Source organism: Eleutherodactylus coqui, chromosome 3 (assembly GCF_035609145.1).
Source record: "Eleutherodactylus coqui strain aEleCoq1 chromosome 3, aEleCoq1.hap1, whole genome shotgun sequence".
Taxonomy (NCBI): Eukaryota; Metazoa; Chordata; class Amphibia; order Anura; family Eleutherodactylidae; genus Eleutherodactylus; species Eleutherodactylus coqui.
The window spans coordinates 18,273,339-18,344,482 of record NC_089839.1 but is presented as its reverse complement, the minus strand read 5'-3'; the positions used below and the strand labels follow the sequence as shown (position 1 = coordinate 18,344,482).

At 50.6% G+C, this 71,144-nt stretch overlaps 2 protein-coding genes across 3 annotated transcripts; one reads left to right on the top strand and one right to left on the bottom strand.

Annotated features, from left to right (window-relative positions):
- Positions 1 to 25,066: 25,066 nt before the first annotated feature.
- On the bottom strand, positions 25,067 to 26,180 carry MRPL14 (mitochondrial ribosomal protein L14). Its single transcript, XM_066595233.1, has 3 exons — positions 26,086 to 26,180; positions 25,850 to 25,918; positions 25,067 to 25,570 (listed from the first exon to the last, which is right to left on the bottom strand). The coding sequence occupies exons 2-3, from the start codon at positions 25,909 to 25,911 to the stop codon at positions 25,204 to 25,206; spliced, it is 429 nt and encodes a 142-aa protein (XP_066451330.1). The 5' UTR covers positions 25,912 to 25,918; positions 26,086 to 26,180; the 3' UTR covers positions 25,067 to 25,203.
- A 12,363-nt stretch (positions 26,181 to 38,543) lies between these two features.
- TMEM63B (transmembrane protein 63B) lies at positions 38,544 to 70,839 on the top strand. Of its 2 annotated transcripts, XM_066595231.1 has the most exons (24): positions 38,544 to 38,678; positions 51,215 to 51,428; positions 52,066 to 52,145; positions 54,234 to 54,275; positions 54,701 to 54,791; positions 57,684 to 57,721; positions 58,230 to 58,372; positions 60,145 to 60,196; positions 60,454 to 60,562; positions 61,198 to 61,268; positions 61,636 to 61,716; positions 62,137 to 62,260; positions 62,423 to 62,556; positions 62,818 to 62,955; positions 64,048 to 64,201; positions 64,534 to 64,640; positions 64,904 to 64,990; positions 65,088 to 65,153; positions 65,449 to 65,611; positions 65,708 to 65,813; positions 66,877 to 67,044; positions 67,179 to 67,294; positions 67,427 to 67,507; positions 68,290 to 70,839. In XM_066595231.1, exons 2-24 carry the CDS (start codon positions 51,237 to 51,239, stop codon positions 68,464 to 68,466), a joined length of 2,520 nt encoding a protein of 839 aa, XP_066451328.1. In that variant the 5' UTR covers positions 38,544 to 38,678; positions 51,215 to 51,236; the 3' UTR covers positions 68,467 to 70,839. The 2 variants fall into 2 exon arrangements, with proteins under 2 accessions (XP_066451328.1, XP_066451329.1); XM_066595232.1 differs by lacking the exon at positions 54,234 to 54,275.
- The last annotated feature ends 305 nt before the right edge of the window (positions 70,840 to 71,144 follow it).

The following is a 71,144-nucleotide window of genomic DNA, read 5'->3' as shown; positions in this document are numbered from 1 at the left end:
TTATCATCCGCCTGTTCCACCGTTGAGGAGTTCAGATTGTGCTTGGTCTGGTACCTCCCCTGTGGCCTTACCACCCAGGGATGCCCTTCTGGAGTCCCATGACTCCAATGGCTTCGCCCACAGGTTCGCTGGAACACGCAAGCCCCCTCACTAAGACAAGGTGACAATCCATCGAGGGAGTCAGGCGTCAAACAGGGTTGTGTTATTGCCCCAACTTTATTTTTCCATCTTTATAGCTATGATACTGCACCTTGTTGATGGGAAGCTTCCCACCGGCGTGGAAATCATCTATCGGACAGATGGTAAATTATTTAACCTTAACAGACTAACAGCCAAAACCAAGGTCATAGCAATGTCTGTTATAGAACTCCAATATGCTGATGATAACGAAGTCTGTGCTCATTCAGAAGAAGACCTATAAGCCACTTTAAACATCTTTGCAGAAGCATACGAAAGGCTTGGCATCCCACTGAACATTGAGAAAACCAAAGTGTTCTATCAGGAGGCACCAACTAATCCTTCTGCAATGCCACAAATACGGCTTAATGGTAAAACGTTGGAAAATGTTGACCATTTCCGCTACCTTGGCAGCCACCTCTCCACAAAAGCTAACATCAATGCCAAAATACAACCCCGTCTGAGCTCTGCGAGTGCAGCATTTTTCGAATGAAGCAGAGGTTTGAGGACCAGGACATTCGTAGGGATACCAAGATGCTTGTTTATAAAGCTATTGTCCTTCCTACCCTGTTATATGCCTGCCATACGTGGACCATCTACAAACGTCACTCTCAACTCCTGGAACGATTCCATCAGCGTTGACTTCAAAAAATCCTGCAAATCTCCTGGGAAGGCAGTCAGACAAATGTCAGCGATCTGGAAGAAGCAAAGATGACCAGCACTGAAGCAATGATCCTTCACCATCAACTTCGCTGGATGGGCCATGTTGTGCGAATGCCCGATCGCCGTCTCCCAAAGCAACTACTATACTCTCAACTCAAGATCCAAAAATGGAATGTTGGTGGACAGCAAAAGAGATTTAAAGATGAGCTTAAAGCTAAACTTACAAACTGTGGCATAGACATAAAGGACTGGGAAGCCCTGGCCCTCAAGCGCTCAATTTGAGGGTCAGCCATTACCAACAGCACTATGAATTTCCAAGAGGCACGAATAGATGGCGAAAGGGAGAAACGTATTAAGAGGAAAGAATGTCAAGCCAACCCTTGTTGGGACCGTCTTCCACTTGGAAACCGATGTCCTCACTGCGAAAGAACCTGCGGATCAAGAATAGATCTTTATAGTCACCTTTGGACCCACCGCTAAGCCCCTATACTTGGAAGGCAATCATGTTCGGACATGAGTGATAGTCTATGATTAGGGTGAGGTATAGTACAGTATATAATATACTGAGGTGAGTGATAGTATATATTAGAACTAGGTTATTTTTCCACGGTCTATCATCTTATCCGGTACTGCAGCTCCGCTCCTCTCGGGCACAGCAGGATGAGAAGGTAATTTTGCAGTCTGTCCACCATTGATCTCAGAGGTCAGAGGAGAAGGCGACCAGACTGTAAAATGTTCTGCCTTCTCCAGGTCATTCTCATGCTGTAGTCCTGTTTCCAGCATTTCTTCATGACTTTTGTGCCATTGGTTGTTTTTATGCAGGGAGAAGACGGAACAAGAGCTGCACCGCCCCACAGAAGAGAGAACCTGACTGCAGTCATGAGAACCATCCTCAGGTCATTCTCATTATTATCAGGTAAGATCTGTATTCAATCACTCCCAATTAATGTCCATATAATGCCACCATACAATGCCTAAACTGTTTCTGTAGCAGCCAAACCACTCGCTAACCTCTCGCCATCCCCTAACATTCAGGCTGTTATCACGGTTTTTAGAGTATGCAATCAGTCAAACTAACTTCTATAATCTCTTGATAGAGTTTAAGATCAAGAGAAGTAATAAATAGTAATTCCCTAATAGAATGTCACTACTGGATTCCGCAGCCTGAAATCTGCTGAGGGATCCAGACTCTGCTGACAGAAGTGGGCTCTGCAGGCTGGACCCTGCTGACAGAAGTGGGCTCTGCAGGTTGGACCCTGCTGACGGAAGCGGGCTCTGCAGGCTGGACCCTGCTGACGGAAGCGGGCTCTGCAGGCTGGACCCTGCTGACGGAAGCCGGCTCTGCAGGCTGGACCCTGCTGACGGAAGTGGGCTCTGCAGGCTGGACCCTGCTGACGGAAGCGGGCTCTGCAGGCTGGATCCTGCTGACGGAAGCGGGCTCTGCAGCCTGGACCCTGCTGATGGCTCCGGGTTCTGCAGCCTGGACCCTGCTGACGGCTCCAGGCTCTGCAGCCTCGACCCTGCTGATGGCTCTGGGTTCTGCAGCCTGGACCCTGCTGACGGCTCTGGGTTCTGCAGCCTGGACCCTGCTAACGGCTCTGGGTTCTGCAGCCTGGACCCTGCTGATGGCTCCGCGCTCTGCAGCCTGGACCCTACAAATGAATTCAGACTAAGCAACCACAACTTTTATGATGGATTCGGAATCTACAGCCTGGAGCCTGCTGATGGATCTGAGATTTGCAGCCTGGCCAATGCTGATGGATTCAGACCCTGCATTCTAGATTCTGCTGACAGATTCAAGCTCTGCATCCTGGACCCAACTGACAGACCCAAAAACTGCAGCCTGAATACTACTGATGGTTTCAGAATCTGCAGACTCGACTCTGCTAATGTCGTACCGCAGAGTTGGGATCCTACAGCACGTCTATCACTGTGTCAGGGTGAATATTTCTACTCAGTAGAAAATGTGGAAAACGATTTGTGTTACATGTTTTAATTATCAGGCAACATGAGTAATTAGTTTATTAGAGGTTAATTTCTAATGTCCCCATTAGCTAACTCTGCATTATTAAGCAGAATGTCAATTAACCTCCTATCACTCCTGTCAATCAACCTTAGGTAGCTTGGGTATTGGACAGTTAGTTGGGCCCTCGCTCAGGATTGGTAGACGCAGAGGGTACAAAAGAGAGAGAGAGGGTGGGGTTAGGGAGTTCCATTTGCGGCCCACCTAACACAGGAGCTTTTTACTGCGATTATCCTGGTACAACGCTCCCATTGTTTACTGCAAACAAATGTTTTTAGGCAGCAGCACTCACGGACAGATCCTGCTCAGGAGGGGTTCTGTTTCAGTATGAACGCAAAGATGCAAGCTTCCTGTGAGGACTGGACTGGCGTCCCCAGTAAATCCAGAAGTGTAGAGATAGAAAAAGGAGCAGCATCCAACGATGTTAAACTGAAGATATCAAATGTATAGCAGACACAGCTTGTATGTCTCAAAGTATGGTTCTTTATTCCCACACACCAATATGCAGCTGTGTCTGCTATACATTTGATATCTTCAGTTTAACATCGTTGGATGCTGCTCCTTTTTCTATCTCTACACTCCCATTGTTTATAATGGGACCGCTCACACAGGCGTAGACAGATTTTCGAGCAGTGCATGTTCTATTTTTGGACGTTTCATCGTTTTTAAATCCTATGAGTCTCCCTAGCTACATTATCTGAAAAAAAAGCAATACTCACCTAGCAGGCGCCGTCCGGGTCCCTCCCGCTGTTCTCCGCAGTTCCGGGCAGGCTTGCCTGCAGTTGTCAGCGCCAACAGAACATCTCTTGCTGTTAAAGGGGATTAAAACCCCACCTCCAGCAAGAGATTGCTCTAATTGGCTGAGCCAGCATTCAAGAACCAATTGGAGCAATCTCTTGCTGGAGTCGGCGTTTTCAATTCCCGTTACCAGCAAGAGATGCTCTGTCGGCGCTGACAACTGCAAGCAAGTCTCCAGGAGCACCAGAGAGCCGTGGGAGGGACCCGGACGGCGCCTGCTAGGTGAGTATTGCTTTTCTTTTTTTTTTCAAGCTGCGCTGCAAATGCAGCCAACACGCTGGCAAAACACACGCCGCAGTGAATGAGGATTGAAAAACGCAAAGTCCTTGCAAACGCCTGTGTGAGGGAGGCCTAAGTCTAGCCAGCTCAATAGAGACTGAAGGAGACTGGGGAGAAGAAGGAGGTCATCAATTCTAAATCAGTGTGGTGGGAAGAAGGATATGAAGTGTGAGTACAAGCCCAACGGAATTATGGAAAGAGAGAGGTCAGAAAGTAAAGCAGCCACAGTTGAGTTTTGTGGAAGTGAGAAAGTAGGAAAGAGAGATAGAAGGATAAGAGAGAAGCAGACAAAGAGAATCGAGTCAGTAATGTGTCTATTCAACATTAGTCAAAGCCAGGGTAGAAAGCTGGAAGTGTTTTACTGCAATGTGTTGCCATAGCCACCCGGAGAACATGTTGCAATGCTATGTCTGCAAATGTGATTTAAAGTCCTATATTACCATTAATCAATGTGATGCAACCGTTAGTGTCAGTGAATCTGACCTGTGGATGTCTGCTGAAACGTCGCTCTATTCCCTCTCTACCCTGCAATAAAAAGTTAAAATGTCTTTTTTCTACAGACTGTGTGCTTGATTACTTCCCACCATGAATAACAACTGCACTGAGGTACCACACAGCTCTGCAGGAATGTAAGGACTACTAACCCAATTTTTCTCGGTTTTTCAGGTTATCCCCGTTTTCTTTTCTTTTTATTTATTTTTTGCCTGGCGCGGGTCCCTGCCCGTATGCAGGCTGGCATCACGATAGACTAATGTTTATTTTTATGTTAACTGTTTTTTTTATTGTTGTTATTTTTATTTTCACCGCTCTTGCATATGACTGTGACTGCGATTTTCCAAGATGGAGGGAAGTGGCAGAGCCGCCGTGACTACCCTATTACTGTCACCGGTCCGCGTTCGGTCATGCTCGCTGCACTAACGCATCTAGAAGCTGCAGCCTGAACTCTTCTGACACACCTGGAATCTGCAGACTACACATACTGACAGATCTGGACTCTGCAGCCTGGACCCCGCTGATGGATCCAGAATGTTCTGCTGCATTCTGATCAGTCGCTTTCATCCTCATTATACTCCATTCTCCTTGTGCCTGGACAAGCCGTGTGTGAATGAGTACTTGGAGGGATCCCTTGTTCAGATCCCCCTGTGATCAGCCGCAGCACAGAGGATCTCAGGCTGATTCCTACAGGAGATTATTGATATCACAGGATGCTGTGCATGCATTCAGTTGTACTAGAGGGAGGTGAGCAGCAATTATGGGGTGGGGTCAGAACCCACTAATCAGCAATGAGGGACAACTCCAACTAGAAGGACGGGACAGGTTGCACCTGCTGATTATATGAACGTATGTGCAGATCTACAGTATAGATTGCTAGCTCTGTGCCCCAGGAGAAAGTGCAGGATGTGAGTCACATGGATGATGGCGTGATGGTCATGATGGAAGTATAGCGGCAGGTGTGGGGGAGGGGCTTGGCTCTCACCTGTGTTCTCGGGAATCACGTAGCTCATGAACTGCACATGCAGCTGTTCTCGCATAAAGTTACAGGATACAGCATGCTGGCACCAAGCCTAAGAACACCTGCAGTATGTGCAACCACAGGGCACAGCATGGGCACCAACCCTGACATCACCTACACTGTATACATCGACAGGCAACAGCCTGGGCACCAAACCTGACATTACCTACACTATATACATCTATAGGGCACAGCATGGGCACAAACCCTGCCATCACCAGCACTATACACAAACACAGGGCACAGCATGGGCATTGGGAACAGTCTGTAGCACTAGTCATGGGCATACGGGTTAACACTGTTCATTGGGAACACTCTCTAGCACTATTCATGGGCATACTGGTTGGCACTGTTCTTTGGGAATATTCTCTAGCACTATTCATAGGCATACTGGTTGGCACTGTTCATTGGGAACGCTCTCTAGCACTATTCATGGGCATTCTGGTTGACACTGTTTGGGAACACTCTCTAGCACTATTCATGGGCATACTGGTTGGCACTGTTCATTGGGAACGCTCTCTAGCACTATTCATGGGCATGCTGGTTGGCACTGTTCATTGGGAACACTCTCTAGCATTATTCATGGGCATGCTGGTTGGCACTGTTCATTGGGAACACTACCACTATTCATGGGCATACCGGTTGGCACTGTTCATTGGGAACACCCTCTAGCACTACTCTTATGGTATTCATTGGCATTTTTTATTGAACTGTAACACTATTCATAGGGCAATGGTCAGCACAATTCCTTGGCCGCATTCTGGGTGGCACTGCTTATTGGGGCACTCTGCCACCATACATGGGGCATTCTAGTTGGCACTGTTTATCAAGGAACTCTCCAACAGTATTCATGGGCATACTGGTTGGTACTGTTTATTGTAGGCATTTTCTAGCACTATTCATGGGGCATTCTGGTTGGTTTTTAGGGGCAGTCTTACATCTTTCCTTGGAAAAGCTGGGTGATGAGAAGCATGAAGGCCAATACATCTTCCAAAGGATTAGATTCCTGAATTATGAATCTGCTTATTTATGCAGCAGTGAAATGGCAGGTTATATAACACTACCTCATAAAGCAGGGTAACCGTTCTGGAGTCCAGGAAAGCTGGGTGTCATCCAGTCTGTAAGTGATACCAGTAGTCACTCAGCAGGGCACCATCTACTCTTTGCACCTTCACAACAGCATTTTTTGGTAAATTACTTTCATTTGTGGTAAGCATCATGGACAGACCTCCTCCGAACACCTCTGCCTTCCATCAGACCCTCTCATCCTCCAACCCCTCTCATCTCCTCCACACACCTCTGTTCCCATCAAGACCCCTCTGTCCTCCTCCAGACCCCTCTGACCCCTCTAGACCCCACTGTCATCCTCCAGACTCCCATGTCCCCATGAAGACATCTCTCCCTCTCTAGTCTCTTCTGTCTCCTCCACACCCCTCTGTCCACCTCCCGATTTCTTTTGTCCTCTTCAGACTCCTCTATCATCCTCCAGATCCTTCTGTTCTCTCCAGGCTTTTTTGTCTCCTCCAGAATCCACTCTCCTCTGCAGACTCCTCTATGTGCAGACCCCTCTAACCTCTCCAAACTGCTCTGCTCACTTCAGACCCCTCTAACCTCTCCAAACTGCTCTGCTCACTTCAGACCCCTCTGTCTTCTCCAGACTCCACTCTCCTCTGCAGACCCCTCTGTCTTCCTCCAGACCCCTCTGTCCTTCTGCAGACCCCTCTGTCCTTCTGCAGACCCCTTTGTCCTTCAGCAGACCCCTTTGTCCTTCTGCAGACCCCTCTGTCCTCTTCCAGACCCCTCTGTCTTCTCCAGACTCCACTCTCCTCTGCAGACCCCTCTGTCTTCTTCCAGACCCCTCTGTCTTCTTCCAGACCCCTCTGTCTTCCTGCAGACCCCTCTGTCCTTCTGCAGACCCATTTGTCCTCTTCCAGACCCCTCTGTCCTCCTCCAGACCCCTCTGTCCTCCTCTTCCAGACCCCTCTGTCCTCCTCTTCCAGACCCCTCTGTCCTCCTCTTCCAGACCCCTCTGTCCTCCTCTTCCAGACCCCTCTGTCTCCCTCCAGACCCCTCTGTCCTTCTGCAGACCCCTCTGTCCTCTTCCAGACCCCTCTATCCTCTTCCAGACCCCTCTGTCTTCCTCCAGACCCCTCTGTCCTCTTCCAGACCCCTCTGTCCTCCTCCAGACCCCTCTGTCCTCCTCCAGACCCCTCTGTCCTCTTCCAGACCCCTCTGTCTTCCTCCAGACCCCTCTGTCCTCCTCCAGACCCCTCTGTCCTCCTCCAGACCCCTCTGTCCTCCTCCAGACCCCTTTGTCCTCCTCCAGACCCCTCTGTCTTCTGCAGAGGAGAATGGAGTCTGGACAAGACATCACTCTCCTCTTCAGACCTCTTTGTGCCCTTCCAGACTCCTCCGTCTCCTTGAGACCAGCTATTTCCGAAGAGGGAAGGAAGTCCTGGGCAGCAGAGCTTACACTTCTCTCCACACTGACACATGCCAGTCTTACAAGGTCACACGCAATGATAGCTGCTTCCTAACAGCAAGGCTCAGGCTATTGATTCATCGGGGAATTCTTCTTTCTCATCATTAATCGGCATCAGATCCGGAGCCGACGAGTCCTGAACCCAACGCACTGTCCGCGCAGCGTGCAATATTCTGGTCCGATTTGTGGACAAGACTCGCAATCCGCGTTCTGTCCGTGTTTTATGAACCCGTTAATGGAAAAAAATATATATATTGGAGTCTGTTTCACACTTTTTTTGCAGATATGAAATACAGATACGGGACTAAAGGACGGACGTACAGAACTGTTCACAGACGAGAAAAACGCGGACGAGTTTGTATACACTCATGAGAGTGTGGCCTAAATCTAAGAAGCGCCACGAAGAACTGCGGGACGCTGGAATTTAGGTAAAAGGTGACATCAGCCGACTACCTGCTGCCCATTAACCCTTCTTGGGCAGGTGACCTATGTAACCTAATGACCATTGTTAGGCGGGTACATAAATATTAGATCAGTTCATGCCGCGCAGCGTGTAAGTCAATGACAATACGGTAAAAAAAGTCGCCATTTACCAGACAAAGCTGCCCACGTCGCGATCGTATAAAAATAGCGATGAAATTACTTAGTGCAACTAAATCCGGTTTTCCAGCTGCAAGGACATAAAGGATCGGGAAAGGGTTAACAGCGACGTAATGATATCTAATCGTCTCTTTCAAGCGTTCTCTTTCATTTACCGCAGCAGCTGAACCCCCCGCCCCCCTCGCAGCCTGTGAGTCACCGAAAACGTGCAGACAGACATGTAGCCTCTCAGTGATGGGGGAGCGGGAGGGGTGGCCTTGCTGACACTCTCCATTCATAAATAGCAGTCTCTGAGCCTGTGCTGCCCCCTGCTGGATGCTCAGCTCATTGCACCTGCTACATGTCACCAAAGGGTCTGTAGAATTAGAGACCCCAGATAGGGGTTAGGCTACGTTCACATCTACGTTCAGGGCCTCCAGCGCAAAATCCTGGTCGGAATAGCGCCATTTCATCCGGTAAAATACCGCAGGGCATGGCGTAAGCCAGATGGACCCGTTAGGGACCTGTCCCACAGGACGGAATATGCCACAATAGCGTTGCCGAATACGCCCCCCTGACTAATGTGCGGTTTTTGATACGTAACTGAAAGTAGCAGAATTCTGCCGGTAATTCTGCATCAAAATCCGCCGTTCGCCATGTAGATTTTGGTGCGGAATTCAAGGGCGGCGTATTCTGCAACGCTCATAGATGGCAGCAGGGTCGCCCTCCGGGGTCAGTTTCGCGGATTCGCTTATTTCTACTAATATGTATTATAATTGTTGTGACATCACAAGTCCTGACTCCTCGCACTACAACTCTCATCATTTCTATATGCCGCTACAGAGCCGCCCCAGGAACCATGCGGAGATGCATCCATCTGGCAAAAACCGCAATAAAACCGCATGTGTGATACACCGAGACAGTCATTCCTAGATCAGCTCGTAAGGAAAACCGCCATTATGTCCTGAGCCGGCGACGATGAGGCTGGACCGCTCAGAAAAGGGTGCGCTGTGGCTTTAAGAAAACACCGCGTGTTCGAAAAAGTCACATTTCACTGTATTGTGTGAAAGGGAATTGTCTCCAAAGCGAAGACGCGGCCAGTCGTCACGCGGCCAATTTTCTTGTGCAAGTTCTCTAGGTTGCGAAACACACAAAACTCCCTCGACAATAGAAGCCATTGTTTGTAAAGGGTCTCTTTACGTGGATGTGTTTGTTTGTGTATCGATTCTGCGAGATGGAAAAATTGCGCCATGTCCTATTTCTGGGTGATATCGCCCATTATTGCCTATGGCAAGCAAAAAAAAAATCGCATTATGCTTGTTGCGCAGGCGGCTGCGGTTTTACTATTAAGTACTGGAAGAACGTGCAATTTTTTTTCACATTTATGAAAAGCGGGCAGAAAACTTGCGTTACAGCGATACGGATTCTTCCAAAACGCACCGCACTTGCAGAAAAATTGTGGTTTTAACCATGCAGGATTCGTCCAGGTTTCTCGGACTGATCTCCTCCTCGCCGGCGTAAATATGACCTCAGACGGAGAAATCTAGGGGTAGGAGAGGACCATACAGCGCCTCCTCATCAGGGCTGTATTTACATGACCCGGTGCGATATTAGTCCGAGACATTGTCACCAATATCGCACTCTTAGGCCGCACGCACACGGGTGGAATTTTGCTGCGGATCTGCGGAGGGCGTTCGCAATGCGAATCCACAGCAAATACCGCAATGGCGTGCTAGGGGAAATCGATTCTTACTCAGGAAAAATCACAGCATGCTCTATTTTTGCGCGAACGTCAGTAGAAGCCGTCTGTCCGCAATTAGCATCGTGGACGGGTCGTGGATTCTGCATCATCACCTAGCGATGGTGTACGGAAAAAATCTGTACTGCGCATGTCCGGCTATCTGTAGCACAGCTGGAGAGAAGAAGCGACAGGTACGCGCGGGCGCCGCTGCTGTCAGGGCCGGGATCTGCTGCGGGCTCCTGAATGCAGAATTTGGCATTGCCGTGCGCGGGCGGCCTTACGCCCACGCTTTTTCTGCAACTATAATGCATTTTGCAAGAAAAACGTGTCGTTATTGTGCGTTTCGCAAAAGGACAAAACTCGCACGAGAAAGGTCGCCATGTATGTGCGGCATTACAGCTCCCATAGCGGAGTGAGTGTCACACCTTCGTAGGGGGCGCAGCTTCACTATATAGGTGTGTGAGCCGCGAGACATGTATCAGATCGCCGTCCGCTTATTACCTGGCAGCTCTCTCTAGGTGAGCGCAGTGTGGATACAGAGACCCAACTCCGCACTGAGCCACCCCAACTTAGCAGAACCCTATCATGATGGGAGTGAGGCTGCCACCTAGTGCCAAGAGGTGGGACCTACAGCCACAAGCCAGGAGGGGAACAAAGACAAGAGAGAAGAAACAAAAGAAGATCCAGTGATATTATGTCTATAGAACTCCCATCATCCCCGGAGCTCGCTCACGTCTGATACTCCTTTCTAGCCCCAGGAGCTTACAATCTAATTTGTACATCTCAAATAACATATATCACTCTCGTTAGTTTCAGTCCTAAATAATCTACAGATTGTCATCACTCACATCGGACCCAGCGGTCTCACTCGCTACACTTCTCATGAACCTCCTTGGATTTCTCTTGCGGTCTGCAGCAGGTTTTCTCCAGGAGTTCCACCTTCAGGGATGAGAAGACACAGAGGGTCCTGCAGAGCCACCAATTAACCTCTGACTACTAGACCCCTGATAACACTCAGACCCCCCCAACCATGGAGGCTGGCAGAGAGGTCATATGTCTCCACCCTCAATCCTTCTACAGTTCACATTCTCTGGATAGATTCACAGCGGTGACATCAACCTGCATCCATCAGCTGACTATGACCCCTGCTGGAGATGTACTTACAGTGACACCTGCTGGAGAGGTAGTTATAGTGAGCCCTGCTGGAGGGGTAGTTATAGTGATCTCTGCTGGAGAGGTAGTTATAGTGACACCTGCTGGAGATGTAGTTATAGTGTCACCTGCTGGAGAGGTAGTTATAGTGACACCTACCAGAGATGTAGTTATAGTGACCCCTGCTGGAGAGGTACTATTATTAACCACTGCTGGAGATGTAGTTATTCTGCCCCCTGCTGGAGATGTAGTTATAGTGACCCCTGTTGGAAAGGTAGTTATAGAGACAACAGCTGGTAATATAGCCATAGTGACCCCTGCTGGAGAGGTAGATATAGTGACCCTGCAGGAGATGTAGTTATAGTGGCCACTGCTGGAGAGGTAGTTATAGTGACCCCTGCTGGAGAGGTAGATATAGTGACCCTGCAGGAGATGTAGTTATGGTGACCCCTGCTGGAGAGGTAGATATAGTGACCCTGCAGGAGATGTAGTTATGGTGACCCCTGCTGGAGAGGTCGTTATAGTGACCACTGCTGCAGATATAATTATAGTGACCCCTGCTGGAGATGTAGTTCTAGTCACAACTGCTGGAGATGTAATTCAACTGACACCTGCTAGAGAGGTAGTTATAGTGACCTCTGCTGGAGCGGTAGTTATAATTACACCTGATGTAGAGGTACTAATAGTGACACCTGCTGGAGAGGTAGTTATAGTGACACCTGCTGGAGAGGTAGTTATAGTGACCTCTGCTGGAGAGGTAGTTATAGTGACCTCTGCTGGAGAGGTAGTTATAGTGACACCTGCTGCAGATGTAGTTATAGTCACCACTGCTGCCGATGTAATTCTACTGACACCTGCAAAAGATGAAGTTACAGTGACCCCTGCTGGAGAGGTAGTTATATGTCACCCCTGCAGGAAAGGTGGTTATATGTCACCCCTGCTGGAAAAGTAGTTATAGTGTCACCTGCTGAAGGGCTAGTTATAGTGACCCCAGCTGGAGAGGTAGTTAAAATGACACCTTCTAGAGATGCAGTCATAGTGAACCCTGCTAGAGAGGTAGTTATAGTCACAACTGCTAGAGATGTAACTCGACTGACACCTGCTGTAGAGTTAGTTATAGTGACCTCTGCTGGAGAGGTAGTTAAAGTGAGCCTTGCTGCACATGTATTTATAGTGTCCTCTGCTGGAGTGGTACTTATAGTGACACCTGCTGGAGATGTAGTTATAGTGACACCTACTGGAGAGGTAGTTATAGTAATACCTGCTGGAGAGGTAGTTATAGTGACACCTACTGGAGAGGTAGTTATAGTGACACCTACTGGAGAGGTAGTTATAGTAATACCTGCTGGAGAGGTAGTTATAGTGATCTCTGCTGGAGATGTAGTTATAGTGTCACCTGCTGGAAAAGTAGTTGTAGTTCACCTGCTGAAAAGTTAGTTATAGTGACCCCTGCTGGAGATGTAGTTATAGTGACACCTACTGGAGAGGTAGTTATAGTAATACCTGCTGGAGAGGTAGTTATAGTGATCTCTGCTGGAGATGTAGTTATAGTGTCACCTGCTGGAAAAGTAGTTGTAGTTCACCTGCTGAAAAGTTAGTTATAGTGACACCTGCTGGAGATGTAGTTATAGTGACCCCTGCTGGAGAGGAAATTATAGTGAAACGTGCTGGACAGGTAGTTATAATGACCCCTGTTGGAGAGGTAGTTAAAGTGACACCTGCTGGGGATGTAGTAATAGTGACCCCTGCTGGAGATGTAGTTATAATGACCTCTGCTAGAGAAGCAATTATAGTGACCCCTGCTGGATAGGTAGTTATAGTGACCCCTGCTGGATAGGTAGTTATAATGACACCTGCTGCAGAGGTAGTTATAGTGACCCCTGCTGGCGACGTAGCTATAATGACACCTGCTGCAAATGTAGTTATACTGACCCCTACTGGAGATGTAGTTATAGTGACCCCTGCTGGAGGTGTTGTTATAATGACACCTGCTGGAGAGGTAGTTCTAATCACCCTTGCTGGAGAGGTAGTTATAGTGACCCCTGCTGGAGAGGTAGTTATAGTGATACCTACTAAAGATGTAGTTATGACACCTGCTGATTGGTAATCATACTGACACCTGCAGGAGATGTATATATAGTGACACCTATTGGAGAGGTAGAGATAATCATCCCTTCTGGGGAAGTAGTTATAGTAACCCCTGCTGGAAAAGTAATAATAGGGACCTCTGTTGGAGGGGTAGTTATTGTGACACCTGCTGGAGATATAGTTATAGTGACACCTGCTGGAGAGGTTGTTATAGTGACACCTGCTGGAGAGGTAGTTATAGTAATCTCTGATGGATATGTAGGTATAGTGACACCTAATTGTGTGGTAGTTATAATGATCCCTCCTGTAGAGGTATTAATAATGACCCCTGCTGGAGATGTAGTTATAGTGACCCCTGCTGGAGAGGTATCTATAGTGACACATGCTGCAGAGGTAGTTATAATGACATGTGCTGTAGATGTAGTTATAGTGACCCCCACTGGAGAAGTAGTTATAGTGACCCCTGCTGGAGGTGTAGTTATAATGACATCTATTGGTCATGTAATTATTATGACTTCTGCAGGAAATATAGTTATAGTGACACCTGCTGCAGATGGAGTTATAGTGACACCTGCTGGAGAGGTAGTTATAATCACCCTTGCTGGGGAGGTAGTTATAGTGACCTCTGCTGGAGATGAAGTTATAATGACACCTTCTGAAGATGTAGTTATAGTGACCCCTGCTGGAGAGGAAGTTATAGTGACACCTTCTGGAGAAGTAGTTATAATGACCCCTGCTGGAGAGGTAGTTCTAATCACCCTTGCTGGAGAGGTAGTTATAGTGACCTCTGCTGGAGATGTAGTTATAATGACACCTTCTGAAGATGTAGTTATAGTGACCCCTGCTGGAGAAGTAGTTATAGTGATACCTACTAGAGATGTAGTTATGACACCTGCTGATCGTTTAATTATACTGACACCTGCTAGAAAATAATGATAGTAATAATAGTGACCTCTGTTGGAGAAATAGATATAGTGACACCTGCTAGAGAGGTAGTTATAGTGACACATGCTGGTTATGTAGTTATAGTGACCCCTGCTGGAGAGGTAGTTATAGTGACCCCTGCTGGAGAGGTCGTTATAATCACACCTGCTTTAGAGGTAGTTGTAGTGACCCCTGCTGGAGAGGTAGTTATAATGACACCTACTGGAGAGGTAGTTATAGTGTCCTCTGCTGCAGAAGTAGTTATAGTGTCCTCTGCTGGCCAGGTAGTTATAGTGACCTTTGCTGGAGTGGTAGTTATAGTGACCCCTGCTGGAGATGTACTTATAGTGACCTCTGCTGGAGTGGTAGTTATAGTGACCCCTGCTGGAGATGTACTTATAGTGACACCTACTGGAGAGGTAGTTATAGTGTCCTCTGCTGCAGAAGTAGTTATAGTGACGTTTGCTGGAGAGGTAGTTATACTGACCTCTGCTGCAGAAGTAGTTATAGTGACCTCTGCTGGACAGGTAGTTATAGTGACCTTTGCTGGAGTGGTAGTTATAGTGACCCCTGCTGGAGATGTACTTATAGTGACACCTACTGGAGAGGTAGTTATAGTGACCTCTGCTGGAGAGGTAGTTATAGTGACCTCTGCTGGAGTGGTAGTTATAGTGACCCCTGCTGAAGATGTACTTATAGTGACACCTACTGGAGAGGTAGTTATAGTGATACCTGCTGGAGGGGTAGTTATAGTGATCTCTGCTGGAGATGTACTTATAGTGACACCTACTGGAGAGGTAGTTATAGTGACCTCTGCTGGAGAGGTAGTTATAGTGACCTCTGCTGGAGTGGTAGTTATAGTGACACCTACTGGAGAGGTAGTTATAGTGATCTCTGCTGGAGAGGTAGTTATAGTGACCTCTGCTGGAGTGGTAGTTATAGTGACACCTACTGGAGAGGTAGTTATAGTGATCTCTGCTGGAGAGGTAGTTATAGTGACACCTACTGGAGAGGTAGTTATAGTGATCTCTGCTGGAGATGTACTTATAGTGACACCTGCTCGAAAAGAAGTTATATTGACCTCTGCTGGAGATGCAGTTATAGTGCCCCCTGCTGGAGATGTAGTTATGGTGACCCCTGCTGGAGATGTAGTTATAGTGACACCTGCTGGAGAGGTAGTTATTGTGACCCCTGCTGGAGAGGTAGTTGTAGTGACCCCTGCTGGAGAGGTAGTTATAATGACACCTGCTGCAGATGTAGTTATAGTGACACCTGCTGGAGAGGTAGATTAAAATCACCCCCTACTGGAGATGTACTTATAGTGACCCTTGCAGGGCAGGTATTTATAATGACACCTGCTCGAGGGGCAGTTATAGCGGCCCCTGCTGGAGATGCAGTTATAGTGACCCCTGCTGGAGATGTAGTTATAGTGACACCTGCTCATGGTGTAGTTCTATTGACACCTGCTGGAGAGGTAATTATAGTGAAACCTGCTGGAGAGGTAGTTATAATGACACCTGCTAGAGAGGTAGTTATAGTGACACCTGCTGGAGAGGTAGATAAAATCAACCCTACTGGAGATATAGTTATAGTGACCCTTGCTGGAGATGTAGTTATAGTGACACCTTCTGGAAAGGTAGTTATAGTGATCTCTGCTGGAGATGTAGTTATAGTGACCCCTGCTGGAGATTTAGTTATAGTGACCCCTGCTGGAGATTTAGTTATAGTGACCCCTGCTGGAGAGGTAGTTATAGTTATACCTACTAGAGATGTAGTTATGACACCTGATGGTCATGTAATTATACTGACACCTGCAGGAGATCTATATATAGTGACCCCTGCTGGAGATGTAGTTACAATAACACCTGCTGGAAATGTACTTATAGTGACACCTACTGGAGAGGTAGTTATAGTGACCTCTGCTGGAGCGGTAGTTATAATGACCTCTGCTGGAGTGGTAGTTATAGTGACCCCTGCTGGAGATGTACTTATAGTGACACCTACTGGAGAGGTAGTTATAGTGATACCTGCTGGAGGGGTAGTTATAGTGATCTCTGCTGGAGATGTACTTATAGTGACACCTGCTGGAAAATAAGTTATATTGATCTCTGCTGGAGATGCAGTTATAGTGACCCCTGCTGGAGATGTAGTTATAGTGACCCCTGCTGGAGAGGTAGTTATAATGACACCTACTACAGATGTAGTTATAGTGACACCTGCTGGAGAGGTAGATAAAATCAACCCTACTGGAGATGTAGTTATAGTGACACCAGCTGGAGATGTAGTTATATTGACACCTGCTGGCCATGTAATTATAGTGACTCCTGCAGAAGATGTAGTTATAGTGACACCTTCTGGAGAGGTAGTTATAGTGACACCTACCAGAGATGTAGTTATAGTGACCCCTGCTGGAGAGGTAGTTATAGTGTCCTCCGCTGTTGAGGAAGTTATAGTGACCCCTGCTGGAGAGTTAGTTATAGTGATACCTGCTGGAGATGCAGTTGTAGTGACCCCTGCTGGAGAGGTAGTTATAGTGATACCTACTAGAGATGTAGTTATGACACCTGATGGTCATGTAATTATACTGACACCTGCAGGAGATCTATATATAGTGACCCCTACTGGAGGTGTAGTTACAGTAACACCTGCTGGAAATGTACTTATAGTGACCTCTGCTGGAGCGGTAGTTATAATGACCTCTGCTGGAGTGGTAGTTATAGTGACCCCTGCTGGAGATGTACTTATAGTGACACCTACTGGAGAGGTAGTTATAGTGATACCTGCTGGAGGGGTAGTTATAGTGACACCTACTGGAGAGGTAGTTATAGTGACCTCTGCTGGAGCGGTAGTTATAATGACCTCTGCTGGAGTGGTAGTTATAGTGACCCCTGCTGGAGATGTACTTATAGTGACACCTACTGGAGAGGTAGTTATAGTAATACCTGCTGGAGAGGTAGTTATAGTGATCTCTGCTGGAGATGTACTTATAGTGACACCTGCTGGAAAAGAAGTTATATTGATCTCTGCTGGAGATGCAGTTATAGTGACCCCTGCTGGAGATGTACTTATAGTGACACCTTGTGGAGAGGTAGTTATATTGACACCTGCTGGTCATGTAATTATAGTGACTCCTGCAGAAGATGTAGTTATAGTGACCCCTGCTCGAGAGGTAGTTATAGTGACACCTTCTGGAGAGGTAGTTATAGTGACCCCTGCTGGAGAGGTAGTTATAGTGATCTCTGCTGGAGATGTAGTTATAGTGACCCCTGCTGGAGATTTAGTTATAGTGACCCCTGCTGGAGATGTAGTTATAGTGACCCCTGCTGGAGATTTAGTTATAGTGACCCCTGCTGGAGATGTAGTTCTAGTGACCCCTGCTGGAGATTTAGTTATAGTGACCCCTGCTGGAGAGGTAGTTATAGTTATACCTACTAGAGATGTAGTTATGACACCTGATGGTCATGTAATTATACTGACACCTGCAGGAGATCTATATATAGTGACACCTGCTGGAAATGTAATAATAGTTATCTCGGTTGGAGAGGTAGTTATAGTGACTCCTGCTGGAGATGCAGTTATAGTGACACCTGCTGGAGAGGTAGTTATAGTGACTCCTGCTGGAGAGGTAGTTATAGTGACCTCTGCTGGAGAGGTAGTTATAGTGACTCCTGCTGGAGAGGTAGTTATAGTGACTCCTGGTGAAGATATAGTTATAGTGTCCCTTGCTGGAAAGGTAGAAATAGTGACCTCTGCTGAATAGTTAGTTATAGTGATCCCTGCTGGAGAGATAGTTATACTGACACCTGCAGGAGATGTAGTTAGAGTGGGACCTGCTGGAGATGTAGGTATAGTGACCCCTGCTAGAGAGGTCCTTATAGTGACCCCTGCTGGAAAGGTACTTATAGTGCCCCTTGCTGGAGAGGTAGTTATAGTGACACCTGCTGGAAATGTAGTTATAGTGACACCTGCTAGAGATGAAGTTACAATGACCTCTGCTGGAGATTTACTTATAGTGACACCCGCTGGAGATGTAGTTGGTATAAGTGTAGTATGTCTCCACCAGACGTATGGGTTGGCTGGGCTCACCTACATGAAAGAGCCATGCCCCAAGCTGGCAAAAGCTCCCGATTGGCAGAGACAAAATACTTTAGTTCCACTCATTACCAGTTTGAGGCTCCCAGTTCCTACATGACTACAGCCAGGAAGCTCCCGTACACTCCTCCAGAGCAGTTGCGGACTAGAGGGCTGACGCTCAGTTTCGGCATTACTGCGGCCAGGAAGCTCCCTCTGGATGCTCCGATCAACCGACCGGTGCCAGACCGTAGGGGTGACACTATGGCACCAGTCAGGATAAGGAGGGGGGCTGGGAGCTGCCTGCTAGTACTGAGCTTTGGGCGTGACCTGTGTGTGAGCACGACCAACACATACTTCAAGTGGAGACATACTACACTATTACTGATGTAATTGAAGTAACACCTACTAGAGAGGAGCGATCGTGACCCCTAGTAGAGAGGTAGTTATAATAACCTCCTACTGGAGAGGTCGCTATAGTGACCCCCCACTGGAGAGGTAGCTATAATGACCCCTGCTGGAGAGGTAGTTATAGTGACCCCCACTGGCGATGTCGATATAGTGACCCCACCTGGGAGGTGTCGTGATAGTGACCCCCCGCTGGAAGTAACAATGGGGGATGGGGAGGATGCGGTTGCACCCGAGCCCAGGAGCCTTAGGGGCTCATAAGGCCTCTCTTCTCCATAGAGGGATGCCAGTACTATGAATAAAACATAGTTGGGGGCCCTGTTATAGATTCTGCATAGGGGCAGAGAAGCATCTAGTTATGCCTCTGCTCCTTGCTGGAGCTGTAGGGATAGTGACACCTGCTGGAGAGGTACTTATAGTGACCCCTGCTGGAGGGGTAGCCATAGTGACACCTGCTGGAGATTTAGTTTTAGTGACACCTGCTGGAGAGATTGTTATAGTGACCCCTGCTGGTGATGTATTTACCGTAACACCTGCCTGAGATGTAGTTATAGTGACCTCTGCTGTAAATGGTTATAATGACACCTGTTTGAGATATATAGTGACCCTTGCTGGAGAGGTAGTTATAGTGACCCCTACTAGATATGTAGTTATAGTGACCTCTGCTGGAGATGTAGCTATAGTGGTCCCCTGCTTCAGAGATAGTTCTAGTGACCCCTGCTAGAGATGTAATTATAGTGACGCCTGCTGGAGAGGTAGTTCTAGTGACCCCTGCTGGAGAGGTAGTTCTTTTGACCCCTGCTGGAGAGGTAGTTCTTTTGACCCCTGCTGGAGAGGTAGTTCTTTTGACCCCTGCTGGAGATGTAGTTCTAGTGACCCCTGCTGGAGAGGTAGTTCTTGTGACCCCTGCTGGAGAGGTAGTTCTTGTGACCCCTGCTGGAGAGGTAGTTCTTGTGACCCCTGCTGGAGAGGTAGTTATAGCGACACCTGCTGGAGAGGTAGTTATAGCGACACCTGCTGGAGAGGTAGTTATAGCGACACCTGCTGGAGAGGTAGTTATAGCGACACCTGCTGGAGAGGTAGTTATAGCGACACCTGCTGGAGAGGTAGTTATAGCGACACCTGCTGGAGAGGTAGTTATAGCGACACCTGCTGGAGAGGTAGTTATAGCGACACCTGCTGGAGAGGTAGTTATAGCGACCTCTGCTGGAGAGGTAGTTATAGCGACCTCTGCTGGAGAGGTAGTTATAGCGACCTCTGCTGGAGAGGTAGTTATAGCAACCTCTGCTGGAGAGGTAGTTATAGCAACCTCTGCTGGAGAGGTAGTTATAGCAACCTCTGCTGGAGAGGTAGTTATAGCAACCTCTGCTGGAGACGTAGCAGTTTGAGGCTCCCAGCTTCTGTATGACTACAGCCAGGAAGCTCCCGTACATTCCTCCTGAGTGGTGCTGGACGGGAGGCTGACACTCAGTTTCGGCATTACTGCAACCAGAAAGCTCTGGACACTCCTTTCGACCGACCAATGCCAGACAGGAGAGCTGACACTCCGGCATCGGTCAGGATGAGGAGGGCTGGGAGCCGCCTACTAGTACTGAGCGGTAGCTTGGGACGTGACCTGTAGGTGAGCCTGGCCAACACATACTTCCAGTGGAAACATATTACACTATTTCTGATGTAGTTACAGTAGAGAGGTAGCGGTACTGGTGTATTATGTCACCACCAGAAGTAAGGGGTGGTGACAATACAGCAGTGTAAAAATTCACTAACGCCCCCAGTTTCTGATTGGCTGGGGGCCTGTCACCCGTAAGGCTGGGAGTGGGAGCCTCGGCTCTGATGTAGAGGCGCTCAGGGCTATGTAGCAGCCCGTCACATGCTGTCCCCAGCTTCAGCGGAGGCAGCTGCTGACGGCAACTCCGCTCCCCTGCCTTCAGCAACGGTCACCAGCGCCGCTCCTGAGAGGACCAATGGGAGCCGAGTAGCCCTCAGCTGCTGCATCTTCCCCGCGCCCCAGGGGCGTCAATACTGACAGACGCAATCTGTTGCCCAATGAAGCGTTGGGTATGGATGTGCAGGACTTGCAGGAGGAAACGCAGAGGGGAGGCTAATAATGTAAGCCTAATAGTGAAACTACCCCTAACCCTCCACGCCACGGCAAAATTCCTTCCACGCTGCTGTCGGCTCTCTGAGTTGTGTTGAGTCGGCAGCCAATCGAAAGCTAGGGGGTGTGACAGGGGCGTTCCTCCATCTAAGCCCTGTCAAATCCCTAGCTTCCGGTGGCGTCAAGGTACACCAGTACCAGAGGTAGCTATAATAACCCCTGCTGGAGAGGTATCTATAGTGACCCTACCCCACTCCCGCTGGAGAGGTAGTTATAGTGACACACACACAGCCCAGCTGGAGAGGTAGCTATAGTGACCCCTCCCCCGCTAGAGAGGTAGCTATAGTGTTCCCCCCCCTTGAGGTACCTATACTGGCTCCCCACTGGAGGTGTCATGATAGTGAACCCCCTGTTAGGGGTGTAACTATAGGGGATGGGGAGGATGCAGTTGCACACGGGCCCATAAGGCCTCTCTTCTCCATATAGGGAGCCCAGTACTATGAATAAAACATAGTTGGGGGCCCTGTTACAGATTTTGCATAGGGGCCCAGAAGCTTCTACTCATGCTTCTGCCCCCTGCTGGAGAGGTAGCGATAGGGACCCCTGCTGGAGAGGTAGCAATAGGGACCCCTGCTGGAGTGACCACCTCCTTATAGAACCGACTTGAGAAAGAAGCTAATATAATTTACATATAAAAACCTATTTGCATCTTTATTTGAGTTTTGTTTGCCTATTTTTATGTACTGATGGATGGATTTCCATCTTTGCTTGTTTCACGTGACAAGATGACGTCACTCGTGGCATCCAGAGCAGCAGTATTAGAACCGGCGGAGGACCGTGCCATCCTGACACCAAAACACCTTGCTGGATAAATGTCTCCCCCCCCCCCCCCCCCCGTCCTCGGTCCTCCCCCGTCCTCCCCCGGTCCTCTCCCGTCCCCCGTCCTCCCCCCTCCACCGTCCCTCAGGCCTCTCCCGTCCCCCGGTCCTCCCCCCTCCACCGTCCCTCGGTCCTCTCCCGTCCCCCGGCCTCGGTCCCCCCTCGGTCCTCTCCCGTCCCCCCCTCGGTCCTCTCCCGTCCCCCCCTCGGTCCTCTCCCGTCCCCCCCCGGTCCTCTCCCGTCCCCCCTCGGTCCTCTCCCGTCCCCCGGTCCTCCCCCCTCCACCGTCCCTCGGTCCTCTCCCGTCCCCCGGCCTCGGTCCTCTCCCGTCCCCCCCGGTCCTCCCCCGTCCCCCCTCGGTCCTCTCCCGTCCCCCGGTCCTCCCCCCTCCACCGTCCCTCGGTCCTCTCCCGTCCCCTGGCCTCGGTCCTCCCCCGCTCCTCTCCCATCCCCCGGCCTCGGTCCTCCCCCCTCCACCGTCCCTCGGTCCTCTCCCGTCCCCCGGCCTCGGTCCTCCCCCCTCCACCGTCCCTCGGTCCTCTCCCGTCCCCCGGCCTCGGTCCTCCCCCCTCCACCGTCCCTCGGTCCTCTCCCGTCCCCCGGCCTCGGTCCTCTCCCGTCCCCCCCGGTCCTCCCCCGTCCCCCCTCGGTCCTCTCCCGTCCCCCGGTCCTCCCCCCTCCACCGTCCCTCGGTCCTCTCCCGTCCCCCGGCCTCGGTCCTCCCCCCTCCACCGTCCCTCGGTCCTCTCCCGTCCCCCGGCCTCGGTCCTCCCCCCTCCACCGTCCCTCGGTCCTCTCCCGTCCCCCGGCCTCGGTCCTCCCCCCTCCACCGTCCCTCGGTCCTCTCCCGTCCCCCGGCCTCGGTCCTCCCCCCTCCACCGTCCCTCGGTCCTCTCCCGTCCCCCGGCCTCGGTCCTCCCCCCTTCACCGTCCCTCGGTCCTCTCCCGTCCCCTGGCCTCGGTCCTCCCCCCTCCACCGTCCCTCGGTCCTCTCCCCTCCACCGTCCCTCGGTCCTCTCCCGTCCCCCGGCCTCGGTCCTCCCCCCTCCACCGTCCCTCGGTCCTCTCCCGTCCCCCGGCCTCGGTCCTCCCCCCTCCACCGTCCCTCGGTCCTCTCCCGTCCCCCGGCCTCGGTCCTCCCCCCTCCACCGTCCCTCGGTCCTCTCCCGTCCCCCGGCCTCGGTCCTCCCCCCTCCACCGTCCCTCGGTCCTCTCCCGTCCCCCGGCCTCGGTCCTCCCCCCTCCACCGTCCCTCGGTCCTCTCCCGTCCCCCGGCCTCGGTCCTCCCCCCTCCACCGTCCCTCGGTCCTCTCCCGTCCCCCGGTCCTCCCCCCTCCACCGCCCCTCAGTCCTCTCCTGTCCCTCCCCTGGCCTCGGTCCTCCCCTGGCCTCGGTCCTCCCCCCGTCTCCCAGCCTCGGTCCTCCTTTTGAAGTGCACTGCAGTCCGGTTTTATCTTTTTTACTGAACGACCCTTTTAGACTGAATCGTTCAATCAAGCGAAAGTGAACGATGAGCGTCCGGTTGTTGTTGTGGTTTATCGCTTACATTGTATTTGCTCGTGTTCTGCCGCCATTGTTGGCTCGGTCCTTCATACAGCAAGAACGACTGAGCGATTTCTCGTCTGAATGAGCCGAGATGTATTTGCCTGCCTAGGGCTAACGTCACACGGGCAAGCGCAATATCAGGACATGTAATCCCGCCCCCATATAGCGCTTGCCGTCCATGTGAAATCTCCGAGGATGTGAGAACAGCCTTGCATCACTGGGGGATGCAGGGAACCTCCGGAGTGGCTGTGAGCCGCGGCGGAGGATTGCAGTGTTGCCACTATTTTCAGCGGCAGACCCCGCATCGTGTGCGCCCGGGATGTGGTGCGCCCGGGATGTGGCGCGCTGCTGACGTCAGTCGTGTGCGCCCGGGATGTGGTGCGCTGCTGACGCCAGTCGTGTGCGCCCGGGATGTGGTGCGCCCGGGATGTGGCGCGCTGCTGACGCCAGTCCCATTGAAGACAATGCCGCGATTTGATTCCCGAATCGCGGTGCTATGCAGGAAAACATCGCTCATGTGTGTAATACCATTCAGAAGATCGGGGCTCATATGTGTGCGTCGCGCAGCGCACTGATCTTGTGCGATTTCCTCGCCTGTGGGAAGCCGGCCTAAACCTCTGCAGGAGCGTAGTGACGCCATCCCCTTGCCAGACCTGCAGCAATTTATTGTGGCGTCGACTCCTCTAGGGGACGACCTCGCTCTGCAGGAATACCGGCCCCTGCGGACAGGAAGCTCCTTGTAGTTGACGCAGATTAGATGGCGGTGCTGACATGTTCTGTCCGGATGACAGGAAGGGGTCAGCGATTCATGCTGCTTGAACCAAATTCAGCACGAAATCCGCATCCCTCTGACCAGGAGATGTTTTTCCGCTGCTCGGTGATACGTTTCTGCTCTTTTGCCCGCTGTAGTATCGTCTTTGTTTCTCTTAGACACAATGGCGCTGGAACTGGTCGCCTGCTGTTATATCCCATCCGTGCGGAGGAGCTGCGAGTTGTGCATACGGACACGTTAGTCGGAGCTCCAGCGTTGTATTCAGCTGACTGTGCAGCTCCTGTTGGTTAGAGCGATTCCTGACATCCTCCTCCGACCCCTTTCGGTGATGAGTTGTTTACATCCACAGGACCCCCTTCCGCTGGATGTTTTCCTCAGTCGCGTCATTCTCTGTAGACCACCCCCGTCTAGTCCCGCACCGATGGCCGACCTCGTTGGGAGTCGCTCCGATCGCTGGATCTTTACATCTAATGTGGATTCACACCGGAAGTGATCCATGGAAAACTCGTCACGTGATGTTCTGCTCCGCGGTCACGGGGATAACGCTCATACAGGGAAGCACCAATCATAAGAGGGCTAATAAAGAGGCCATTCAGTGGATAGAAGCTCACACTGCTGCTCTTGTCCCCCATGCTTTATACTGCAGCTTGGCTATATATGTGCAAACACTCCGCAGGAGGTCGCTGGTTACATTATATTAGGAACAGATTATAAACTACAAGTTGCCCACCAATGGGAGGGATCAGGGAAGAAGGGAGGAGCCACAATAAGGGGTGGAGCCACAATAAGGGGTGGAGCCACAATAAGGGGTGGAGCCACAATAAGGGGTGGAGCCACAATAAGGGGTGGAGCCACAATAAGGGGTGGAGCCATCTCTGTACAAACATCATTTAATAAACAAGTCCTGCATTTACAGTGAGGAGACCCCGGATCCAGCTGCGAGTTCTATGTCCTCCACCGGCCGGAAGGATGATGCCCCCCAGTGGTGGCCCCGGGGCCGGTGTGCAGCCGTCACAGTAAGGTGGAAGCTATGGCCAGCACTTTGGAGTACTTTGCGCCCTTCCCCCGCAGCCAGGCTGGTATGGGGGTCTTGATCCGGGTGCCCACAGGGTTCCCAGTGTCCTCTATCAGCACCACGTTATTGGAGTCGAAGCGCGGCGTCATGCAGCCGGCCGGCCGCTTCTGCCCCACGATGATGGCCTTCTTCTTCTGACCCTTAATGGCCAGGAGGATGGTGTCCCCGACCTGCCCCACCCCCGACTTGTTGTAGACGTGGATGCAGCGCGGCGGCCGGTGGTACGGGGTGTTCCCCAGGGCGCTGTTATCCACCACACGGACACGAGTCATCTTCTGGATGGCGGCGCACGAAGCAGAGAGGCTGAAAACACAAGAGGAGGCGGTCAGCGACTACACCGCTGCATTGGGGGGGGGGCAACGTCTGCACCGCGGTGGGAGGGGGCTGAGGGCGCCAACGCCAGCACCACAGACAGTGGGGGTGGGGGTTGCCAACACCTGCACCACGGGAAGGGGGGTGGGGGCTAGGGCACCAACGCCTGCGCCGTGGGTGGAGGCTCCAACACCATGGGGGAGGGGGGAGGGGGTTAGCGGTGCTGATGCACTGGAGGGGCGGCTGTGGGGTATCCGGGGGTCTCCTCACCTCAGGTTCTGTGTGGCGGCCATCCTCCAGGTCAGGCTCAGCGCTCGCTGTAAGAACGCCATGTCGTCCCTGTGCAGAAACACATCACATGGTCACATACACAGAGCTGACCCCCTTCCCCTATCTGGACGGACTATATTATCTCATATGACTCCCGGTTTACAGCGTTAATCTGCACGCGGACATTCACCCCGGGTCACATGACCCTACAGCCTCCGCCATGTTTCCACACTTACCTTCGACAGCGGGTCCCAGGAACAGAGCGCCCCGCCTCCTCAGCCTGACGTCACCGTGCGTGCCCCGCCTCCTCAGCTTCACGTTACCATGCGTGTAAGTACCAACTGTACGTCACGCTGCGTGCCACGCCTCCTCCCTGCGGACTCGGTTGCCCCTGGTTACCGGTCCTCCCTGCAGCACCTGCACCCATAGTGCTCAGTAGGGAGAAGCTCCATTATATACTGTTCGTCCCTGCAGTCGGAGTGCGGAGTAACAAGACATGTACAAGACCCTACACATATATATGATATATACCAACAGCTCGGCTTCTAGTGACAGCCGTTGTGCTGGGCCTATTCTGTTCTTGCTTCCCTTCCCCCACCACATGGTCCTCAGAGAGCCTCTCCCCAAATTTGGGCTAAATATTGTCTGTATTGGGATCACATGGAGTCGTTCGGTTACCGTGGCAGTGGCGGTCGCACGCCTGCAGGGCGCGGAATTAGAGCGATTTCCATAAAGAACTTAGTTTTCTTCTCTATTGAAAGCATACAAGTGTCCGCGGTGTGGTGGGCGGGGCCCAGACTACCACTTAGCATAAACTCCGCCCTCCCAAGGTTTACTGGAGCGCTTTAATCTCTCACACATGCAGCAGACGTTCGCAGACCGAAACGCGCCGTTACAAATCTGGCTCGGCAAAAACGGATACATGATCCACGTCCGCAAACGTCTGGCGCAAGCGTGAGAGATCAAAGCGCTCCAGTAGATGTGGTGAACCCCGCGGCCGAGGCTGCGGGGCTTATACTAACCACTCCGGCCTTAAGGACATTGGACTTTTTCTACCATTTTTGTTTTTTCCTTCCCCTTTTAAAAAACCTGGCATCGCGGCGCTCAGGATGTGAGCCCACCAGAAGAACGAGCGGTGACACTGCAGCCTCTGATTGGCTGCCGCAGTCATATGATTTCTTGCGATAGCAGCTATCACAACAAACACTGGGACTGCAGCGTGGATCCCGGCAGAGAGGTAAGTACAGCCCAATTTGTTATTTTAGTACAGCCAGCCCTCCTGAAGTGGATTGTCTGATAACCCCGCTAATCAATGCTCTAACCTAATTCATCACCATTTCAAAACCTCTGATTGCTGTCAGTGAATGCAAAAATTCAATGCTCCCCTTCAGGGTGTGCTGCCATATACCCCGCATTCTACATATAGCAACACTACGATTTTCTACACTATGTCAGCGCTGGTCAAATGCTCTAACCTGAAGAACTGCCTGGACTGGATACCATTGTAACAAACCCTCAGCTGTGACGCATGAGAAATGAGGTCTGTGCTGCCACTGAAATAAACAAGAATGTTTCCATTCACGGACTGTAAACATGTTTAATAAATAGTGAATTGAAGCAAATTTTACAAAGTTGCAGAACCTCTTGAACTTCTTTGTCGAATGTAGCAGAGCTGAGACAATCCAATCAGAGAAGTTCACTGAACGCTGATGTAAGGGCCGATCATCTGGGAGAAAACTTACCTATCGCAATCATAAATCTAGGGGGACCAGATGGGGAAGGGCTCCTGTCCACGGGCGTTTTTAAATTGCGTTCCCCTTGGCGATAATTCGGCCGCGAGAATGCAATGCACGCTTTCCAGGAGCCCGAAGTCTGGAATTGGTTCTATGCTATTGGGACATCTGAGCTTTCCCCACGACTGTATGTACACGGCGTCCGGAACATCTTCCACTTTTATACATTTTGCTATGTTGTGACCTTGTGCAATTTGAAAACGATTTCAAGTTTCCCTGAATTAAATGAATGGCGAGCACTGCCTGTGATTGGCTGCGCGCTGTGACCAATCAGAAGCAGCGCACAGCTGTCATTTAATGACGGCTGGGCGCTGCCTCTGATTGGTCACAGCGCTCAGCCAATCAGAGGCAGCGCTTTCTGGAGGCTGGGATTTTTCAATCCCCGGCCACCAGAAGACAGCTGAAGACTGCCAGGAAAAGAGAGAAGAGCCGGACAGCTCTTCTGTGTGAGTTTATTTTTTTTCTTTTTTACTTTTTTTTACAGCTAGGGATGATTTTCGGGGTAGAGCTTATATTTCAAGCGCCCCCCTTCCCCCGAAAATCATCGTTGCGGTAGGGGCCTTCATTCCATTGCTTTCAATGGGGTGGCTGCAGCGCTGGCCCTATTGAAAGCAGTGGGATAGCATTGCAGATCTCTGCCACAGCTGTGTCAGCGGAGCGCAATGCACTCCCTATGTTTTCAATGGGCAATAGCGGAGATTTTTCTTAGCACTGCGAGGGTTAAGGGCTCCTGTCCATGGGTGAATTTTTACTTAATTCCCCACGGCTATAATCCAGCCGTGGGGAACTCAGTGAACGCTTTCCATAGCATTGCTGTGGAAAGCGCAGCACCCTGTCCACAACCAGAGAGTCATAGCGATCCTCCGCTCACGCATGCTGCGAATTGCTGCGATTCCCCGCAGTCAGCCTATCTGTCAGATAGGCTGACCGCGGAGATCCGTCTGCCGGCTCCTGCTCCCGGGCGGCAGCTCCCGCGGCGGAGATCTGCTATGAGATTTCGCAGCGTCCGTGGTCAGGCAGCCTTGCTGAGCACATCGCAAATGAGAATGAAACCATTGAAAATCATTAGTTTCATAATCATGCATTTCACTCATTCTCACATCGTAGAAAAATCTATCGCCAGCGGGTACGAGCCCTCACATGGAGGACTCTTCCTAGAGCTGCCGACCCACCAAACTAAGGAATCAGGGGAGAAGGGCCTTGGTAAGAGAGGTGACCAAGAACCCAGTGGTTACTCTGACTGATCACCAAAGATCCTGAGTGCAGATGGGAGAAACTTCCAGAAGGTCAACCATCACTGTAGCCCTCCACCAATCTGGGCTTTATGGCAGAGCGGCCAGAAAGAAGCTTCTCCTCAGTGAAAACCACATAGAAGCTATTTGGAGTTGCCAAAAAGCACCTAAAGGACCCGCAGACTGTGAGAAACAAGATTCTCCGGTCTGATGAAACCAAGATGGAACTTTTTGGCCTCAATTCTAAGCATTATGCCTGGAGGAAACCAGGCGCTGCTCATCACCTGCTCAATACCATCCTACAGTGAGGCCTGGTGGTGGAGCATCATGCTAGGGGACGGGAGACTGGTCAGGGGTGACAGAAACCAGGCGCCACTCATCACCTGTCCAATATCATACCTACAGTGAAGCCTGGTAGTGGAGCATCATGCTGGGGGAGAGGAAACCGGTCAGGGGTGATGGAAACCAGGCACCGCTCATCACCTGCCCAATACCATACCTACAGTGAAGCCTGGTGGTGGAGCATCATGCTGGGCGGCTGGGCGACCGGTCAGGGGTGATGGAAACCAGGCGCCGCTCATCACCTGCCCAATACCATCCTACAGTGAGGCCTGGTGGTGGAGCATCATGCTAGGGGACGGGAGACTGGTCAGGGGTGACAGAAACCAGGCGCCACTCATCACCTGTCCAATATCATACCTACAGTGAAGCCTGGTAGTGGAGCATCATGCTGGGGGAGAGGAAACCGGTCAGGGGTGATGGAAACCAGGCACCGCTCATCACCTGCCCAATACCATACCTACAGTGAAGCCTGGTGGTGGAGCATTATGCTGGGGGACAAGGAGACTGGTCAGGGGTGATAGAAAGCGGGATGGAGCAAAATACAAAGATTTTCTAAATGAGAACTTGATCCAGAGCACAAGAAACCTCAGACTGGGCAGAAAGTTCATCTTCCAACAAGACAACAACCCTAAGACCCCAGCCAAGACAACACTAGAGCTGCTTAAGGACAACTCTGTGAATAACGGCTTCCATAGATGCCCCCATCACACCTGATGGCTTGAGAGGATCTGCAGAGAAGAATGCCAAAAAATCCCCAAATCCAGGTGTGTAAACCTTGTGGCATCATACCCACGAAGACTGGAGGCTGGCATCACTGCCAAAGGTGCCAAATTTACAAAGATTTCTAATGCTCTCACTTTGTTATTATGGGGTATTGTGTGTCGAAGGAAGTGAAAAGGCGGGCCTATACATGAATATCAAGAAAACTAAGGCTTTGACAACAGCCGGTGAGGCTACAGGAAAAATCTAAATCAACAGTGAAGAAATCAAAACAGTTCTAGAGTTCATCTTCCTCGGATCGAAAAGGGACCGCTATGGAGAACCAGGACCCGAAATAAAATGACGAATCACGCCGGGTGGCAGCGCAATATTAAGTATGGATAAGACTTGGAAAGACGAAGACATAAGCATTACAACGAAATGCCGGATAGTCAACGCAATCATCTTCCCAATCACAGCTTACGACTGCGAAAGTTGGCCACTGAAGGAAACGGACCGGAGGAAGATTGATGCCTTCGAAGTTTAGTGCTGGAGGAAAGTCCTACTAATTCCTCGGACTGTGGAGATCACAAACCAAACAGTCCTAGACCGCAACAAACCAAAGTTTTGATTGGAAGGCAAAATTATGAAACAGACGCTCGTACTTCAGCCACATGGTGCGAGCGAAATCATTAGAAGCATCGATAAGACTTGGAGTGCTCAGCGCCAAAAGAAGACCCAAAGAACACGCTGGTTGATACTATCAGAGACGACACCAGCATGCAAACGATTGAACTGAAACAAGATGTCCAAACAGAACCGCGTGGAGGGGACCGATCCATAAAGTGTCCGAGAGTCGCCACGACTAAACGGATAAAGTTAAAGGGTCTGAAGATTTTTCCAACCTGCTGTAAATCTACTACATTGTCAGTCAGGGGCGTAGCTAAACACTCAGGGGCACGGGTACAAAAGTTCACCTTAGCCCCCACCCCATCCTCAACTGTACCCGTACCCATACCTAAACTATGCTGTGTACAGCCGCAAAACACATTTACACCCATGATGTAGCCGCTTGGAATAAGCTTTCCAAATATGACTCATTTCTTGCACTACATGAAAATTTGTTTGTAGCCCCTCAGGCCGTGCTCATGTTTTTTGTTGCATTTTTGAACCATAATTTAAAATACTGTATGCAGTGTTCAAAAACTACATGCGTTTTTAAGAAACTACCTTATACGTCTCCTCACTCACCTTCTAGGTGCTCTCCCTAAGGAGAAAATATAGTGCTCCTGACCCATATCAAAGCCCTCTCACTAGCCAAGCCCGAAACAGCTGTCTGTGTATGAATTCTGTCTTGGCTTTCAATTTCCAGTCATTGTTACGAGGCTTGTATAAAGAGTCTACGTTGACTTGCAGGAATGCTGCCTTCCAAATGGTGGTGCTGAAAAGGTATTGTTTCATCTCACTTATTTGCATATTACCCAGAAGAACATGAATGGCCTTATAAGTCTCCTCACTCACTCAACCTCTAGGTGCTCTCCCTAAAGAGAAAATATAGCATTCCTGACCCACGTCATAGGCCTCTTCCTAGCCAAGCCAGAAACCTGCACACTAATGAGGGGCAATGACCCTGAAACAGCTGTCTGTGTATGGATTCTGGCTTGGCTTTCAATTCCCAGTCATTGTTATAAGGCTTGTGTAAAGAGTCTAATGTTGACTTGCAGGAATGTTGCCTCCCAATAGGTGGCGCTGCAGGAGTATTGTTCCATCTCCTTTATTTTTAAGAAACTGCATACACTATTAAAATCTGTATTTGGATTTAAACAATACATGCGTTTTTTTTAAACCACATGAAGGTTTTTGATGCACTTTTTAATTGTGTATGATGTGTACAATCATATACAGTAGATACCCAGGTTATACCAGCATTGTCAATATCACCATGTACAGAATGCATAACTTATACCATCTGTACATATCTATATATACAAAGGTGAAAACCCTCACTCACTGATTCACTGGCACCCCTGTGTAATGTGCCTAATCTAATTCTCTAACATGCCGGTTTCGTACAAACATGAAATTTGGCAGGAGCATTCTTTAGGTCCTAAATAAGAAAAGTAAAGGGTCTCAACTCTATTATTCAATGCTAATTGCAAAAGTAAGTGCACCCCTATGTAATCTAACTTTTTGATGTCGTACAAACGTGAAATTAGGTGCGAGCATTCTTTAGGTCCTAAGTGAGGAGAGTGGGAGGGGTGACACATTCTGCAGACGGACATCGGTACATGCAGCCTGAGGAGAATCTAACGCTCCTCTATGTGTATACATATTTTATTCTTCAGTTCATCTAAAGTAACCTTGACTTCATAAAGTTTTCCATGCTAACAACACGTAAACACCTGTATCAAATTAACTCAGGTGAAGTCGGGTATATTAGCTAGTTCAATTAAATACAAGAGATACCCAGGTTATATCTGCATGGTCAATATCACTATATGCAGGAGATGTGTAACATATAGTGATATGGGCTATGATAGTATAACCTGGGAATCTCCTGTATATAATTATATATGTGCTGCTGGTGTAAGTTATACGACCCCTTTATATAATAATATGGACCATGCTGGTATAACCTGGGCATCTCCTGTATATAATTATATATGTGCAGCTAGTATACCTTATACAGTATTACTTACACCAGCTATATACATACATAATTACATAGGGAGATATCCAGATTACAGCAGGATGCTCTATATCACTATATACTTCCCCCTGTATATAGTGCACACAAAATGGGCAACAATTTACTGGCTCAGTCACTGGGGGGTTAAAAATGGATTTAAGGTCACTGAGTTCTGCACCAAATTCTGGGGAAGGAACACGTTTGTTCCGAACCTCTTTTTGGGCTTTGGCGGCTCCTGAAGTTTCTGGGTGACCTCACCAGCTTCCTGCGGGTCGTGTGAACGTAAGTAGACGCCATCAGCTGGCGCACCGCCATTGTTTTTTCACCTCTGCTCATTTCTATTCAGGCAGTCCAGTTGGCAACCCTCTGAAGCTCGGGTTGGATCCTGGGGTGATCGCACATGTATGATCTATGTGCCGCGCTCGGCTTCCGTTCCCTACAATTTCTTTATTTAATTATCTATGTATTGACTCCTTGGCTTATAGTTTTATACCGGTCCATTTAGTGTATCTGGACTGTATGGTATATATCACATGTAGAGATGAGCGAGCATACTCGCTAAGGGCAATTGCTCAAGAGACAAGGTTTGGGTGTCGGCGCGGGGGAGCGGTGGGGAGAGAGGGAGAGAGAGATCTCCCCTCCGTTCCTCCCCGCTCTCCCCTGCAGCTCCCTGCCCGCCTGCCGGCACCCGAACCTTGTCTTTCAAACGGGCAGGTACTCGCTAAGGGCAATGCTCGCTCGAGCAATTGCCCTTAGCGAGTATGCTCGCTCATCACTAATCACATGCAATAAACCACTTATACAGTATTATCAGTTTTTGGCTGTCCATGATTGGATTATTTCACTTCTGATCAGTTCTTGTCTGTTTGCGCACAGATTTGTTGATTTGTATCATCTGTGTGCATTAGTCATTGGTCACATGGAATGGCTGGGTAGATGCCATTAATCTGCTAGCCCCGTCTGGTATTACTAGTCTTGGCACAGATTGCATTGTTTTAATATTTGTTTTAATGACAAAATTAGTTATGTCACTCAGGGGTTAAAAACGGACTTAACACAACTGAGTTCTGCGCCAAATATATTTACATGAAACATAAATACAAACTCTACAAGAAACAAAAGTGACATTTTTTAGAGGGTTTTTCCTATTTTAATGTGACTGTTAGGGGGTTAATAGGCTGCCTATAAAATTATTATATACCGCAATACTGAAGTACTGCAATATATTGTACGTGCGATCAGAAGATCGCCAATTCAAGTCCACTATAAGAGCTAAAAAATATAAGCAAAAAGAGGATTATTAACTTTTTTTTAACTCTTAGAAAATGTAAAAACTATTAACATTTTTTAAAATGTCGTTTTCCCGGGTGACAAATAAAGACAATTGTAAAAATGAGTATTGCCAGGTCCATAAGAGGCCAGTTTATTAAAGCGACCCGCCGGGACTGAAGAAGCAAACATGGCCGAACCACTTCTCAGACTACCTGATGCACTTGTATGTATTATTAGTCTATGGACTCATTCACACGGGTGTATGCGTACAATGCTAGGAGTATTCCACAGCGTTGTATACATCGCAGCCCATGTACTCGCGTACATGCGGTGATTGGCACTACCCATGCCTAGGAAAATGGCGTCACGGACATGCGCAGTGTGATTTATTTTTTTTTACATTTTTTTTTCTAATCCCCGCTCTGAACAGATAGGGGGGGCGTATCGCAACGTCGTCCTTTCGCAATGCCTGAATTTCAGATGCAGCCCATTCAAGTGCTGCTTTTGATACGCAGAGAAGTAGAGCATGCTGCAATTTATTTCTTCTGCGTATCGATACACCGGTGTGAGTGGAAGAGTGAAAGTCCATAGACTTTCCATTGCCTCCATTCACCGCATATTACGCACAGGAAATATGGGTGTGTAATACACTGTGACAATACGCCTATGTGATGGAGCTCTGAGACAGTACATGCTGCTCTGACTGGTCGGCACGGCTCATGTGCGCAGCATTGGTTAATTAAAGCAGATGTAGCGTCTTATACTAATACACAGTGTGCAGCAGGAAGTCAGAGAAGCCGGTACGGCCATCTTTGTTTCTCCAGGCCCAGAGGCTCACTTTAAAATATCAAAATTATTAATCCCGCATGTTGAACGCCATCACAAAACAAAAATAAGCTGCAAAAAGTATCCCTCAAACATTGCCGCCTGTGGAAAAATAAAAGGTTACGGGTGCAGTATAAGGACTGATGCAGAATCGACCAGCTGCCCATCAGCTGCCGTTCAGGACACTGGCAAAGTTGAAGTGACATCCTCAACCCTTGTCTTCCCCCTCCTTCACTACTGCCAGGTCTTTGATGACCATTTGGCCTTAGGACGTTCTTTGTTTGGATGGCCATAAAGTTAAGACAGTGACAGGCGGATGTTAATTAACCCCTTCACCCACCCCCTCCGAGGTAAGTGGGCTTTAATCCTCAGGGATTTATAAACATGCATCCCCTGAGGATTAAAGCCCTCCAGGCTCTGGACGTGATAGTTCCATGCTGTCCGTTACCGGAGGTGGCTGACAACTTGGAGCTCTCATCCCAGGCTGCGGGGAGCCCCCTCAGCAATGTGATCGGCGCTATCCAATCTAGGGGTATTCAATGATGTAATTGAATGACTGTGATTGGTTAATCCAGCGCCGGCTTTCATTGGCTGTCGCGACACTGGATTAACCAATCAGAACATTAGCTTACTGGAGGCGGGGTATTCAAGCCCCGCTTCCAGGAATAACTGCTCTGTCGTTGTGAAGGGGGACACGACAGCCTGCAGTACTGTGTACTGTGTTATGTTTAAAATCTTTTTCTCTTAATTTTGGGTGGGAAAGTAGAGGGTGCGTCTTATACGCGGAAAAATACGGTAATTCCTGAAAAAAACTGTGGGGTCAAAATACTCATGACACCCCTCAGTGAATATATAAGGGGTGTAGTTTTTAAAATGGGGTCATTTGTGGGGGTATATATCATTCCGACACTTATGACCCTTTGCAATCTTGGCTTGGTGCAGGAAAACAAAATGTTCCTCAAAATGTTAAATTTGTACGTCTCCTAAATGGTTAAAAAAACAACAATGTTTTTCAAATGTGCGTCCAGAATAAAGTAAACAGATGGAAATATCTATCATGGGAAAAATGTGTACAGTATGCTTGCACATATTTGAGATATTACAGTTGAAAATGTGAAAAAATAACATTTTTTTCCAAAATTTTCCAATCTTGGCACTTTTCATAAAGATTCACAAATTATATCGGTCAATTTTTACAACCTAAATGAAGTACAATATGTGGCGAAAAAACAAGGTCAGAATCACTTGGATATGCAAAGCCTTTACGGAGTTATTCGATCTTAAAGTGACACATCAGATTTTCAAACTTTGGCCTGGTCCTTAAGGCGCAAACAGGCTTGGTCACTAAGGGGTTAAGGGAAAATCTCTTAACAAGTATTACTGGTCGTGTGAAAGTCCTAGCCCGATATGAATTATATTTTTGGAATCAGGCAGACCAGCTGAGTGAAACGCATCTAAACATGTTGCGGTATGCGCCCTGTAGCAGCTCCAAGCGGCGTATCTGCGTACCTGGTTATAATTTACGTGAGGAGATATGGCTGAAATGGGGAGTTATGGATTTTGAAAGGCCGTACGCCTTTAACCTACCCCTATCTAATTGACCCCAGAGAGGGCTGAAGTGGAGGTGTGTTCTGGGGAATCCCTTATAACTCAGGGCTCAACGAACCCCTAGGGTCCGACTTCGGCGTAAGGCTTACCCATTTATTTTAAATCCTGTCTGTTGCGTATGAATGCAAACCTTATCTCCACTGTAACATCCTTTTATGTATATTTTTATAAACTTTAGCACTATTAGTCGAATTTAGAATAAATCTGTAATTTATTAGTCAGCCTTGTCTGTTTTAAAATGAACCATTACTCCAAAGATTATGTTCAGAATTCCTAGTCTGAGTTCCAGCTTCCCTGTGATAAAAGCTGTTGGTGGCAGCGAGTGTGTGTCGGTATTGCAGAGAGCTGGAGGTGTCTGGATCGGATCAGGGGTGATTTGAGCTTTAGTTCTGCATGCGTGCAGGAGCCTGGGAAAGCTGGGTACAAATCTGCCTTCTAACAACGCCACGTTTGTAACCCTGCTAGAGTAATCGATAAGCGGTCATAGCGGCACGTGTGATCCATGACAAATCAGAGACAGAGGTGGGATCGGTCAGGGTCCCCCCCTTTTTCTCCCTGACAACGGGGGTTAAAAGTTGGCAATGGAAAGCAGTTTTTAAACAGAAAAAAAAAAAGGTATTTTGTTTTGTTGAGTGCACCAGGAAAAAACTGTATAAATTCGGAATCTTTCTAATCGTATTGACCCACAACATAAAGAAAAGCATTAACACTAAATCTCCCACCATCTCTAAAAAATTAATTTTTTTGTCATTGCACCAAAGGCTGCCACGTATTTCTGCCTATCACCAAGGGGCAGCAAAAATACCATAAACAGCAACACTGAAGTATTGCAGTATACAGTATAAGTGCTAAAGCAATCACAAGTTCAATTCCGCCAGAGGGACTGAAAAAAGGAAAAATAAGTGAAAAAAAATAATAATAAAAAATGTTTTAAAAAATTGTTTTCCTGTATTTATAATTTAAAAAAATTAAAAACAAAAAAGAACCCCAAACATATTTGGTCTCGCCGCATCCGTGAGAGTCCAATCCGTCAAAGTAACATAATATTAATCTCACACGGTAAATATCGTCAGAAAGGAAAAGAAACGCAACGCCAGGATCGCACTTTTTTGGTCGTCCTATTTCAAAGAAAAAAATTAATAAAAAGCGATCAAAGTTTTGTAGGAACACCAAAACTGAACCAACCAAAATTAAAGAACCCCCCCCCCCCCTCCCCATCACACACAGCTTTTATCGTTGGAAAGCTAAAAAAAAACTTATGGCGGCCAGAAGAAAGCAGCAGAAAATATATATTTTTATCAATTTTTTTTTATTTTTTAATTGCGCAACCCAAAAAAAAACCGCTATACGTTTGGCGCTATTGTAGTCGTACGGAGCCACAGAATAAGTGTCACTTTTGCCGCGGTGTGTACGCCATAAAAACTCCCCAAAGATGGCGCAGTTGTATTTTTTCCCATTTCACTCCACTTTCAGTACATTATATATGGTACCATCGAACCCTCGGACCGCGACGTCAATAGACAATAGTTAGGATTGTTGAAAATGGGGAGAAAAGAAAAAGTGGTCGCGTCCTCGAAGGGTTAAAATAAACAATCATCTTACTAAAAAGAACAAGAAAAATGAGCAGGGCGGTCCGACAAATCAGACACCTCGGAGACACACAGGCCTCAGCAACCGCTTCCCTCCTCTAGGGCGCCGCTGGCAGAACGCACCACTATGTTGAGCAACACTGTGTCATGTGATCTCTGACGTCAGGCGTGGTGGGCTGAGGCAGGTTACTAGGTTACCATCTGCCTTCCCCTGTGGGCATATTAACAATTTCTGTAACAGCTCAGCCGTATTCAGCAATCCCAGCAACCTGATTGGTTCTGATTCACAATTCCAGCAACCTGATTGGTTCTGATTTACAATTCCAGCAACCTGATTGGTTGTTTGGGTTGGCTGGTTCAACCTGATTGGTTGTTAGGGCTGAGCTGCTACACAAATTGTTAATATGCCCCCTGTGAGTTACACGCTGCATCTCGAGGTTATAACATGCGAGTGAGGGCGGCAGCTGGGGGACTACATTTCCCATCGCCCCCTTCTAGCTGTCAGGATTCTGCCTTAGCGGAAAATGTTTTTAAATAAAGTTATTCGTTTTTGAAGTAGAAAATAAACACAAGGCGTCAGCACGTACTGCTACCAACGTCATGACGCAGGCTGGCTCCGCCTTACGTGCCGGGCCGCAGTGTAGAGGAGGTGGGAGGGGTCTGTCGGTGACGTCACGGACTCTGCCTCCCACCTGCATTGTGTTCGTCCCCGGGCTGGGGACCTGCGGAACCGGGAACACCGGGAGCTGACAGCCAGCGGGGAGGAGCCAGCAGCTGCAGGTCAGTGTGAAGGTCACCGGCGGAGCCGATCCTGGCTCTATGCCGCTCCTAGCGGTCCGTGTGCTCTACTGCAGGGTGGGGTGACTGAGTGTCAGCTCTACAGCCCAAAGAGGAAAGTGGGAGGAGGGCAGATAGTGCGTCCAGGGGGGGGCAGTCAGGTACAGGCGCAGAGCGGCAGCTCCTGGGACCGCTGCAGGTGGTATAGAGTGCGAGCTCTTGGGACCACCAAGGTGGTGAGCGTGTCGGCTCCTGCAGGAGTCTGGCAGCGGTGCGGGGTGGCAAATGCCTCCTCCCCGGGTGTCTAGTGGCAAGTGCCTTGACCCCCCCCCCCCTTCCCCCTGGGTGTCTAGTGCCAAGTGCCCTGTGCCCCCCTCCCTCCCCCGTATGTCTAGTGGCAGGTGCCCAGATGCCCTGCTGTTGTCCCGGGTGTCTAGTGCCATGTACCCGTGTTACAGGAGTCTAGCAGCGGTGCTGGATGCCGTCCCCCTGGCGGCGGGCTCTTAGGACCACTGCGGTGCCAGGAGCGTTGGCTCTGGCACAGGCTGTACTGGGGGAGCTCCTGGCATTGGTGCTGGGTGACAAGTTCAGGGTCCTCTGGGACCACCACTGTGTGGCGAGCGTCAGCTCTTGGGTTTGGTCTATCACCTGTTGGTGAGTGTGGGCCCTGTGGGTCTGGTTGGCAGCCATGGGCATCACTTGTGACTCCCACACTCTTGGGGGCATGAGCTTCTAGTTGGGCCCACTGCTGTCAGATGAGGCCGGTCACCGACCGTCACCCCCAGACAAGACCGGGTCCCAGCCCCAAGAGCTGTACCTCAGCTATCAGGGTTAGTGTAGAGTGTCAGCTCCTGGGGTCGGGGTCTGTCGTGTGGGCGAGCCTGTCCCTCATGTTTCCGCTCGTCGGTACGTGTGATATTCTCGTTAGCGCTCCTGGTGTTTGTGTCATGTGACCGCTCTGTCCGGCGCTGAGAGGGGGCGCTGCGTATCAGTTACTGACACTTGGCGATGAACCTGCGTGTATTCTGATGTGACGGCAGAGACCCCCGGGGCTCCCGGAAAGCTGCGATTTGGGGGTCTGTGTGTCCGCACTCTGTAGGACCCCCAGGGTTGTCCTCAGTCCCCACATCCTCTCTAGAGCGTGATACCTTTATAATGACCCTCCACCACAGATCATCTATGAATAGAATACCAGAATGGCGGTCCACACTGACACCGTATGTACAGAGTCTGGGGAAAGCTGGGTGATTTCCCCCCCCCCCCCTCTGTGGGCACAGTAATGGCAGCCAACGCCTGGTACCTGTGCCAGGTTTCAGCATACCATGTGTGGGTTGTAATAGCTGTTAACCTCCCGTGTGCCAGGGACTAGTAGCTGGCGCAGACCCCGGCCCTGTTTGCCCGGCGGTTGCTCTTGGCTGAGTCACAGTGCTCAAACGTGCAAAAAATGTGGTAGATCCGGCGGTGAGCGTGGCGGGTGGAGCGGCCGGTCGTGTCGGGGGCAGAGGTCGCTCATGGCTGCCGCCGTGTGCTCCCTTCTCCATAACTTGCTGCTGCGGGGAGGATGCCAAGTGCCATTAGCAGGATGTAACGTGCCAGGCTTGTGCGGCTGCCAGGGGCTCTCAGGAAGATTGACCCGGGTGTAAGTGGCACTTAGATCTTCCCGGAATGCAGGAAACGTCTCTCCGCTAGACCTTGCCAGCGTGTGCCCGGCTGCATTACTGGGCACTGTAGAGATGAGGGGCAGGATGGCCGCCATCTACAGGGTCGCTGACTCAAAGCTCACAGGGACAGTGACCGGGCCACCAACTAGCGCCCTGCTGTCCGAGGGCCGGTGTGGAGCAGCGCTGCATGCAGGACGAATCGGGACCGGCGACCTTGTGCCCGGCGTAGAACAGCTGTGTACTCCAGTCCTCCGGGCCCCGATGGGCCCCGACGGGCCGTGTCTGCAGGATATCCAACAGTGAGAACACCTGAGGCCATAATTATATCACCTGCGCAATACTGAGAAAACACGACCTGCGGTATATACCCCGGGAGGTAACCCCCTAGAAGGAGGATATAAACATATCGCACTCGTTGGCAGTAAAGGCCCATTCAGACCCAACGACTCTCAGAATCCGCTCAGTCGTTGGGTCTAACGAGCGCCCATCGGGCAGTTAATGATTCGTTCATGGTTGTCTCTTATCAGTGCCGCACGCTGTGTTCTCTGCAGGATACCGCTCATACGATTGTTTCATCTGGTATCCCGCTCCGTGAACACAGCAGGAGGATGCAGAAGAAAAGCAGGGCCGCATTACCCGCTGCTTCTGCATAACCCCCCGGAGCGCTCAGCTGTGTACCAGCTGAGCGCTCCGAGAAGACAACAGCTGGATGCAGGAGATAGCGGTCCGCCTGTCTGCTGCACACAGTGAGTCTTTATTCACACACTTATGGGAAGTGACTGTCCGAGCGAATTTTGAGCTATCATCTTGCCGTGTAAATGGGCCTACCCCCCCCCCCCCCTCCAGAAGTCGTCGAAACTTTCTCTGCAATTGTAACATTGATTACAATATCAGAGCAAAAGGAAAATTAATTGTGGAGAACCGACCCCTAGTAGGGAGGCTCTAGTGCCGTGTTGTACCGCCTCTAGCTTGGATACACAATGTGATATGGGCAGGCATGGAGGCTCTAGTACCCTGTTGTATCGCCTCTAGCTTGGATACACGATGTGATATGGGCAGGCATGTAGGCTCTAGTACCCTGTTGTACTGCCTCTAGCTTGGATACAAGATGTGATACGGGGACATGGAGGCTTTAGTACCCTGTTGTACCGCCTCTAGCTTGGATACAAGATGTGATACAGGAAGCATGGAGGCTCTAGTACCCTGTTGACACAAACACGGCCGTCATCAGCGCCCAAACTAAACCTGGATTAATTGCTGAAGACAACCCGCTTCCCCTCCGCAGCGTCCAGTTTCGTTGTTCACGACATCACTGCAAACAGAGGCGACAGTGGGGGTCAGAGGTCGTAGATGTAATTGGGGGGCCGGGAGACCAAATGTCCTTCAGCCAAGTTCCTGGAAATGGTTCCGACAGACACCGGGGTGTAATGATGGCGCCCCCTGTCTCTGGATGGCGGACAACGAAACAGTTGGAGCTGCTGATGCTTGTCAGACGACCAGACGCTCCTCTCTACTGGTGGTCTGTAGGGGGCGCTCTGAGCCCGGCCGCCTTGTGTGCCCATGTAAATGCATGCCGAGTTCTGCAGCAAAGCGACAGTTCCTTGGAGGTGCTGGATTATAATATCCGGTGTATTACAGCCCTGTGAAGAAGGGTAATCGGTGCTGGTGTGTCCGGCCTATAGCGGCTCTGTATAAAGAGAGGATCGGGGACCGGTGTAGCATTGTCTTCGGGGGGCAGCGCCCGTGTCATTCTGCTTGTGCCAGGGCTTTGTTCCACTTCCTTCGCCCTCTCAGCCGGCATCACATGCTGACAATCCTCGTGGCAGGCGGTCACAGCAGCTGTCGGACAGCGTGAGGTGACAGCCGGTGTGTCATAACAGAAGGGACTCGGGGGACGGGGAGCGGCGATCTGGGCCATCACTTGGGTGATGGGGAAATGTTCTGCAGCTCTCTACACCATTTTCATCATCCTTGCTTGCTGTCAGGGAATGAAGGCAGCTGGAGTCTGGAAACCCATCCAGCCCTGCTGGCACAGCTGAGGATTTGTTACATTGCATCAGTGCAGGTAACAGCCTGAAGTCTACTCTGATACACTGTAACAATTGTCAGCTGTCAGCAGAACTGGCCCACAACAATGTTTCAACCCCCGGATATTCCCATTCACTGGCGGCAAACAGAGTTCTTGAGAGCGGTGAGGAATAAAGTGCGCAGATTACTAGAGCGTTACAGAAGTCTTCATTCTACGGCGATGAAGCTGTGTGATTGGATAACCGCATCGTTTTGTTTACCGCCACCGTGCGGCTGCCCCTGCGTGACGCTGCGCCGTGAACTTCTCTGGTTCCAAAGCGTGAAGACTGTCCTCAAAATGTGTTATTCTCTGTGGAAGGAGATTTGGGCCCTGTGGCCCCGGAGGGGATGCAGCCCTGCTCTATGGTGCCACGGATTATACCGGCGGCATCAGATCTGCCATCGTTTACAACCATTATAGACGTCGGCGCTGGGAGAGGCGCTTGGATTGTATTCTTCCTGATGCTTTGTGACATGAAGGTTTTTTCTCTATCAGGTCAGTTAGTTGTCGTTCTGCGGCGCCCCCCTGTGGTGAGGGTAGAACTTCTGTCATTCTGGGTGTTTTTCTGCACGCACGAAGCTTAGTGGCGTTCCGTATAACCCTGCGGGGGGTGAGATCATGCCAAACGGCGGGTCTGAGGGGTGGATGAAAATGAAATCTAAAACACAAATGGCAGAATATCCCCCCCCCCCCCCCCAAATCCTCTAAAAAAAAAAAACTGAAAAAATTTGTTCTGCAAATTTGTCAACGAAAAAATGAAGTATTTCTGGCTCTTGGAATGAGACGATGAAAAAAGGTACAAAACGGGCGTCTCTAAGGGGGCTTTATGCTTTGTGCGTGTATACCCCCCCCCCCCCTCCCCCCCCATACTTGGATGTGCCAGGAGTTCCAGATTTATTAATAGCTAAAAAATGCCATTTCTTCATTGTTTTGCGCACTTGCACCCCCCCTCTTCCTACACCGGGGGTCTCACTCAGGAACAATTAGCTGCAGGAACCTAAAACTTTGGGCAATTTCTTTTGCCTCCACGGACGGGTAATAAAGAAATCTGTTACAAACTCTGGGGGACTTTTTCGTATTTTTATTACACTTGACGTGGAATGACTTTTTTATTAAAAAAAATATATACGTTTTCCTCCAGTTTCACGCGGCCAAGAAACTCGCTGGAGATTTGTGTATTGGGAGACGCACCAGTGAGGTACGAATATGAACCCTATTCTTCTGAATGGAGTCCTAAACACTCGCCGCACCAGAGAAGTGATGGGGGTGACCTTGTGATGCCGCGCTCGCCCGTGTGTAGGGAGCCTCGCCGGGGGTTTTGTGGGGGAAAATGTGGGATTATTGTAACTTAACTCTTTTTTTTTTTTTTTTGACACTGTTCGATTGCTAGGATACTACACTGCATTACTGATGTAGTGCGTTGTACTATGTCTGTGACCTCAGCCTATTAGACTGCTGGAGGCAGGTACATGGACATCCACGTCAGGTGACATCACTTGTTTCTTTCTGCCCGCACATTTGAGATCCACGTATGGAAGAAAATCCGTGCCATATAGACGGCGGCACAGCTCCTCATTGAAAGTAATGGGATGCAGATTTGCCGCAGGTCTGACTCGGATGCTGCATCAAACTCGCTGTAAGGCCGCCCTCACTCAGGCGTCTGCAGAAACCCAGTGTTTTTCAACACTGCATTTACTGCGGTTTCAGCAGCGTTTCTTACATTTTTGACAACATTTTTTTTTTTGGGGGGGGGGGGGGGGGGTGGTCGGGAATCAATACTCACCTAGCCTGCTCTGCCCGGGTCCCCGCTGCTGTTCTCCAGAGCTCACGGCATTTCGCATTGCTGTCAGAAGCTCTTTTTCTAGTGACTGGGTTTGAAGACCCCGCCTCCAGCAAGATATTGCTGTGATTGGCTGAGCCTGCTGTATTTCAGAAGGCTCAGCCAATCAGAACCAGTGCTGGATGCACCAATGACAGCCATTCATTGAATGCATCCAGTGCTGGCTCTGATTAGCTGACACTCAACAGGCTCAGCCAATCAGAGCAATCTCTCACTAGAGGCGGGGATTTCAATCCCTGTTACTAGCAATAGATGCTTGGTTGGCTTGACCAGTGGCCAACAGCCTGCCCGGAGCACCGGAGAACAACAGCGGGGACCCCGACGGCCCAAGCTAGGTGAGGATTGCTTTTTTTGGTAGTGCAGCTAGTGCTTGCATTTACCGCTGCCATAGTACCAAGTTGTGCCACATTTTTAGCTGTGCTGAAACCACTGCCCATTCATTTCAATGGGTAACTCAGGGCAGAAAACGGGCAAAGATAGAAGATGCATCGCTGTCAGCGCAACATTTTGACGCTTGTGTGAGCAGCCCCATTGAAATGAATGGGAGCGTTGTACAGCGCTAAACGCTGTACAAAGACGCCTGTGCGAGGGAGGCCTTAGTATTCCGCCACGTGAACCGGGCCCAAGACGTCACCGAGTGACCCCAAGTAACATCATCCTCCTCACAAGACGCTTGGTTCGTGCTTCCTGTCTGCTGGGATTGTGCAGAGTCAGCGCTGTCTGCTTATTACATAAGTGTACACTAGCGTGATACAGAAGTATCCACCCCTCACTCTGTATCTGCAACAACCATGCCTATATTAGTAGCGGGACAGCCAAGCGTTAGTGGAGGTCGTCCATACGAGGGGATGTTCGTTAAAAAAAATTGCATCACCATCAACGCGGATTCTGACCACGAATCGCCTGCAGCTTCCACCCCTCCACACCCACCTTGGAATACATCGTGCCCCGCAGCTTCTACTGAGCACCGCTGGGCAGGCAATTTGGAAGAGGCATCACCTGACCACCAGTTTAGCGCTCACTAGAGGCTGCCGGGTACAGAGACTCGGGGTGCCTCACATCCGCGTTGGGGCTCTGCTTTCCTATCCTGTTCAGGAAGCCAGAAAGGGGAATCCCTGCGGCCGACCGGTTCTGTCCCTGGGCAAGACCCCGTTGACTATAACGGGATCCGCCCAGCTTTTGGATGGAGGCAGCACTTTTTCTTTCTGTAGTCTGGGGCTGCCCCCCCCCCCCCCCTCACTATGTGTGTTTACAGTCTCTATACCCAGTATTCACCCCCTCACTGTGTATACCCCGTACTGTACAGAGGTTTTGGGCCTCATGTCCACCACTGAATCCGGCCGCACACGTGGACAGGAAAAGACATGTTCTTACCTCCCTGGATCCAGCGCGGGTCTCCAGGCGGAACTTTTTTCTTCAGCACGGTGTCTGAACGGGCCGGGCACATGGGCACTGCAATTTTCTTTTATTATTTTCTTTAAATTATTTTTTAATCTCCTGCTTTCCCACTGATCCATGGCTGTGCGGCGGATCGGGCAGGCGTGGGTGTGCGGCGGATCGGGCAGGCGTGGGTGTGCGGCGGATCGGGCAGGCGTGGGTGTGCCGCGGATCGGGCAGGCGTGGCTGTGCGGCGGATCGGACATTGGAATGGAAGCCGTCCTGTGGGATCCACAGAAAAATGAAGCATACTGCAATTTCTTCCCGCCCGTGCGCTCCTTACACCGGGAAAAAAAACCCCATCCGCATGCTTAAAATTGTTTTGCGGATGCTTATGCATCCCTATGGGCGCCTTGATTTGCAGATCTCCTGCGCTGGGTTCCACAAATCAAATCCGCCCGTGGACATTGGGCCTAAAGGCACGTTTACACTCAGATGATCGCTCAAAAGATGGCTTTGGAGCGATCGTTTTGCATAAACTACTACTTGGTACTAATGCCTATTAGTACCAATTAGTAGCGTATGAGCCGCAGGAGCTGTATTCAGAGAACAGCAGGTGGTCTGTTCTCAGAACACATTCCCTTTGTTCTGCCACAGGGCTGACAATGTTATCAGCGCTCCCCGGGCAGAGCACAGCGTGCAGTCCGTCTTATCAGCTCTTCTGCCAAAGGATGGTTTTCATGCCAAACTGATATTCATTGTTTGGCAGAAAAGTGAAAGATGGGCACATTTATACGCAACGGTGTTGCTTTTGAGCGATGATCGTTGTGTGTAAATGGCCATTAGGTAGGTGAGGAAGAAATGCTGTAAAGTAAGAACGCTTTCAGACATAGAAGGGTTAATAGTTTATTTTTGTCAATTAACAAAATGCGAAGTGACTGAAGAGAAAGGTAATCCCATCAGTATATGGTGCGACGCTCCTTCACACCAGCATCAGTTCTTCTAGGTGCACTTTTACACGCAGTCAGGGATTTTGTAGGATTATAGTCAGGTGTATGACTAACCAATTATACCAGACAGGTGATGATAACCAACATTTAGGTAGGTTGAAATACAGTCATTAACTGCAACAGAAACAGCTGCGTAGGAGGCTTAGAATTTGGTAACGACCGGTCAAACTCTACTACGAAGGTGAGGTTGTGGAAGACAGTTTTATGTCACAGGTCATACATTATGGCTAGACTGAGCAACGCAACAAGACACAAAGTAATTAACTGCATCAGCAAGGTCTCTCCCAGGCAAGATTTCACAACAGGCTGGGGTTTAAACATGTGCTGCTCAAGCTCTGTTGAGGAAGTACAAAGAAACAGGCAACGTTGAGGGTCGAAGACGCAGCGGTCGGCCAAGGAAACTCGCTGCAACAGATGAAGACATATCATGCTTACTACCCTTCCGAATCGGTGCCCAGCAGTGCCATCAGTTTAGAACTGGCAGCAACCAGTGGGACCCAGGTGCGCCCATCTACCGTTTGGAGAAGTCTGTCCAGAAGTGGTCTTTGTGGGGAAAAACTAGGATAAGCGACTCAACTATGGATGAAAATATAGGAATTGGGGTACAGAAAAAGGACGGCAGATGGACAGATGAGCCAGAATGTGAAATATTTGGCTGTAATAGAAGGCAGTTGGTTCTCTGTACTACAGTGAGTGTTTGCAGGCTGCAGGGAAGCATGGTGGAGACCGGTACATAATGAGTGTCTGCAGGCAACAGTGAAGCATGGTGGAGAGCGGTACATAATGAGTGTCTGCAGGCAACAGTGAAGCATGGTGGAGGGCGGTACATAATGAGTGTCTGTAGGCAGCAGGGAAGCATGGTGGAGAGCGGTACAATAATGAGTGTCTGCAGGCAGCAGTGAAGCATGGTGGAGAGCGGTACAATAATGAGTGTCTGCAGGGAAGCATGGTGAAGAGCGGTACAATAATGAGTGTCTGCAGGCAGCAGTGAAGCATGGTGGAGAGGGGTACAATAATGAGTGTCTGCAGGCAGCAGTGAAGCATGGTGGAGGGGGGTACAATAATGAGTGTCTGCAGGCAGCAGTGAAGCATGGTGGAGACCGGTACATAATGAGTGTCTGTAGGCAACAGTGAAGCATGGTGGAGAGCGGTACAATAATGAGTGTCTGTAGGCAACAGTGAAGCATGGTGGAGAGCGGTACAATAATGAGTGTCTGCAGGCTGCAGTGAAGCATGGTGGAGAGGGGTACAATAATGAGTGTCTGCAGGCTGCAGTGAAGCATGGTGGAGAGGGGTACAATAATGAGTGTCTGCAGGCTGCAGTGAAGCATGGTGGAGAGGGGTACAATAATGAGTGTCTGCAGGCAACAGTGAAGCATGGTGGAGAGCGGTACATAATGAGTGTCTGCAGGCAACAGTGAAGCATGGTGGAGAGCGGTACATAATGAGTGTCTGCAGGCAACAGTGAAGCATGGTGGAGAGCGGTACATAATGAGTGTCTGCAGGCAACAGTGAAGCATGGTGGAGAGCGGTACATAATGAGTGTCTACAGGCAACAGTGAAGCATGGTGGAGAGCGGTACATAATGAGTGTCTGCAGGCAACAGTGAAGCATGGTGGAGAGCGGTACATAATGAGTGTCTGCAGGCAACAGTGAAGCATGGTGGAGAGCGGTACATAATGAGTGTCTGCAGGCAACAGTGAAGCATGGTGGAGAGCGGTACATAATGAGTGTCTGCAGGCAACAGTGAAGCTTGGTGGAGTTGAGGATTTGGTCAGATTTAATGGTGTCCTCAATGCTGAGAAATATAGGCAGATACTTATCCATCATGTAATGCCATCACTGCCTACTTGGTTTAGGAGGGGGATCTTGTCCCCCCCCCCCCCCCCCCCCCCCCCTCTCCCCTCCTTTGCCCCCGTGAAATAAGTTATTACTCTCCTATTTTTGTGGTAGGTTACCTGGAGCGCTGGGGTTTTTAATATACCTTGTTCCTATATGTAATACCATCAGGGAGGCAACAACCCCAAACATCCAGCCAATGTCATTAACAACTATCTTCAGAGTAAAGAAGAACAGGGAGTCCTGGAAGTGATGATACGACCCCGCAGAGCCCTGATCTCCTCATCATCCAGTGTCTGGGATTACATGAAGAGACAGAAGGATTGGAGCGAGCCGGCATTCACAGAAGATCTGTGCTTAGCCCTCCAACATGTCTGGAACAACCTCCCTGCAAAGTTCCTTCAAAAACTGTGTGCAAGTATACCGAGAAGAACTGATGCTGGTGTAAAGACAAAATACCGAATATTGATGGGATTACATTTTTCTTTTCAGTCACTTTACATTTTGTTAATTGACAAAAATAAACGATTAACCCTTCTATGTCTGAAGGCGTTCTTACTTTTGAAGAGTACCGTGCCTATAATAAGTACTCACCCCCCCATCTACAGAGTCTATTGTTGGTAGCGGGACAGCAAACTATTCGTAATGTCAGCGCTCTCCACGTACAGAAAGCCTAAATAACCAATAAAGAGAGAAACTGCAAAATGCATAAAAATGGAAATATAGAAACCTCGCATTATTGTACATACAGAAGGATAGTGAAGAGCGGACCGTTATACGATACACCCGGGGCTCCTGCATGATCAGTAATAAGGGGCCAATATTATACTGAACCTGCATGTGGCCGGGCGCACACAGCCCTATGGTCACAGTGTATTCCGCTCGTGGCATAGGCTGGACCAATCGGCCGTAGGATGCCATGCTGCCAATCACACTAATTGTGAGACATACGTGCGCAAGAAAAGTCGCAGGATGCACGCCAAGATGGTGCATGGGGATTGGCGGCACGTACACAATGTCACTGCGTGTGATGGCAGTGAAGTCTGGGCGTGCAGCTCCCTCACTGTGTAAGTATTCACCCCCCCCCTCACTGTGTGTGTAAGTATTCACCCCCCTCACTATGTGTGTAAGTATTCACACACCCCCCTCACTATGTGTGTAAGTATTCACACCCCCCCCTCACTATGTGTGTAAGTATTCACCACCCCCCCTCACTGTGTGTGTAAGTATTCACCCCCCCCCCCTCACTATGTGTGTAAGTATTCACCCCCCCCCCTCACTGTGTGTGTAAGTATTCACCCCCCCCCCTCACTATGTGTGTAAGTATTCACCCCCCCCCCTCACTGTGTGTGTAAGTATTCACCCCCCCCCTCACTATGTGTGTAAGTATTCACCCCCCCCCATCACTGTGTGTGTAAGTATTCACCCCCCCCTCACTGTGTGTGTAAGTATTCACCCCCCTCACTATGTGCGCCTACCATGCCCCCCCCCTTATGATGTTTATAAACACTCGTCATAAGCGGCGCCGGGTCGTGTGAGGTGGTGATTATCTCCTGCTGCCTCAGCACTTCTTCCGCCTCATCCTCCTAAGTCTTCTCCAGCAGCAGAGAAAATCCCTACAAGGTGACACGTCAGTAGCGTGATGGGTCCAGGCCATACAACACAAAGAGGTCTGGCCCAGGGGGCGTCTGCTCTGACAGCTCCGCCTCCTTGCCATGGGGGGGGGGGGACAGACCTCACTGATGGCTCCGCCTCCTGGCTGGCAGGTCTCTTCTACGGTTCTGCCTTTTGGCCAGGAGGGCCGGCCTCACTTACAGCTCCACCACCTAGTCAGGTTTGTGGGAGGGGCCACTTTGACAGCTTCACCTCCTAGCTGGAGTGAAAGGGGGGTTCTCATTCTGATGGCTCTGCCCCCTGGCCAGGGCTGAAAGGGCCTGCTCTGATGGCACTACTTTCTGCCTGGGGATACCAGCGCCTGTGAATGTGTCACGGAGCCCCCCGGCCACACTGCCATAACCATCACCTGGTAGAAGGGGGAAGGTGACTCAGACACCCACGATGATCATGTTAACCGCACTGCCAAGATGGGGACGCAAATAGCTTAACCCTTTGCAATCCATTTTTGGATTCGGGGTTTTCTCTTTCTGCCATTGTACAACAGCGCCATCTGCTGGCTAGAGGCAGTACTGCAGTATGGGGCATGCTAGAGAGGCCCCTGACAACAGAGCGGCCAGTAATCTACAGTAAGAATACCCTGCCGGACGTATTCCGACATCGGAGCTATACAGCCTTCAATCGGAATGTCTTAAGACGTCAGAGACTGGATTGGAAAGGGTTAACCTCTTCTCACCCCCCCCCCCTCCTCCTTCCCCACTCCTTCCCCACCAATCTCCATATATCGTAACGAGGTCACATGACCATCACTCCTACCCATATGTCTTTCAGATTGCACATGGGGTACAACTTTATGGTAGTTGTGGGGGGGTCCAGTTTGGGGGGCAGTGATGGGGTTTTGCAGTGTGGCAACTGTTTGAGGTCTGTAGTCAGTGATGATGATGAGACCTGATGTGAGGGGCACTGCAGGGTCTATATTTGGTGATATGGGGTAGTTTGGGGTCTATTATCAGTGACGAGGCGGGCACTACTTGGTCTGTAGTCAGTGACTGAGGGTATATATTAAGTGGGGGGCAGTCTGGGCTCCCCGTCTTTTAGTAGAGGCTGATGATCTCTTGTGTTCCTTGCAGGCTGGAGAATGCTAAAGCAGCCATGACCCCCTTCTTCCTGGGCACCCTGGCCTCTATGGGCACCACCGCCACCAGCTCCTGCAGTGAAGCATCCTGTAACAATGTCACCACCAAGGACTACTGCTACAGCGCCCGCATCCGCAGCACCGTACTACAGGGCCTGCCGTTCGGGGGAGTGCCCACCGTGCTGGCTCTGGACTTCATGTGCTTTCTGGTACGTACAGCCAGGTCAGGGAAGTGGGGTGCGGTGAGGGCAGGGAACCAAGACCCCGGAACTAAGAAGAGGGCATGAAGGTATCGGTGTCCAAGATTCACTATTAGGAGTCCCAAAGTCGTTACACCTGAACGTCTGCAGCCTCTCATATACTTCGTAAGGCGTTTTCTCACCATTTCAAGACCTCTGTTTGCTCTCAATGAATGAGAACCACAGACTGAAACACCATCCGCAACTAGTATTTCCCACAGCTGAGGGTTTGATACAATGTATCCAGTCTAGACAATCCTCTGTGATATAACAGCCTGGACGTCAGGCTGATACATGGTACCTGCGCTGATACATTGTAACAGACTATTAGCACTGACAGGGATTTCCTCTGCTGCTGTTTGCCTGACAGGATTGTCTGGATACAACTGTCACGAATTCTCAGTTGTGAGAAGTATCGGGACAGGACCGGTTTTCAGGTTTTTAATGTATGAAATGCTGGTTCCTAGTCACTGACAGGTAGCAGAGATCTTGGAGGGGCATTGAAGCTGTTACACAGTGGTTAGGCTTTATTTACGGGATATTGAAGGGGCCCCCAAGAAGTCATCCCCCTAAAATCCGGAGTTCACCCCATCTTTGTGTCCTCCAGGCTCTGCTGTTCGTCTTCTCCATCCTGAGGAAGGTGGCCTGGGACTACGGGCGGCTGGCGCTCGTCACCGATGCTGACAGGTGGGTCTGTTGCTTCATTATTACAGTGTTGGGCCTCATTCACACGAGCGGGTTTATTCAGCGTATTACGCACACAGTTTTGCGGTGTAATACGCAGTGAATAGAACCCGTTGATTCCAGTGCGTTTGTTCACATGAGCAGATTTGTTCAAGCGATGTTCGATCGAGTGCAAAAAATACGCCGCGTGCCCTAATATGGTGCACATTATGCATCACAGGGGGCTATTGGGGAGAACAGCCTGCGCGAATATGTAGGAAACCTGTTGGTCGCAGTATGGGGGGGCGGGCCCGCGTTGGTCGCAGTATGGGGGGGCGAGCCCGCGTTGGTCGCAGTATGGGGGCGGGCCTGCGTTGGTCGCAGGTATGGGGGGGGCGGGCCCGCGTTGGTCGCAGTATGGGGGGTGCGGGCCCGCGTTGGTCGCAGTATGGGGGGTGCGGGCCCGCGTTGGTCGCAGTATGGGGGGGGGCGGGCCCGCGTTGGTCGCAGTATGGGGGGGGGGGCGGGGCCCCGCGTTGGTCGCAGTATGGGGGGGGGCGGGCCCGCGTTGGTCGCAGTATGGGGGGGGGCGGGCCCGCGTTGGTCGCAGTATGGGGGGGGGGCGGGCCCGCGTTGGTCGCAGTATGGGGGGGGCGGGCCCGCGTTGGTCGCAAGTATGGGGGGGGGGGCGGGGCCGCGTTGGTCGCAGTATGGGGGGGGGGCGGGGCCGCGTTGGTCGCAGTATGGGGGGGGGGGGGGGCGGGGCCGCGTTGGTCGCAGTATGGGGGGGGGCGGGCCCGCGTTGGTCGCAGTATGGGGGGGGCGGGCCCGCGTTGGTCGCAGTATGGGGGGGGGGGCGGCCCGCGTTGGTCGCAGTATGGGGGGGGGCGGCCCGCGTTGGTCGCAGTATGGGGGGGGCGGGCCCGCGGTTGGTCGCAGTATGGGGGGGGGCGGGCCCGCGTTGGTCGCAGTATGGGGGGGGGCGGGCCCGCGTTGGTCGCAGTATGGGGGGGCGGGCCCGCGTTGGTCGCAGTATGGGGGGGGCGGGCCCGCGTTGGTCGCAGTATGGGGGGGGGGGGGCGCGTTGGTCGCAGTATGGGAGGGGCGGGCCCGCGTTGGTCGCAGTATGGGGGGGGGCGGGCCCGCGTTGGTCGCAGTGGGGGGGGGCGCGTTGGTCGCAGTGGGGGGGGGGCGGGCCCGCGTTGGTCGCAGTGGGGGGGGGGCCCGCGTTGGTCGCAGTGGGGGGGGGGCCCGCGTTGGTCACAGTGGGGGGGGCGGGCCCGCGTTGGTCGCAGTGGGGGGGGGGCCCGCGTTGGTCGCAGTGGGGGGGGGGCCGCGTTGGTCGCAGTGGGGGGGGGGCCGCGTTGGTCGCAGTGGGGGGGGGGGGGCCGCGTTGGTCGCAGTGGGGGGGGGGGGCCGCGTTGGTCGCAGTGGGGGGGGGGGCCGCGTTGGTCGCAGTGGGGGGGGGGCCGCGTTGGTCGCAGTATGGGGGGGAGCGGGCCCGCGTTGGTCGCAGTAGGCGCAAGGAGTGCTCTGTGAACTACTATGTCTGTGAACTACTATGAAGCTTCTGTGTTGTTGCTGCACATCCATAATCCTCTCTTTCCTCGTACGTTCTTACTTCACAGGTCGATGAAAATGTCCCCGTCTTGTATGTGAATATTATTTGTATCCTGTCCGATGGAGATCAGCGGCTCCACCTAACACTGCTTATCTCTTCCTACAGAAACCGTTACAGATAAAGCTGCGCAGGAACTTTCTCTCCAGCAGCTGACATGTACATATGCAGCGTAATGTGCCCCAGCTGCTGCGGGGCCTCGTGGCGTGCCTCGGCTACTGCAGGGCCCGTGGCGTGCCTCAGCTGCTGCGGGACCTCATTTTAAAAAGGGTGAATGAGTTCAAAATCATTCTGTAGTTGAGAGGAATCTCCCTCATTCAAAACGTTCTGCAGCAGCTGAGGCCAGTGCTATAGGGGATTACACCCTCATTTATGTTCACGTGACACCTCGGTGACTTGTCTTATAATGTCCACTAGGGGGCGCATTCCTACCTACACAGTGGTGTTGGAGCCCCCTGTAATCAGTGTCTGGTGTTTTTCTCCCTCCCCTCCAGGCAGCGGCGCCGGCGGAGGGTCCAGGAGGAGGAGCGGGAATAGTATGTCCTCCGTGTGTTGTGTGTGCTCTCTAATAACAGGGTGAAATCACTGCGGCTGCTCTTCTCCTCCCTAACAGTCTCATTGCATGCAGCTCTCTCTCTTCCTCACTCTGGAGGTGTCTCTCGAAGCACTCGGCCCATTTTCTCAACTCTGCAGACCAGTCCGCAGCCTGTGGCTCTCCCCAGTAGATGCTGGGGGTTGTAGTTCCACAACCACGGAGGGGAGAGTCACAGGGCGATCAGTCTCACAGACCTCGGGTGGTCTCGGGTTTGGTTGGGCCGAGTGCTTCCTCCTCCTGCATGAGACAGGTATCTCCTCCTCTTCTGAGTGATGATTAACCCTTTCTGCAGCTGACGTCTCTTCTGACCTCTGGCGAATGAGCCATCCCTTCCTGAGTATAAAGTGGTCTTCTCTCCCCCCGTAGTGTGGCCTCGGCGATGCATTCCGACAGCCATGACCGCTACGAGCGCCTGACCTCCGTTTCCAGCTCCGTGGACTTCGACCAAAGAGATAATGTGAGTACGGGGACCTGGGCATGGGCACTCAGTCCCACTGATGGGCAGGGCGTGGATACTTCTGCGATGGGGCAGCGTTACGCAGGACAGCTGAAAAGTCGCTCAGTAGAGGGCATGTGAGTGGCGGTTGTTCCGTGTAAACACGCCCAGAGGCGTAACTTGAAGCTCCCAGGCCCCGATGCACAACTTGTAACGGGGCCCCCAGCTATAATTAGAGATGAGCGAGTAGTGCCTTATGCGAGTACTTGCCCGCTTTTCTCTAAAGATTCGGCTGCCGGCGGGGGAGAGCGGTGAGTTGCAGGGGAAGAGAGTGAGATTTCCCCTCCATTGCTCCCCGCCCCGCGCCGGCACCCGAATCTTTAGAGATGAGCAAGCAGGTACTCGAATAAGGCACTACTCGCTCATCTCTAACTATAATGCTTTACTCATAGTACTGGGCTCCCTATATGAAGAAGAGAGACCTTATGGGCCCCCTAAGGCTCCGGGGCCCGGGTGCAACCGCATCCCCTGCACACTCTATAGTTACGCCCCTGAACACTCCCACCAACCGGCGGGAATTCGTTCACTAGTTGCTAGTCACTTTGGTTCGGCCTACCTAAAAATAGTCGCTGGTTGATTGATTATGGCCCCGGGGTAAACAGGTAATAGCCGTGTTTCAACTATTAGCAAACATCTTTGCAGGGAGGTGCGCACCTGCCGCTGAATGCTGATTGCCCCCTTCTTTCTTTTTTTTTCTTTTTAACTACAACATGCGATGCAGTATGACGTAATACTATAGTATTATGTCATACTGCTTTTTGACAGGCAGTCTATCAAGGCACCCCACGAGGATGGCTTGATAGGCAGTCTGCTAAGGCAGCTCTGGGGCCTTTCAGAAGGCCCCTGGCTGCCATGACACCTGCACGGCTCCCCCGATCTCACCGCTGGGGGGGGGGGTCCGCGTGCAGGCCCCTTCGATCATTGTTCAGGGAAGTTAAATGCCGCTGTCAGAATTGAAGACCTAGGAGCAGTAATCATTTGGATGGCTGTTGGGTGCCTGAGGCCGGTGTCACTCGGGTGTCAGCGTGGTTTACATGCGCATTTGTGCGCTGGGGAATTTTTTGCGTGACTGAAATGCTCGTGCGAAATACGCTTACGTGAACGAGCCCATTGAAATCAGTGGATTCTATTCACTGCCTATTGTGAGTGCAAAAAGTACAGTAAACCACGCCGATGCGTGCAAATACTCAACACCGCTGCGCGACACCGGCTTGCGCTTTTTTTTACACCTACGAACCACCTTGCGATTCTCATCTGTCCGAGCGAACAAGCTTGTGATGTCATCAAATCATCAATGGGAATCGTAAACTTTAGCGTTTCCCTACGTGACGGCGACTTTTTTTTGTTAGCTGATTTTAACTAGCAGCGCACAAATCTCGCGTGTTGTTGGCTCGCTTTTAAACGGAACGATTATTGTCCGCTTGAACGACTTTTGGAATGATGATCGTTCCATCTAAGCGCACCTCTAGTCCGCCGTCCGGCCTGCTTACCTGACAGTCTAGACTCGATGCAACTGTAACAAACCCTTAGCTGTGAGAATCACGATTACAGCCCATGGTGTATACAAGAATGTTCCCTTTCACTGACAGCAAGCAGACTCTGAGGGCCTCGTCTATCAGGGCGGTCTATAAGAGAAGCTGAGGTAAAATGGAAGCTGCATTGTGATTGGTTGCTAGGGGCAACGTACAGTTTCTCTTGAAAAATGAGGCCCAAATCGTGAAAATGATGAAGAATGGAAAAATACGGTCTGGGAGAAATCCTGCCTGTTGCCCCTAGCAACTAATCGGATTTTAGCTTTCATTTTACCACAGCAGTTTCAGAAATGGAAGCTGCTTTGTGATTGGTTGCTAGGGGCAACAAACACATTTCAGAAGTTTCCCCATAAATCATGGTGGTCAGTTGCAGAACGTCTCTTTGAGGTTTATTTACAGGAGACGGCGTGAATATCTCTCCCAACTCGGGTGACCCCTGGAGGGTAACGCCCGCAGACCCCCAGCAGTGAAGACTTATGACTTCCCTAGACGCCATGTTGTTGGAGCCCTGCAGACCCTGAGGACCGGCAGCCCTCCTGTATTGTTCAGAGCCTTTCTGTATTGGGGTCCGTGGTCAGATACGGCGTTATCTTGCATAGTGGGGTCTCGGTATATAGACCATATATACACTGAATGGCCTTTATATTAGAGACCCCCATCGAGTAGCGTTGGACTCATTTGGACTTCAGAACTGCAGCAATTTATTATGGTGTGGATCCCACAAGGTGATGACATCGTTCCGTGGGAATATCGGCCCCTGCGGACAGGAAGCTTCTTGAAGTAGCCGCAGATTAGATGGCAGTGCTGACATGTTCTGACCAGCTGACAGCAGGGGGTCATCGATTCATGCTGCTTGCGCCAAATTCTGACCTCCCATCAGCAACAGAAACCTGCATCCATCTGACCAGGAGATGTTTTTCCGCTGCTCACTGACACAAGTTTTGCACTCTTTTGTCCGCTGGAGTCCCGCCTTTCTATTTCTCTTGGGCTCCTTCACACTGGCGATCGCGATTTTTGCCATGAGAAAATCTTTTTTTCCCGCAATTTTTGAGCATCGGCTCCGCTTTTTCTCGCTTAAACATTACCGCCGATCGCGAGTTTACCGCAATTTCAATAGGACTTTCTAATTTTAAAAAACGGATCGTACAAAAATCGCAAGTTTGTGCTTTGCTATACGATAAAAAGAAGGCTTCATGGGGGAACGTGGGAGCTAAAAATCGCAGAAAGTCCGGCTAGTCCCGCGCCGATGACCGGCCTCTCGGTATATAGACCATATATATAATGTCCCGGGCGGTAACGTGATGTCTTGTAATCTCTGCAGGGATTCTGTTCCTGGCTGACGGCAATCTTCAGGATCAAGTGAGTTCTCCACTGTAATACCCTAATAATCTTCAGATTACACACCTGCTACCGGGGGAGGGGCGCCAAACTGAAAGGACGCCGGGGGGGCTGCAGGAAATCTGAGCGCCAACCACGAGACGAGCACTACAACCCCTTAAAGGGGTATTGTGAAACCTTTATTGATGATGACCTACCCTCAGGATAAGTTATCAGTAGCTGATCGACGGGGGTCCGCTGCCCGGGATCCCCACAGATCAGCTGATCGTCCAGCCCAATGTCAGAGTAGTGGGCCGGACATCATCGGTGGTCAAGGCCGAAAGTGTAACAGCTTCACTCCCACTGACAGCGGGCCGGACGATGAGCTGATCGCTGGGGATGCCTCCACCGATCCACTATTGACGGGTCATGAATAATTAAAGTCCTGGAATACCACTTTAAAGGGTCTTTTCCTGGCTACAGGATATGATAACTGTGACAGGTGGGGGTCTCACCTCTGGGGGTCTATTCATTTGGATGTCTCATGTAGGGACGATGAGATCCGGGAAAAGTGCGGCGCAGACGCTGTCCACTACCTGTCCTTCCAGCGGCACATCATCGGTCTGTTGGTGGTGGTCGGAGTCCTATCTGTTGGCATCGTTCTTCCGGTCAACTTCTCAGGAGACCTTCTGGGTGAGGAATTGTATAAAACGAAATATGAGGCTGTTTTCTGAGTTGTTGGCGTATGTGCATGACAAGTGAGGTATAAGAGACTTCTATGACCTTCACCGGAGGGATATTGGGGGTACAGGGCAGTACCACTCCTGGCAGAGGGATAGTGGGGGTACAGGGCAGTACCACTCCTGGCAGAGGGATAGTGGGGGTACAGGGCAGTACCACTCCTGGCAGAGGGATAGTGGGGGTACAGGGCAGTACCACTCCTGGCAGAGGGATAGTGGGGGTACAGGGCAGTACCACTCCTGGCAGAGGGATAGTGGGGGTACAGGGCAGTACCACTCCTGGCAGAGGGATAGTGGGGGTACAGGGCAGTACCACTCCTGGCAGAGGGATAGTGGGGGTACAGGGCAGTACCACTCCTGGCAGAGGGATAGTGGGGGTACAGGGCAGTACCATTCCTGGCAGAGGGATAGTGGGGATACAGGGCAGTACCACTCCTGGCAGAGGGATAGTGAGGATACCTCGTCATGCAGTCTCCACCAGGGGTAAAGTAAAGCCCCATTTACACGCAACCATTATCATTTAGACTATGGCATATGAACAATAATCGTTGTGTGTAAATGCTCCCATAGTTCACTCTTTGGCTGAACAACGATTTTAAAGTGAGCTTAAAATCCATAGTTCAGCCAGAGAGTTGATAACACAGACAGCACGCTGTGTTTGTTATCAACAGGAGCAGCTGATTACATTGTATTCATGCAGACAGCCCTTGCGAGAACAATGAAGCTGATTGCAAAGCTCAGACTACCTGCTGTGCTCTGCAAACAGCTCCTGGAGGCTCATTTACACACAAATGAAGCTAATAAAGTGTTGATGGACATTGGTGTCCATTAACACTTTATGCAAAACGATCACTTAGACTGTCAATCTTTCGTAGTTTGGAAAGATTGTCTTTGCGTGTAAATGGGGCTTTAGGATACAGCCCACACCACAACAGGGATAGTAAGAATACAAGGCTCAACCACTTCCACTGGAGGAATAACTAGGATACAGAGCCATACCACCTTCACCAGAAGGATAGTGAGGATACAGGCCATATCGCCTCTACTGGAGGGATACTGAGGATACAGGCCATATCGCCTCTACTGGAGGGATACTGAGGATACAGGCCATATCACCTCTACTGGAGGGATACTGAGGATACAGGCCATATCACCTCTACTGGAGGGATACTGAGGATACAGGCCATATCACCTCTACTGGAGGGATACTGAGGATACAGGCCATATCACCTCTACTGGAGGGATACTGAGGATACAGGCCATATCACCTCTACTGGAGGGATACTGAGGATACAGGCCATATCACCTCTACTGGAGGGATACTGAGGATACAGGCCATATCACCTCTACTGGAGGGATACTGAGGATACAGGCCATATCACCTCTACTGGAGGGATACTGAGGATACGAGGCCATACCATCTCCACTGGAGGGATACTGAGGATACGAGGCCATACCATCTCCACTGGAGGGATACTGAGGATACGAGGCCATACCATCTCCACTGGGAAGTTAGGATACAGGGCCATACCACCTCCTCCAGGGTGATGGTGAGGCTACGGGGCCATGCCACCTCCACCATTGGGAAGAACTAATGTGTTTGAAACTTTAGTAGTGAGTATAGAGGGTGATGGCACCTCTTCTGTGGCTGAGGGGGGGTTGAATTCTTTCTTCTATGAATTCTCTACATTTCTGACCTCTCGTTTCTGATTTCCCCTAACACAGAAAACAATGCCTACAGTTTTGGGAGGACGACAATCGCCAACCTGAACGCCAGGTGAGGGTCATGTCATCCGTTACATCTACACGTGTGTTTTGCCTTCTGTCCTACACTGGACTAACATATCTGTATGTTAACACTTCTGCACCGCCATCGATCCCATGCCTGTATTTTAATACTGTTGCTCAGCCGTCCGTCGTGTGCGTCCACTGATACTTTCGCATTGTCGTCCGTGTGTCTGTGTGTAAATACTTTTGCGCCCATCGTGTGACCTCTGACTTACGTGGCCGTGACCCGTGCCTCTCTCCTCTCAGGACTAATCTGCTCTGGCTGCACACCACCTTCGCTTTCCTCTACCTGCTACTCACCGTTTACAGCATGAGGCGCCACACGTCCAAGATGCGCTACAAGGAGGACGACCTGGTAATGTGACTCGTCTGCTCCGACTGTTCTGCTCTTGTGATACCGATTGTGCTAGGGCGGGGGTGTCCTTACACCAACACACGGGGCGAGAGGGAGGTCCCCCCACTTATTTCATAGATGCCTGCATAGTTCCTAAAGCTGGGTGTGCTGCGGTAATTGGGGTGTCATCCAGCCCTGGATTAATATGTATTAGGGCCTTTGCAGGACCTCACCTGCGCAAGCTCAGGTGACTCGTCCCGTGAAACGCCGTCCCATCCACATTAGAGGGGGGAGTCCTAGGAGCAGACGCCCCCTTAGACATGAATGTCACACTAACCCCTCAGCCCATATATTATGCATCTATGTTGGGTGGGATGCGATACTGTTTATGATGCCAGGGTGGCACCGTGCTTTACGATACTTGCCCATGTCCGGAGTCATAAATACAGCGGCCATGTAACGGTCCTGCAGCATTCGGAGCTCCACATGTTGGAGTCGCGATACACGGTTACATAACTTGTGCCGGAAGGGATTGCTTGGGTAGAATCATCTGTGTATGTTCCCATCCTGTGCTCCTCCACGACTGCCCACCTGCCCCTTGTTTTCTGACCCCTTGTTACTACCGAGTGACTCTTATAAGCGTCTCTCACGTACAGGTGAAACGCACGCTCTTCATTAACGGAATATCCAAGTATGCAGAATCGGAGAAGATCAAGAAACATTTTGAGTAAGTTGGAGTCTGACGTGGGGTCTCTGGGTCAGGGGGTGGTCTTTGTCTATTGGGGTCTCTGGATCTGGGGTGGTCCTTATGTGTTAGAGGTCTTTGGGTGGGAGAGCGCTTTCTTGCATCATGGGTTCTCAAGATCGCTGGGTGGTCACTTTCATGATGGGGTTTCTGGGTTGGGGGACAGACTTTCTTTTGTGATGAGTTCTCTCTCGGGTGGTCTCCCATCACTTGATGAGTTCTATCTCAGAGCGTCTCGGGGTGTGTGAGAGGGTCCTATCGTGTGATGTGGGTCCTGGAGTTGTGGGGGCAGTCTCTGTTGTGATGGAGTGTGGTATAATGGTGTCCTTGTCCCTCCTGTCTCTGGTAGAGAGGCGTACACCAACTGCACCGTCCTGGAGGCTCGGACGTGTTATGATGTGGCCAGACTGATGTTCCTGGATACAGAGAGGTAAGGACAAGAGAGAATGAACCTGAGAGGGTCTGCTGCCCATCCAAAGTAGTCGGCCAATCAGGACGCAGCGTCGCCAAATGAGTCAGTAGTAAGCTGGACACGTGACGCGGTCTGGATTTGTGATGGATCCCGTTTGAAGGTGGTTGCCCACCGATAAAGTCTATCACTTATCCCAAGTCCGCTGATCGCTAGTCGCCCTTCGTCACCAGGAGGGCTGTGGAGCGGAGGAGTTGTATTTACTGAACACGTGTGGCAGATATGGAATCAGTGGAGTGAGCGTGCCAGGAGGTTAAAACTGGGTTCCCATAGAATTGTAGTAAGGCGGGCATCATCCCCCATATTGGTGATTGATGTTGCCCCTATGTTTCTTCTGCTCCGCGCTGAGCTCCAGTTTCTTTTACTTTCCGCTCTCCGCAGGAAGAAGGCTGAGCGCGGCCGCTTGTACTTTACTCACCTGAAGACCAGGGAGAACAAAACATCCTTCATCAACCCCAAACCCTGCGGGCATCTGTGCTGCTGCACGATCAAAGGCTGCGAGGAGGTGAGGACAGACGATGGGTAGAGTAGTAGACCAATCACTGTGGGACACGTGACTGTGCCAGCACTCCACTGCAACACTGGCGGGTTGCCCTTAGTACTTACGAGGGTGTTAGTCGTTTAGTGCCGTCTTCATGAACCATTGTCACCTCTGCTGTTCATGAAGGTGGAGGCCACGGAGTACTACACAAAACTGGAGCAGCGTCTGAAGGAAGAATACAAGAAGGAGAAGGAAAAGGTCAATGAGAAGCCCCTGGGGATGGCGTTTGTCACCTTCCACAATGAAGCCGTCACTGCCTTGTAAGTCCACTGTATGATGAGGGTCCCACCTAGGAGGACATAGTGACCCCCTTCCCCGCTCTGTGTCTGACCCTGCAGCCAACAGTGAAGACACCCCTAATGTGACCTCCTTATCCTTGAGGGTTTCCCCACCCCATGACCCACCATTCAGTACCTGTCACCCACTTGGTCCATGTACCAGGTTATGACGTTCTTCGTGCCCCTGGGCCTCCATGTATTATGGTCTGTAATCTATAAATATGGTTCTTTTTCTTCTTGCAGGATCCTCAAGGATTTTAATGCTTGTAAATGTCACGGCTGCAGCTGTCGGGGGGAACCCACATACTCCTCCTGCAGCGACACTCTGCACGTCGAGAACTGGACTGTCACCTACGCCCCCGACCCCCAGAACATCTACTGGTAAGTATGGCAGGGCTTCAGGGCTTGCAGCAGGTAACCGGGTACCATGTTCATGTAGGCCCAGGACAACTAGGAAGCAGAGCCCACGTCGTGCCCCGCGGCTGTCGCAATTACAGTAGCTCCAGTCTTGGCCATTTAAAGTGACCTTCTGGTCCTGGGAAAAACTGGGAAGGGGTATACTACCTGCTGTCGGTCTTCTCTGCCATTGTACTTCTGATCTGCTGGTTTTGGGCATCCAAGATGGCAGCTGTGATCTTTTTGTGCTTTGAACTACCTAATGCACTGCTCTCTGATTTGACCAGCGCTGGTCACGTGAAAAGCGCTGGCCAATCGGAGAGCAGGTATAGACTGCCAATGCACTAACTGTACCATTACACTGTGGGGATTAGGTAGTCTGAATGTTACATTGGGCATCTTAAACGATTGAACTCGAGACTTGGAACCAGCGAATCAGAAGACCAACAGCAGCTAATATAATAGAATTCTTCCCTCCATTTCCAGAGCAAAATTTTGACTCTGGACCGGAGCGTCCCTTTAAGTGGCTGCTTGGGGTTTAGCGAAGGCTTCCAGAGCTGCGGTGGATATAGACTTATTCAGCTCAGTCTGTGCCTGGCAGGTAACTAAAGCGTTAAAGAAAACTGTTTAGGACAGGCACCTTTTGGATGCAGGACCACTAATTGCCGTCCCGTAGTCCTACTTTGGGGAGCAGAGGGAGCAAACTCCCCCTCCCCGCTTGTAGAGGTAGTTTGTTACTAGCTGTAGTAACATCTAGCGCCGGGAAGACGTGATCCATGTACAGGGCCGGGCGGTAACATCTAGCGCCGGGAAGACGTGATCCATGTACAGGGCCGGGCGGTAACCTCTAGTACCAGGAACACGTGATCCATGTACAGGGCCGGGCGGTAACATCTAGTACCAGGAACACGTGATCCATGTACAGGACCGTGTGGTAACATCTAGTGCCGGGAACATGTCGTCCTTGTACAAGGCCGATCCTGATACCTAGTATTGATGCCAGTGCAGAGTGATTATCAGGACATTTTGTGGGTGAGCGGGTCAAGTACTGTGATGTTGACGTGTCCTTCTTCACAGGGAGCATCTCTCCACCCGTGGCTTCGTCTGGTGGATCCGCTGCCTGATTATCAATGTCATCCTCTTCCTTCTCCTCTTCTTCCTCACCACTCCAGCCATCATCATCACCACCATGGACAAGTTTAATGTTACCAAACCTGTGGAGTATCTAAATGTGAGTTTGAACAAGGGGCAACTACCTGGGTAACAGTCATGTTAGAGTGGAAAACCCTCTTGGTGTCTCATAAGAGAGTGCAATACCCCATCAGTGTCCTGTAAGCGACTGCAACTTCCTTGTGTCTTGTATGAGTGTGCAAAACCCCTTCGGTGTTCTGTGAAAGAGTGCAAGACCCCCTTGTGTCCTGTAAGAGACTGCAACTTCATTGTGTCCTTTAAAACCGTGCAACCCCTCTCGGTGTCCTGTGTGAGAGTGCAAAACCCCCATGCAGGCAGCGTCCGACTTCTGGCATCAATCACATGACTACAGTTCTCTCTTCTTTTCTGCAGAACCCCATCATCACTCAGTTCTTCCCCACCTTGTTACTGTGGGCCTTCTCCGCACTCCTCCCGACCATTGTCTATTACTCCGCTTTCTTCGAGGCGCACTGGACGAGGTACGGAGCTCACTTCGTGTTTCAGGGTGAAGGTGCAAGGGCAGAGGAAGTGAAAGGACAGACCAGCAGGTGTCACCTCCTTTAGGGTGGTGTGCCGCACTCCGCTGCCCTATATACATGCATTGATCTGTCACATACAGTATAGTATGAGTAGCCGCCCCCACAGAGGCGCCTCGCAGCGTGTAGCCACAGGCTCATGTTGTCCATGCCCGCTCTGCGAGTGGCATCCATTGCCAGTCAGTTCACTGCTTCTGTCATTACAGGTCGGGTGAGAACCGGACGACGATGCACAAGTGTTACACCTTCCTCATCTTCATGGTGCTGCTGCTGCCATCACTAGGACTCAGCAGGTGATTCACGGCTCCTGCGGTTCTCTCACCTCCATCTTGTCCCCCCTTCCTACAGCTTTTGGTAACCCTTGTCCTTCTCTCTCTGTCTACTATTTAGCCTGGACTTGTTCTTCCGCTGGCTCTTTGATCAGAAGTTTTTGGCAGAAGCGACTATAAGGTTTGAGTAAGTAACCGCTGTGATCAGTGGGGGTTACCATGGGGTCCTGACCCTTAGAAGATCTGTAAGAGGATGCCCCTTCCCCTCTTCACTGCTGCTGGGGACACCTAATCGGTGCAGCACATTGCTCTGTCCACTATGGAGTTGCACGGCATTTGCTCCTGTCCTGCTGCCCCCTGCTGGACATAAAGCATGGATCAGATGCAGAGTGCAGATTACCTTGTGTGCTGTATACAGGGTCTCTGCCATTGTGTTTGATATATACGCAGTCATGGCAGTATTTCCCGTCTGTCTCGTTCAGGTGTGTGTTCCTCCCGGATAATGGAGCCTTCTTCGTAAATTATGTCATTGCCTCGGCCTTCATTGGTAACGCCATGGACTTGCTCCGTATTCCGGGTCTGTTGATGTACATGATACGCTTGTGTCTGGCACGTTCTGCTGCAGAGCGCAAAAACGTCAAACGGGTGAGTAACAGCAGAACACTTATCCGGTTTGTTTCTGGTCATGTGATCAGTCACTGTTGCATAGTATAACTTGCGCTTCATACTTCTCACCAACAGCACCAGGCTTATGAGTTTCAGTTTGGCGCGGCCTACGCCTGGATGATGTGTATATTCACTGTGGTGATGACCTACAGCATCACCTGTCCGATCATCGTGCCATTCGGTGAGTGAATCTTCTCAAATTGGTCGCCACTTATGAGCTTCCCCAGCCGGACTCCTCCTTGGTCACTACCTAGTGAGCTGTCCAATCCCATACTGACCCAACTCTGGTCGCCATTTAATAAGCCATCCTATTGCGACCCTTCTCTGGCCACCACCTAATGAGCCATCCTGACCCCTCTGCAGCTGCCACCCAATAAGCTGTCTTGACCGTCACAAACCCAAAGGCTCTAAGCGTTGGACACGGCCACAGAGGTTGGCTTAATTCCACTGAATGTTTTAGTGCAAGGCAGGTCAGCTGCCTGGATTTTACTCGCTTATGGACCCATTTGGCCCACCAGCAGCCAAAATTGTGGTCTATGGTGTTTTATAGAGAGGAAGGACTAATAAAGGTTAAAACTTTTGTTACTAAAAATAGCACTGCTTACAAAAAGTATTTGTAACTTTTTTCTATGATGCCCCATGATGCCATATAAGACCTCTAGGGGTCATTCGCAGTGTCCTCCCTTTTTTTTTTTTTTATTTGACACTTTTTTTTGACCCTGTAGTCACTGGCAGAGCTGATCGGGGTCTGCCAGGGCCCTGCAGCTCTGTTGTAACAGGGGGCACCCGGCGGTGACGCGATAGCCGGGTCGAGTAGTGGAAGAAACAGTTCCACTTTCACTTCTTAGTACATTGCACTCATTGAGCGCTATGTACTCAGGAAAGAAGTGACTATTGATAACTTTGTTAGCAGGGGACAGGGAGACCGCACACATGTTGATGATGTGTCCTTGGTAGTAACAGAAGGGGATCTGTGTCCCCTATTCCGACATTAACAGGCAATTAATAAATATAAACAAACTACCTGGACAGGACATGCAAACAGAATACATCCTACCGCCATGACAGACACCTTGGGTGAATACCAGGATATCATATTCCATAGTACCGACGCCCCTCTTATCCCCACCTAACGAGCCGTCCCATCCCGACCTCTCCCCGGACACCAGCTAACCACCTATGGTGTTCTGACCTCTCCCTGGTATGGCCCATGTGTCTGATGTGGTGACTCTCTTGGCGTGCAGGTCTTATGTACATGCTACTGAAGCACCTGGTGGACCGCTATAACCTGTACTACGCCTATCTGCCTGCTAAGCTGGACAAGAAGATCCACTCCGGGGCGGTGAGTCAGGTGGTGGCAGCGCCCATCCTCTGCCTCTTCTGGCTGCTGTTCTTTTCCACGGTCAGGACTGGTGAGTGGAGTGACGTTGTGGTGACCTGGCGCTGCCCGTCATGTGTTTGGGGGGTGGATTTTCTCCTAATACAGAGGGGCATCCTGTAAAATGAGTGGCGTCGGGAAGATAACTCCTGGTCTTGTGTTCCGCAGGGTTTGTGGCGCCCACCTCCATGTTCACCTTCGTCGTCCTGGTGATCACCATCGTCATCTGCTTGTCGCACGTCTGTTTTGGACACTTCAAATACCTTAGTGCTCACAACTACAGGGTAAGACTAATGGTGGCCGCCTCCTGTGTGATGTCGGCAGTCTGGGCACCACATTCTGTTGTTCTGTAGCGCTCCTTCTTCTGTGTTACAATTATAGCTGTTTCTATTCCCCATCTAATTGTCCTGCAACAGATCGACCACACGGAAGTGAACGCTGTTGACGGGACACAAAACGGCCGCCCACCATCCAACGCCTCTTCTCAGAAGTCAGCGGTGAGTCTTCTGCCTTCGACTATGAGCAGCCATTATCGCGTTGCATAAGACTTTTCCAATGCACTTTTATAATATGGTGATGCCAGCTGGATGAGGGTTAGGTATAAATGGCCGATGTTGTTTTACTAGCCACACCCACTGCCGAATCCCCCCCCCCCCCCCATTCCTTTGGTGATAGAATAAAAGTTGTAAAAAAGTTTTAAAGTTAAGTTCCCTAAATTTGTGCCCCAACGGGCTCTTTATCCACGGACTGAAAGGCCGGGTGCAAGCGCAGAAGCTGGGGAGGGCCCGGAAAATTAAAAATCTCATTGCTCCTGGCCACCAAAGATAGCCGAGAGCCTGGAGCAGTGACCGAGGGCCATGGGGAGCAGTCCCTGGTCACGTGATTGCCGTTATCCAATGAATAGCGTCGGTCATATAACAGTTAAAGTTGCATCTCCCCTCACCAATGCAATCCAAACTCCAATTGGGGTATTTTAAATGCTGGTGTCAGCATTAATAGCATTTAAAGGGTTAACGGCGGTCTTCTGGTAAACATTGATCGGTGCTGTTACTGGCGAGTGTCAGCTGTCAAAGACAGCCGGCACCCACTGTGTATGGAGCAGGCTCAGCTTCCAGGCCTGCTCCATACTTGCCCCACCAGCAGAGGGCATACATGTACGCCCTTTAGTGTTAAGGGTCTAAAAGTGGTTGTATGACTAGGCCGTCCCCGTAATCGGGGCTGCACAACTCGGCCACCACTTTTGGGTCTCTCAATTGCTTTTACTCTTGTGTCCCTGCAGAAATACATCGCTCAGGTTCTTCAGGACTCTTCTGCGGACAGCGAACCGGCCGGCGACGGCGAGGATGCGGAGGAGCAGGGGTCCCAGGACGAAGAGATGATCAATGCGGACAGCACGCAAGACGCAGAGTTCCAGTCGTGTGAGGACAGTCTCATCGAGAACGAGATCCACCAGTGACGGCAGTGTGCTGGAGGGGCGCAGTCACCGGTACTCACCCTGCAACCTTTCATCATCTCCAGTGACTTGTGTGCCAGAGGGGGAGGGGTCCTGCCCTCTGGATGATGAGGCAATAAGGCATCGGGAGCTGGCAGCAGCGTGCACCCCCTAGACTGACATTGCTGGTCTGCCACTGCCCCTAGAACTTCATGTGTGCACAGACGCTGCCTGCTGTCTATATGTTCTGTGTTCGCTACATCCGTGCACTCGCGCCGTGTCTGCTCTATGTTCTGTGGAAAACTACTGCTGTTCCGAGCGGATGGGGGTGGCACATGGGGGAGGGGAGGGCGGCACAGCACATGGTGTGGGAGGGGGGGTAGGTACCAAGCACAGGGGCGCCGAGGACTTTACACTGCTGTGTCGGGGGTTATGCTGCAGACGGTGCGGTGTAATAGGGCCAGTATAGCGGATGCGTGTGTTCAGTGGTGTGGTTGTGGTCGTACGCTGTACGAGTGTATATGCAGCAGTGCTGCTGGTGCAGTGTGTCGGTGCATGTGTTGGCGTGTAGCTGGGTGTGGCTGCTGTATAGGTCATGTACATTTGTTAGTATTATTGCATGTTTTTTTTTTTCCTGCAGCAGGGTAGTATACTAATACTTTTGCACCCCCTGTGCGTGCTGCCCATCTTGCCTCCCTCTTATCTTGCTGTGCCAGCCCCCTTCTCTCCAATCTATGGTGACACTAAACCTCCCCCATCCCTGCCAGAGCTGGACTCCTCCTAATACCTTGTACAGAACATGCTCCGCCTCCAGGAACACTCTACCCTGGGAGGGGTTAATCTCCAGAGACTCCAACTCCTTTGCACTGACTTGGCCCTGGTGACCCTATGCTGAGTGGCTGCCCCCTCCGCCGTGGGACTCCTGTTGTATTTTAACTACAATGGTGTAAGACGGTAACCCTGCACGGGTGCGCTGGGCGGAGCCGCGTCTGGATCCAGGACTTGTATTTAATATGTATGTTGCCCAACTTTATGCCGCCGTTTCATCTCAAACCACACCCAACACTAAGCCGAACCCCTCTCCAAATGTGTAACCGACCAGCTAAAGTTCTCTACTCCTGGATTGTCGCTTTCTGATTGGTTGACTGAAAACCTTGACCACACCCCCGAGGTTCATTATCATGATTATATGAAGGAAAGGGACAAAAGCAATGCCCCATCCGCATCTCGCGAGTTTGGATGGGTATTGGCGCAGCTGTACTGTCGCACATCCCGTGATTCTGTGTGCTGTAGTGATGGCACTGATTTCTGTTTCTGATGGCCATGTCCTCCATCATGAAGGAGGTGGGGGGGGGGCTGTAGATGGTCGCACGCTGCAGAGGGCAGGATTACCACATCGGATGTTCTCTCTGTTGTGGTTTTTGGATTGTAAAAAAAATTTCTTATTGTATGAATTGCAATTTTTGATATTGAATTGTAGGGATCGCCGACCGGACGCTGGTGGTATGGGCGGAGAAAACATGACCGCGAAATACCCCTGTGGGCGATAATACCCAACTAATATTGGTCAATGCTGTGAAAGAATAAATGACCCCACTTAGGGCCATTATCTGATTATGAGGGGGGAGGGGTGTCTAATACCCTAATCACAGGATCGACTGGATATTAGTGATTAGTGGATTGTCCTTTTTTAATTATAGATACACAGATTTTTACTGCCCCTTTAATAACATAGATTATAATCTTTGCTGTCTGATCATGAGAAAACAACGGACGCCAGTCCACATCTCCTTAGTACACTGAGAGAAGCTCAGTGATTAAAACACTATGGCTTGTACTCCAGTTACAGCCAAAGCTGCAGGTACAGTTCTGCTGTTACTTTGTTTTTATATTCCGGTCCCAGCTAGAGCTGCGGTGCAGGACTTCCCATCTGCTTATGGTCTAGCAACAGATTTTTCCCACAATGCCAGCTACATTATAAGGGAAGAGGTGGTGACAGCACCGCCCTTCATTCCAAGTAACAGGATGGAACATGGCAGAATTGTGACTGCAGCTCTGGAAGTTGTTGGAGTTCTGAAATAGCATCACATGTTTTATATAATCACTACATGCTAATTAGCAAGTTACAGCTCTAAATGACTGCACTATTTCTGCCGTCCTAGCACCTCCCCTGAGGTTCTTGTCCCTCCCCTGAGGTCTCTTATTCTGTGCAATGTTCCCAGGAGAGGTAAGGACTGTATGATAGGATTGTGTAGGAGCGACCGCACTGGACGTGTAGCATAGAGCAGAAGCCACTGTCCTCCATGATGTGTTCTGTGTGTAATTCTCTGCACAAACTGCGGCCGTGTACATTTGTATAAAAAAAAAAGAAAATAAAGAGCTGTTGTTGCACTCGGCCATTACTGTGTGACCACATGATCCTTGCATGTCTGAACTGGCCCGTAATGTTCCTACTGTAAGATGTCTGTATGCTTTACAGTACAGATAATATAGTAGATGTGACCTGCAATCCTATGTAAAACCAGAGGGGAAAAAAATGAGAATGTTTTTTATTTCTGCAGGCACCACTAGGGGGAGCTCCATGTATATTGTGTTATTATGAAGACTAGTGTGAGCGGTATTAATCCATTTACAGTAAGTACCTGAGCTCTGTAACAAAAGATTAAGCTCCCTATAACATATTCTAAAACGCATTACCGCAG

Coding starts and splice junctions, on each gene's coding strand:
- MRPL14 (XM_066595233.1), bottom strand. CDS start 25,911: ATGGCGTTCTTACAGCGAGCGCTGAGCCTGACCTGGAGGATGGCCGCC. Junction 25,571..25,849: donor GCCGCCACACAGAACCTGAG/GTGAGGAGACCC, acceptor TTGTGTTTTCAG/CCTCTCTGCTTCGTGCGCCG.
- TMEM63B (XM_066595231.1), top strand. CDS start 51,237: ATGACCCCCTTCTTCCTGGGCACCCTGGCCTCTATGGGCACCACCGCC. Junction 62,557..62,817: donor AATGAAGCCGTCACTGCCTT/GTAAGTCCACTG, acceptor TTCTTCTTGCAG/GATCCTCAAGGATTTTAATG. Junction 65,154..65,448: donor GAAGCGACTATAAGGTTTGA/GTAAGTAACCGC, acceptor TGTCTCGTTCAG/GTGTGTGTTCCTCCCGGATA.